Below are 72,089 nucleotides of genomic sequence, written 5' to 3' on the forward strand. Positions count from 1 at the left end.
TTTCCTTGCTGGAAAATGTTTCCATGTAATTGCAATAAGGAATTATTGCATGATGCTGTTATGTAAGAGAAGTCTGGGTAAAGATTTTTTAAAACAGTGAAGTCAGAGGTGAAAGGAAAATTAGAAAGAGGACTGTAGAAAAGCAAAGGGAAAGGGTGATAGTAAAGAAGGCATAGAGAAAAAAGGAATTAGAAAGAGGAAAGGGAATGAAAAGAAGGAAAAGGAAAGAAAGAGAAAAGGCTTTGAGAAGAGGAAATGTTGAAAGGAAAGAAAGCCAGTGGGAAATGAATACTGAGAGCAAAACTTGCACATTTCAACATGCTTAGAACTCCCTGGGAAAAAAAGGTATGAAAACCTATAAGACATTATTTAAATCTTATGATGTTGTGCCCCAGGGCTGAAACCAAGTCTTGGGCTCATCATCTCCAGTTCCCTGCTGACTTAAAGAGAAAAAAATATTTTTTAAAGTGGCAATAGAACAAAAGTTCTGAATCTCAAAGCAACTAATGAAAACACACACATAAACTCTTCAGATTTCTCCTCTTCCCTAGGGCTCATTTTTTCTTAGAAGGAAAAAAATGTGAGAACCCAGCTGAGATCTGAATTTTCTCCCCAACTCTACAGAAAAAGAGGTAGAACATTGCTGGCCCCAAACTTCAAATACCAGGAGACCAAAATGACACTTCAATAAGAGGAAGAATTCTTGAATATATTTTTTTGGTTGCAGGGTTTTCTTCTCTGTTCATAAGCTCTTTATCCTTCTGATGGGTAGCTTTTTACATGTGTGTGTGTGTGTGTGAGAGAGAGAGAGAGAGAGAGAGAAAGAGAGGAGAGACAGAGACAGACAGACAGAGAAAGAGAGAAACTGAGGGAAATAGTGGGGTCTGGAGCCTGCTCAGAGAAACCAAAACCAACTAAGCCATAGTGGGAGTATTTACACCATGGAATCAGCACTGTCACAAACACAAATCAGGATGGTTCATTTGTTTTCCAGAGAGTTAGTTGCTGTATTATCAGCACACCCCTGGAAGAGACAGACTATAAGATAAAAAGAAAGAAGTTTTAAAAAAGAGCATATCTGAAGAAAGAGAAAAGAGGGAGAGGAAATCTAAGGAGGAAAAAGAAAAATGAGTAGATTTAGATTTGGAAGAAGAATTTAAAAGTTGAGATTTCCTAAATTCTACCCCATTTAAGCCTTTCTTTTTGTAAGTAAAGAGTTTTTGTTTGGTCTGAAAGTTTCAGATTCTTCATATTTTTTTAACCTGTAAATCAAAAAAATAAAAAAATAAAAACATGCCTTCATGAGAAGCAGACCCAGCCTTCTGCTACTCCAGTGAGTCTCCAAGGGTGATAATTAGGCAAATCCTCTCTGCTCTGGATACATGTTCCTGGCCTGAGTTTTGGAAGCATTACTTTTTTCCACCTGAAAGACAAGCAGATTGCCCACTCAGTCTGCTTTCAGAAACAGTGGAGCACAAATTCAGTGATGTTCATAAAGCCCCATGGAAGTTTCTATTCTTTAAGGATTTGATCTCTGTATTTAAAATGCAAAATCTCTGACTCATTAACACTTTAAACATTTACATCTAAGTTTGAATAATCAGCTGATTTTTCTTTTTAGATGGGGAAGAAAGATGATGGAAACATCCAAGCGCGAAATGTGCTCCTTTTATTTTCTTTCCCTTCTTATCCCATTCAGATAACCCTGCTTATAAATATCAAGGGATAACAAAAGAGGAAATACATACAAACCTATAGGAAGGGGTTCGTTTTAGTATTCAAATTAAAAGAGTGAAAAAGAAATTGTAGGTTCCTGCTTTGTTTTGTTCTATTTTGTTTTTTCTTCAAACAGGCTGGGGAAATTTATCAAGGCAGAGATTAGGGGTGGAGAGTAGACAGCCCTCTCAAGGATGTGTATGTTTAACCAACTCTCTCCTGATGGGGGCTCATTGAAATTCTAGTCCACAGGTAGAAACCCCCCATATAAGAAAGAGCAGAGTGAAGAAGCCTGAAAATTCCTACAGCTGGAGCTAGGAGACTTACCGGGTTCCCAAACGCCCAGGTTCTCCACAGGCATACACTCCAGGACCTAGTTGCTAAATTGGCCTGTGTTTCCAGACTAAGAGGGGAGCACAAAGGAGGCCCAGAACGCTGTGGCTGGCCATTTGGATAGAACAAACGGATCAGCACCCGTGACCATGGACTCAAATGAGAGGATATCAGATCTTCAAACCAGAGAAAGCTCCTCTCTGGTTCTAAGATTCCTCCCTTACAAAATGAACTTACCCCAAATCTCAGTTTAGCCCTCCTGTTTAAATTTGGGTATTACTCCCAAAATGTCTGGGGTAAGAGCCACAGCTTTTGGGTTGCAGTAACTTAGAATCACTTAGAACCTTAAAGGGCCAATTTCTTTGCTTCTAGGCTGGGTAGGTAAGAATCAGACCAAAACAAAAACAAACAAACAAAAAAGGATAGATTTTATATCTTGCTCTCTTCACCTATATCAATGTTTAATGACTTGCATATACTTTTTTACAGTTTCTTTCCTGTTTTATTTTTACTGCAGAAGCATAGTGCTCATGCTTTCTTTGTAATTGTTTGGAGAGGTGCAGGGAATTCGCTATATACATGGTTTCGTTTTGTCTTGTTTTTTTGGTGAGTGTATTTGGAGGAGGTGGTAACTCACCAGCAAAGCCTAGTATAATAGCGGACTATAATAATACTAAGCAATCGAACCTGAACCTTTGCTCCTGGCATGCTATTTGGATTGCTTTGATAGTCTCTTGTAATTTGGAGCTGCCGCCCTCTACATCTCCACCCCCCCCCCGCCCCCCTCCCCCCCCCCACACACACCCTTCCAGTCTCGCCTTTTATCACCTCCTTCCATTTGGAGGCATGCTCACAGACATGTTTTCTTCTCTCAGTTGTTTGCAAAGGCCTCCTTCGGCCCCCATTCCATAATCAAAGCCCTTGTTCCCAACTATTCTATGTTTCCTCTGAACCTCTCTGGAGTACAATTCTCTCCGTAGAACTAATTGGCTATCTGTATATCCTGCCTTGAACTACAATTTAATTCTGTCTCTATGTAGCTCTGTTCTCCTTACTTCCCAATTTATATTATGAGGACCTTAGGAACATACAGCACATCTTCATCTTTGGTTCCTAGCACAGCTCTGTGTATATAGGTGGTTTGTAAGGAGCATTTGATGAAAGAATGAAGGAAAGAATCAATTCATCTCTCAGATGATTGAGTCTTGAGTGGCAGAGGGTTACTATTTCAATGATATGATTATTGTCTTTCCCAGTCTTTTGTGGAGAGAGTATACAATCTCCGTGTGGTTGGGGAAGTATTTCTCCCACGTGATTACTTACTTTGAGTGGATTTTACATCAGTTCTTTAGGTTTTCTGCTCAGATTAGAGCAAATTCAATTGGCACCTTGATTTACACATCTATTATGCTCTTCTTTAGTGCTGGGTATTCTGTATACAAAGGAGAGTGTGAAAAATCTATGCCCTCAACAAAGTCATGTTGTCATGTGGAGGATAGGAAATAAATGATTGCAGTAGGACAAACAGGCATGTAAACAAGCTGTTGGGAGCAGAAACAGGGCACTCTTTAGGGTATGATTTAGAAAGGGAGAGACTCAGAGATGAAGGGATAATTATTTATTTTACATTCTTTCCTTACATGTAAATGACCTAAATATATAATAAATATATTACTTAATGAAGGAGCTAAAATTCTGTAGTCTTGACTGGTGGTTATATAACTTTCATTTTCAAATATGTAGCCCAATGTGTGAAAGTGAAAGTAGGAGTACCCTGATTAGGAGGAAGGGACTTATTCCCCCTCCCTTCTTCTTTTTAGCCTTGACCCTGGAAAAGGATCTAGAAACACACTTTAAAAACCATTCATAGGGACGCCTGGGTGGCCCGGTCGTTTGGGCATCTGAATTCGGCTCAGGTCATGATCTCATGGTCTGTGAGTTCCAGCCCCACATCCGGCTCTGTGCTGACAGCTCAGAGCCCGGAGCCCGCTTTAGATTCTGTCTCTCCCTCTCTTGCTCTGTTCCTCCCCTGTTCATGCTTTCTGTCTCTCTCTCAAGATAAATAAAACATTGAAAACAATTTTTTTAAACAAATAATAAAAACCATTCATCAAAGACTTAAGAATAGACATTTAAAATTCTATTAAATCATAAAGACTGAATAGTTGAAATTAGAGCATGTCCATGTAATAATGAAATATATCACTTGAAAAATAAAATCCTCCTCTCAGTTATTATGAATTTAGAAAATTAATAAAATATATGGAGAAAATCTCTTTGATCATTAGGAAATAGAGGGATGAATCTCATAATCCCAAGAGATGATATAAAGTAAATAGTGAGTATATAATTACTTTGTATAAGGTATTTGCAGATAATAATAGTAAAATGGATCATCAAGGAACAGCTCCATAATAACAGTCCTCCAAACATTGAATCTGATGCCAAGAATAACAATCATTTTCCGAAACATGGGTATGACAGAGTCATAGTCCACGACTCAATGAACCATGTGGCCAACTTAGACACATTTTCTATGTTTCTGATTGCTTGGAAATTGAGAAATTAATATTACCATGGGTAAAAACATGGTCACAGTTTTTGACCCAAAACGGATATTTTCCTTTTCTGCATGACATGAATTTTAAATGAAGTTGCCTTTTCCTGTTGAAAAGAGTCAATCAGAATACGTGCATGTGTAAGTCACACATTAGTTTCAGTTCTTGTCCTCCCAAATCCCCTCTGGGTCCTTTTCCAAGTCCCAGTTGTATTGGGTGTGTGCACAGTTCACGAGGTTCTAAAGAAATGGGAGTTGGCTGTGTCTTTTCTTGAAACTGAAATTAGTTATATTCATCAGAAGGTAGTGTGTGTTTGAGATTTTGCCCCATTATCCTGTGATTAATAACTCATGGAAAAAGGCATCAAGATCTCAGTCTGAAACTGAAAATTACTAGAACAACTGCCTGTTTTATATTCTCCTGTCGTGTGGGGTTAAAAACAATAACAACCTATATGGACTCTTGAAAAAAGAAACGGAATAACTGAGAAGAGCATTGTTCTCTGTAGTACAAAGAGCCCAAAGGCTTGGGAAGTGAAAGGACTTAGACTTTTTTTTCTGTTTTGTTTGTTTTTGTGTTTTTCCCTTTGGGCCATCTGCAAGTGAACCGGTCTAAATTGGTTTAATCAATCAATAGGAATTTGCAATTCTATACTAAGTGCAATGAGAGATAGGAAAAGACTGTAAAATTCGAAGAGGTATTCTGTGAAATTGAGGCATACAAGAGGCAGGCTCCAACTGATCCTTTGATCCAGCTCTTAGACATTTCCTGAAGGGCTGAATACCAGACATGTCCCCCTTTCCAATACTCCTCCAACATTAACTACCAGAGAGGAAAGATTATACTCCTAGTTAGTAATTATATTATGGATCTTTAAAATTATAGCGCTAAGCAATAAAGGTCCATGAGTCATCTATAATATGAAAAAAAAAAAAGCTTTTTTTTCAGTAACTGAGGAAAAGCTGCTCAAATGTCATGTTTCTTTGCCTTGTGTAAAATAACATCAACTCACTGGTATAGGAGAGGAAAAATGTTTTCTCTACCCTTCTAGGTTCTTTTGGCTATTCAATTAATTAAATTGACATGAGATGTATTAACAGGATAAAAACAAATTTAATCACATATATACAGGAGCCCCATAACAAAATATGAGTCCCAAAGACAAGTGGATTCAGTTGAGGCTGAGCTAAAGAGTGGAATAGTGGCCTAGGGCTTTAAAGGGGAGGAAAGCAATTCAATACAGACCAATTCACAGGGCAATAAAAAGAACAAATGTTTGATAATTAGATGTTTGCCCTGCCATATCGATGGGTCACTCAGAGATAAAATTTATCTCTGATAATAGCTCTTATTCTGGGAAAGACCCCCAGTTTAGATTCTTTAGGTAGTTAAGGGAGGGGCAGAAGTCTCCCTTGAGCCTGCAGAGACTCAATTGTTTTCAGTTCAAAATAGTCCACATGCCAAAGTGGCACGTTTTTTGCGGAGACCTGTTCCAAATCCCTTCAGTGAGATACGGCCTTGAACTGGATAATAACATTTCAGTTTAAAAAGGTCATCTTATCCCAGCAAGTATGTGAACTCCACCAGAGGCAGGACAATGCCTTCCACTTTGGATTTCCCACTGTCCTAGGCACAGTGTTTTTGTTTTTGTTTTTGTTTTTGTTTTTGTTTTTGTTTTCAGAGAAAGTCAATGTCAAATGCCTGTGAGAGTTTTACAGAGAAAAACTGAAAGTGTGAAATAGGGTCTGGAAATTAGAATAAAACACCCAACTAAGCCCACATGTATTGTGTGCTTTCATTATCAACGATTGCTTTAGACTCTGTGGGCCACTTTTATCTGAAAAAGAGGTGGTGAAAGCAGTGTTTTTATATTCCCTCCAATACATGTTTACTTGAAAAATTCTTTTAAAAATTAGACTTAAAAGGGCACCTGGGTGGCTCAGTCATTTAAGCATATGACTTCAGCTCAGGTCATGATCTCCTGTTGGTGGGTTCAAGCCCCCCCACATTGGGCTCTCGTCAGCGCAGAGCCTGCTTCAGATTCTCTGTCTCCCTCCATCTCTGTCCCTCCCCTGCTCATGTGCTCTGTCTCTCCTCTCTCAAAAACAAACAAACATTTAAAAAATTAGCCTGAAATAAAAATCCATGTTTTGAAAGTTTAAGAATTTTAGTAATCAGACCATTTTTATCTGGACTTTCAGACCAAAACCCTTTGAAGAGCTACCTCGGTACATTGTGTATTGTAGACATTGATTTTGTTAATTTCCTCCTTTGGAACAGACCTGGTTGCTTTATTGTTGTTGTCTTTTTATTTTATTATTCTATTATTGGCTAAATCATCAGAGAAATTCTGTGAGTGCATGAGAGAACTAAAGATGTATTCAGTTTAATCAAAGTCTAAATAGCTTGGAAGTCTAGGAAAATACATACATACATACACACACACACTTAAGATTTTATGTAGAATTATTCATACATGCAGGATGCCTTGTGAGGTATCTTTGAGTAGTGAAAAGAGGAACCAACCTTTGGAAGTTCTATTGTCTCATTCCAGTGCTTATTTTCACTGGTCTTGTGACCTTGGACAACATCTCTCTCTGGGATCCTCACCTATGTATTAGGAGAGATAGGAGACCAGTGGGCTACATAGCTAATCATACTCACACCATTTTTTAGTGTAAGTGTATATATACCTATATGAATGATACAGGTTTCTGAAATCAGACTTATGGAGAACAGATTTTGACTGAATATACTATTGTTACCTGACTTTAATGCAGAATCCTAGCTTTGCTACTTATTTTCATATCGCTTCCTTCAAAACTGGAAAAATAACCTTTTTTTCCCTTTGACTCTTGGCATGACTGCTGGCGACAACCCATCGCTGAAGTGCTTGAGTAAATAGAGAATAGGAGATTTCTTAAACAAGTGAATTATTTAAATCTGCATATGCAATGAGACTTGTTAGGCAAAATTTCTGCTCAGTAAGACCCCCAGGCTCTTAAGAAGATATTTGATATGTAATTTCCTAAACTGCTTACTGTAGTTTTTGCATCTTATTGTTTATTTTGCACGAAATTGTATTGTCAGTAGGAAGGTTCCCAGAGAGAGTTTTGATTGAAATATGCTTGGATGAGCATTAGGCTTTATTTTTGTGTGTGTGTGCAAGTAATAATATTAAATCTTCAAGTTATTGCAAGTTGGATATTTGCCAAGATTTGAATCAAAATGGTTCCTTTTCTTTGTGTTTTCATTATGTTTAGTTCCTATAAATAATGCACATTTTCTCCTTAGTTAAGCAAAAAAGATGTAAGAGGAAATGAAATGTATTTAATTAGTAAGCACAAACATTTCTAACACATACCTGCTCTGTATCTGAGGTAAGCAAGGGTCCCCTAATTTCCTTTGTCCTTACAGCTTCAGCCTCATTTGTCTCTGACTTTACCTTTCAAGTCTATGGCTTCTGGCCTCAAAGTCAACTCACTTTGGGTGGTATAAGCAAAGGAGAGCCCGTGTATATAGACCGCATGTATTCGAGTCAATAGGTTAGCAGGTACCAAGCATGGGCAAGGCGTCCAGAACTGTCTTTGTCACCATAATGAAGCCAAAAGACATATGACTCTTCTCTTCCTGTATAGTGAGTAGAAAAGGTTTTCACACGTGAGACCAGTTTTCAAATACAACTGGCCAATAACAGTTATAAAACCAGTCATACATAAGGTGAGAGATCAACTAGACAACTGGCAATACACACGCATAAACACACACACACACACACACACACACAAGCACACAGAATATGCTTCTAAAACATAAGAACTCATTTACACAAAATGAAATATTTCAAATATCCTGAATTTTTCTTCTCAACTTTTTTTTCTCCTCTCTTCTTCTTTGATTTATAACCTTTCTCTCTATATCTCTGTCTCTGTTTCTTTGTGCTTTTCTCTCGGTCTCTTGTTTTTCTTCACTTAGGATATTTTTCAAAAGCCACAGTTTCTTAAGATTGAAACTAGTCTGGTGACTTTTTCTACCCAGTTTCTTGATAGGAACTAAATGTTAGATGATTTCTTGTGTATCCTACAAAAAGCTAATATGTTTAAAAAATAAGAAAATAAAAATAAAAAGCCCCTGGTGAGATTAATGTTCCAGCAGGCCTTGAACTTGCCTTAAAACTTGGAGCCTACTATTCCAAGTTTGCATGGAAAGTACCAGGAAGAGGAGAGAGTAAAGGAGTTTAATTTCAAGTCAAGCTCAATTTTAGTATTTTCAGCTTCTCTGTTCTGTGGTAGTTTCTCTATATGTCTCCCTTTTATTCTATAATCCATAGCTCATAGCAAAAAGTATAGGCACTTAACTAGTCTGTGATTTGTCAGGTTTCTTAGTCGTGACCCAACCCGCCCCTACAATAGAATATACATTCTTTGGGAAAGGGAAGAACTGTGACCCATTTGGGTAATGACTAGGCCACATTTAGGAGCCTACTAAAAACTCGTATTATCTGAGTGATTGAGTTGTTAGTTCACTAATGTCCTAATTATGAAGGTTTTTATGATACAAGTAATATAGGAACAAATATACTAAGCCAGAGATGCTTCATACTGTGCTCTAGAGTCCTAAATAGACAACTAATTTCTGAAGGAAAAGGAAGCTCCCTTTTCCCTCCCCCTCTCTGTTCTTTTTCCATATTTGTAACATGATGGCTTCTTTGCTCCTCCACCAGGAAGAGATGAAAAGTGAAAACTGTCTTCATTTTATCATGGACCTCCAAGCCCCTCACGGTTGCATCTCCTTTCTGGGAGTAGGTCGGTTTTCTAGATGACTTTCAGTAAGAAAAAGATACTTAAACAGAAAACTGTTTCTACTCTGGAGGAACTGGAGACTTTTAAAAATCATTTGACGCAAAGTATATGACTCAGTTTGTTGTTGGGATGAAATTACTAATGCACAGAATGAACTGTGACTTAAATTGAATATTGTGCTGATTAGGTTTATGTTTGGGCCGTTCTGGATAAGGCTCTTCTCCATTACCCTGGTAATTGAACGCTGGCTCCAGTAATAAAGATGCAAGTTTGGGGGCGCCTGGTGGCTCAGTCTGTTGAGCGTCTGACTTTGGCTCAGGTCATGATTTCACAGTTTGTGAGTTCGAGCCCCTCATTGGGCTCTGTGCTGACAGCTCAGAGCCTAGAGCCTGCTTTGGATTCTGTGTCTCTCTCTTTCAGCCCCTCCATTGCTGACACTTTCTCTCTCTATATATATATTAAAAATAAATAAAACATTTAAAGAATTTAAGATGCAAGTCTGTTGTTATCCAACAAGAAGCTAGGAGGAAATTAAGTGCTTGGCAAAAATGATGTACCTTAGAAACTCCAGGTCTTACATCTTGGGCGTCAGCCTGATTTCTCAGGCTTGGGAATCCATGGTAATTTCTTATGTGTTTTACTTCCAGTGTGAGTTTTAAGACTGCTCGAGTGAGCTGTTCCAATGTTCTCATCTCCCGATCCCTCATTACTTTGAGCCAAAGATTTATTGTTCGGTACTTTGGAGGGTGTTGCTTGTATGCAATTATGCTGGCTTAATTGTAGTTCATTCTTCCCCATATATTGTTGTGTGACCTCGTGCTCACTTTATTGTGGGCTCTTGCTGTCAGGCCTAATCCCTGGAAAGATGTAAGTACATCAGAATTCATTACAAAAAGAAAAGAAAACACAAGTTGGGGTGGAAGAAAGCTCGCAAACGGGGAGGCAGCTTAACCTGCTGCTACTGCCTTTACAGACAGAAAAATAAAAACCCTGGGTAAAATGGTCCCCAGTGCAGCCCTAATCCAGGTCTGTGACCCAGTAGTCACCAGTGTAAAGTTCGATCATGGAAAAGACAGAAGTTAAGCTAGAACTAAGCTAGAAAAAATGGTAATGCTTGTGTCTTCCTGCAGTCTCTCATCCTTTTCTGCTCTTTTGTTCCTGAACTTCCTTTCACACCATCCGCATTTGCCCTTTGTCTCATTACACCCCACCAGCTGCCACTGCCATCTCCTGGCTCTGCAAGCTTTTATTCAAGCCCTTTCTCCATGACATCAAAATCTGATTTCAGGAAAGCATCAGAAACTCGTTCACTCTTCGGTGATTACCTGAATCCACAATATAGGGTAGACCCCCAGTGGAACTGCCAGAGGGGTCAGCGTTTCTTAAACCTGAACATGAATTAGAATCACCTAGAGGGCTTGTGGAAACGCATATTGTTGGGCTCCAATCCCAGGGTCCCTCATTCAGCATTCATGAGACAGGGATTGAGAATTTGCATTTCTACCAAATTCTGAAGCAATACTGATGCCATTGCTCTGGGGGCCACACTTTGAGAACTGCTGAACTAGTGATCTATCTGCTATCTTCAGATATTAGCCTAACCCACACACAAACTCCAGTGGGAGCACAGTGACCTCACAGAAGAGCTTCTGTCAAGCCTGGTTTTCCCTGGCTCCCTTGCTTACAGTAAAGTTGTGAGCTTGGCAGGTGGGAGGATGCTCTCTGATAACGTAACTCACAACCTTGAACTGACTTCTAAATTTTTTCTAATGTTTATTTATTCTTGAGAGAGAGAGACAGAGACAGAAAGAGAGAGAGTGTGAGCAAGGGAGGGGGAGAGAGAGAGAGAGAGAAAAAGAGAGAGAGAGAGACAGAGACAGAATCTGAAGCAGGCTCCAGGCTCTGAGCTGTCAGCACAGAGCCCGACGGGGGGCTCAAACTCATGAACTGTGAGATGGTGACCTGAACTGAAGCTGGACGCTTAACTGACTGAGCCACCCAGGCACACTGAACTGACTTCTAGAAGTTTCCTGCTCTTCCTAGAAATATGTGTGTCTCCAAAAGAAGTGACAGCACTGGGTCCTGATATAGGAAAAGAATGAATGGCTTGGGGTACAATTTAGTGACGGAAGAAGATGCGAGATATTTCTAGGCAGAGAAGACCTGACAAACGCCCTTCCCATCCTGACCTTGAGCTGCCATATAGCAACACCTGGACTTTTGAGGCTCTTATAACCCTCTGCCCTATCACAGAGGAGAATAGACACACACCTCCATGCTCCAGGAAAGGACTGGGGTATCTTGGGAAATTGTGCTGTTTAAAGTGTTACGTGATTGTCTCCCAGATAGATAGATAATACTTTTTAAAAAAAATACAACTAATGTTTTGAATTTTTTACCATTGCATCACACTGCATTCCATAGTGTGTTTTCCTACTGGCAATCTCTTATAATTTTGAAGCTTAGATTTACTCCTTCTAATCTATGTGGATGTGTTCTTTCTGCATTTGCATGACTAAGTGGCTTCCCTGACTCCTCAAGCTTTTGTGTGTATCTGTACTTACCTTCTCCCTTCAGGGTTAATGTTTGTGCTGTTTCTTCCATCATTTCAGGTATAGTCAACTTATTTTGGTCCACTGGAGTTGTCCATTTTGTTGTTAGAGTGTCAGTGTTCCTGCACATGTAATCAAGATAAAGGGAAACTGATGACATAGAGCATTGTGATCTGATTTCAGAGGAGACTGAGGCCTTGATATCTTCATCCTTCAAACTTATGTTTCTTACCTAGTATCTGGAATTGCAGTGTGCCATTCATAGCTTCTAATGACAAATAAAAAAGAAAGACTAGCTTAGTGTTTGGCATGTAGAAGGTGTTCATTACTTGACTGAATAATACGTAAATGAGTGGATTTATTTATCCCAAGGCTTTCATTCAAAAGAAATTGCTTGGTGTTCTTAGACTGCTGGTACCTAAAGGGGGTTTCACTCACATGTCAATGTGATGAAGGTTCTAATAGTTGGTTTTGATATGCAATGGTTCCTTGAGGGGTATCCAAGGTAGGAGGAGTGGGAAAAGACAGGGACTCAAAAGGTACACTTTCAGATCTCAGAGTTTGCCCTCAGGCTTACCTCTCCAGTGGTCCCCAGCTGTCATGATCTTGCTCTGGTTTCTGCCTTCTCTAACTTGAACCTGAATCTATGCCAGTTAGCCCTCTAGCACCTGTATATGGTTGCTGAGAATATAATCGCCAAAAACTGATTAAATGTTAAATAGAAATTATAAATGTGAAATTTCATAGCATAGCATCTGATCCAGAAGTCAGCACTCAATACACACTTGATTCATTTGAATAAAGTCACGGCCCCCAGGGATTGTTGCAAATCCAGTTTTTCCCTGGTTTTGTGTTTGTTAATAGTCCTAGTTCCAATCTAATTTATGATCTCCTCGGAGGAAATTCCCAGGATTGCACCCAGAAATGGGATTCAGGTAAAATAGGAGGGCTGGGGAGGTGGAGGCATAAAGCTAACTTAACCACGCAGAAGGCTGTCAGACCTCACGGATGGACAAATGAAAAGCAGGTACAGATTCTGTGCTAGGCTCATTAACAGGGTGTGGGGCTGTGGGAACCCCTGCCTCAACTTCAAGAGGCTGAATAGATGACACATACCTTGTATCATCGTTCAATACTAAAGAAAAGCTCTTTTATGCCCCTTCTTATCTCATTCCTCTATCTGCTTCTCACCCAGTACGTCATTGTACAAGCAAGCTCAAGTCCCACTCAGACTCATTACTTTAAACATCAAGAGAGTAATTCTACTCTTCCCTTGTCTCCTGCTCTAAGGTGTCTGACTCCAATGTTTCTATACCACAACCAACTTTATTCTTCTCTCAAATGGATCCTGCTCCTTTTCTTCTCTTTAGTTTACCAGTACCAGCTCAGGTATTCCTCCTCACATAATGTTTCACAACATAACACATCCACTTGCATTTTATTGTTTTCTCCTTTATCTGTTAAAACTCTTTCCCAGTTAGTATGGTGTATTTTCTCTCTTTATTTCCTTCCTCATTAACTTTTTTATTTTCACCTTCATTATTGCAGTCATGATTCAAACAGTGGGATAATCATTGTTTGAAATTTTAGTGGTTAGTGACATACCTGTTTTAAGGCAAGAACATCATATAATTTGAAGTGGCAATTAGGAATAATCAAGAACCACTGCCAATAACATATAAATCCTTGAAAATATTCCTAATTCCTTTCAAAACATCTGTAAAGTCTCTACCTACCTTTTCATTCTCCCCTAATTAAAAAAGCTTGTCTCAGTATTAGCTTAAAATATAGACAATATATTATTTGAATTTTAGCACTTTTTTTGTTTGTTTTATTGAATTAGTAGCATTGTAAAGGTGTTTCGTTTTATATTATACAAATTTACTTTATAGTGTTTCATTTTGAACATATAGCCTAAGGAGTTAAATAGGCATTGGAATACTCTCCCAGAAATCTCAATCGCTATAATATTGTCCCACTGGAGAAATCTAAAAGATTTTCAAACAACTGATTTATAAAGAAATTTTTGGAAAATAATCTATTAATAGTTGGAGTCCACTGAGCAGGTAAGACTACTTTTCTTGATATCTCTTTTGCCCTGAATTGATTGCTGAAAGATTTTTTTTTCTTAAAAATAAGATTATATTTTATGGTATAGATATATTAATGATTTTTGACAAGTAGAGCATTAAAAATACAATAAAAGCAAATAAATTATTGAGCATGAAATGTCTTTTGACTTCTTAGTTGCAGAAGATAAACGTATAGTTGGAAGTTCTTGTGCACCTAGAAACAGAAGAAAAATTCAGCATGAGCAATGGGTATTGAAATGCACTGAGGAAAACTGAAAGCAGGTTTTGAAACTTAATGAACAAGCTATTTCAGAATAAATAATAGGGTACCTGTGTCTTCAAATGAAGTCCTCAGAGTAGCTACATAAATACTGTTCACCAAATAGTTCCCTATCACTTTGAGTTTAGATATTGCCACAAAACTTGTTTCATCTAATAAAATAAAAACATTTCTGGGTGGAAGTTTTAAGGGCTAGTAAGCAGTTCAACACATTCTCTTTTCCTCAGGTGAAGTGAATGGTAACATTTCTGCGTTGGTCCTAGAGAGGAGTGTCTAACTGACCTATGTTGTATGTTTTGTCAAGTAGAATATCAACTTTGGAGGTTTGCCTGTTACTGCAATGGAAACTAACCTATCTTGACTAACAAAAATGTTCACTTAGAATATAGATTTGATGGCCATATGCCAAACTTCTTGAATCAGTATCTGGGTCCGGTAAAGCCTAGAATTCTCAATTTTTAGCAAAATCTACAAATGTTAGGCTTCCTACATTTTTAGAACTATTGATGTATGGAGCTGTTAGGCTTTTGCATTTTTTTTAAATCAATACAAAATGTATGTTAGGTTCAAGTGGTGAAAATCTTACATCTTCGACCCAGGACCTTGGCTTCCATCTTCAGGACAATAGAGTGACTGCATAAAATTGCATACAAGACATTTGTGTTCATGAGGTACCACAGAATAGAGTTTAAGTACAAAAATAAAGCAAAAAACAAAAAACAAAAAACATAATTTGAAACTGTTGCCAAAATTCAAGGTAGAATGTCGCTAGGGTAGATTTTTGTTTTTTTAATGTTTATTTAGTTTTAAGAGAGAGAGTGCACATGAGAGGGGCAGAGAGAGAGGGAGACACAGATGTGAAACAGGTTTTATGCTGTCAGTGCATAGCCCGATGTGAGACTTGAACCCACCAACTGAACTGTTAGATCATCACCTGAGCTGAAGTGGAAAGCTTAACAGACTGAGCCACCCAGGAACCTGGTTAGGATAGATGTTTTAACTCATTTCTTGATTATGAGGCTTCGAACACAGAAAAATGGCCACTTATATATGCATATATATTGGAGGGTATATGATGTGGAAGGGATAATTTACTTGGGAATTAGACTGAAAAGTTAATGTATAAGTTGGAAAAAAAAAAAAAAAAAACATCTCATAAAGTGAAATCTATTATTGGAACCCAAGACCTTGGATACTCAGAAGTACTGGATTATCTTTTTTTTTTTTTTTAACTTTCTTTTAAGGCTGAGGATTTTATTTCCTTAGGATAATAAAGGCCAAGTTGCTGGGATAAATAAAAGTGTAGATAGATGAAAGAGAGAGAGAGAGAGGGAGGAAGGGAGGGAGGTAGATAAAGGTATCTTGTTTTATATGTTTCTATACCTTGGGTTTTCCAAGTATGTAGAAGGAAATTAATGTAAATTAATTGTAAAACTAGTCATTCCACTGTATCCATAATGCACACTAAGCATAACTGTGCATAGCTTATTATAAATCTCTTCCTTCTTTCTAAAATCTCTTCTCTGATATTCTATCCAGTTTGGATGAAGCTAACTCACTCTGTATCTCATTTCTACTACCTCTTTAACATTAACATTTAACTCAGGCTTGGCCAATTAAAGTGTTCCATTTCCTTTCCATAATGATGGGTTTAAAATGGACATAGAACCTACATGGTATCACCATGAGTCATGCTCATGACTTTACTAAAAGCTGTCAAAAGAGAGGATTCTTCTTCACTACAGTGTTGATGATGTTCCTTTCTTCCTAATGTGGTTACTTTCTTTGCTGCATTACACATTCTGTTCCACTGGAAAGGAGAGGGTATGACATATAAGAAATTCATCTGAGAAAGAAAGGAGATGGACGCCTGGGTGGCTCAGCCAGTTAAGCATCTGACTCTTCATTTCCTCTCAGGTCATGATCTCACACTTTGTGAGTTGGCTAGTTAGAGCCCCATGTCAGGCTCCACACTGACGGTGTAGAGCCTGCTAGGGATTCTCTCTGTCCTTCTCTCTGGCCCTCCCGCTCTCTCTCTTAAAATGAACATCATAAAAATAAAATTAAATTAAAATTATAAGATAAAAACATGAAGTTTGAGAGGAAAATCCAAAACAGGGAGGACTTGCATCCTGCCTCCTATTTCAGATTGGTGGAAGAGACTGATTCACACAGTGCTTTGAACCAACACTGGAACAAGATGGAACAGGAAGTAGAACAATGGAAGAACATCTCTGGTAAAAGGGAGTTGACCCAAGACTGCACGTGTTTATACCCCCAGACTCTGTATAATGTGGAGTAAACTATGGTGAGTGAGACAGCCAACAGTCTTGGGAATTGAGAGCCAACAGCCTTGGTCAAGCAGACAAGGAACATGCCAAGACCAATGAAGATAGCATGTAAACCAGCCACCACTCTCCATAAGGGTTCATGAGCTTTTCCTATAACCAGTCACCATTTAGGGTAAGAGAAAATAGATGGGCCAATTTCTGAGCAGAGAGAATTGTTTGAATCTCAAATGTGATTGCGTGTTTTCTGAAACATCTTGAGATGCTCTAAAATAGTCTAGTGTAAAGTGGCAGAGACTGTGTTTTGTTTTGTTAATTGAATATAGTTGACACACAATGTTAACATTAGTTTCAGGTGTACAACATAGTGATTCAACATCTCTATACATTATGCTATGCTCACCACAAGTGTAGCCACCATCTGTCACCATCCAACACTATTGTAATGTCATTGACTAAAGACTGTATTAAGTTTAATAGGTGGTGGGAAGAGGCGCCACCTTTAGCATTAATGGAAACTTCAGAACAAAACCAGAGTAGCGATACATGCAACATACTTTTGTTTCTTTGCATCTCTGAGAGTATGTAATGCCTAACTCCACAGATATAGCCTAGTATGCTAGTGACTTTTTTTGCTATCACGTAGGAATATTGTCTGAGAATGAAGAACACAGAGAGGAAAAATGATCAAGGGATAGAGAAAACAGACTGAATCCCAATGACATCTTTGCCATACTGAGGGTGTAGCTGCCATTGGACTGCTCACATTCATGAAATAATACATTCATCTTTTCCCCCAAGCAAGTGTGAAATGTATTGCAACTTATTATAAAGGCAGTGTAACTCTTCACTAGCTGGGTAACCTCAGCACATTATTTACCTTTTTGAGACTGAGTCTTCTTATCTGTGGAAACACCTCACAGTATTTTTAACATGATAATTTAAACAAGATAATTGATGCAAATAACTTAGCATATTACCTCACTTGATTTATGGTGGTTTTATTATTATTAATGATACTTCTTAGTCATTTACCAAGATACATTTTCTAAAAGCTATAACATCCCTTGGAAATACACATAACTTTTAGAAATACCTATTGTTTATTTTTCTACTCTAAAATTGGTTGATAAAAATCTGGCTAAAATGCTATTTTCCCCCCATGTTTTAGGTCAAAAAAACATCTGGTTACCATTCCTGGGATGATTCCTCTTGGCTAAAAAGGACATTCCTGCCTTCTTGAAAGCTCAATGTTTGTCCATATCACTGAAATCTGAAGTGTAGAAAAAAAACAGTTTAAAATATTTTTTTTGGCTTCTCACTGCAGTAAAACATAATTTGGCTGAAATAATGAGATTCAATTGCTCATAAGCTTAAACAATGACAGTTGGGTGGTATTTGTTGTCAAGTCTCCTGTTTCAGAGGCAAGCTTTGCTATTGACTCATTTTGATACATTTTCTAGAGATTAAGAATTTGGGAAAGGGGGCTAAGAAAAAAATTACCAAAGCGGTACACTGAATTCTTATCAGGTGCAAACTCTTGTACGTTAAATTCTGATTTCTTTTTCGAGTGCTTCTCAACCTTAATTTACTGACACCAGCTATCAAATATTTTTTGTATCATTTCTTTTCCAGTTATCCAGGTCCCAGACTCAAATATTTTGATCGGCATAAATTCCAATCAAGTCTGATTATGTTTCTTTGGAAGACTTAATTAAATTATTCCTTTTAGTGTTCTGGAAGGCAAATGCCAAGCCATGTGGGTTGCAAATGACCTTTAGAACACTTAGAGATTTGCATGCATGTGACACACGGGTTTACTGACATTCCCCATCCCTGCTCTCTTTGAAACATAGAAAGAGCAAGTAGATTTCACTTGAGAGACACTTCTAAGTGAGGAAAGATCATTTTCATCATCTCCAGTCTCCTTTTGTGAACCCATTTCTATATATTTTTTTAAGTTTCATTTACTTATTTTGAGAGAGAGAGAGAGAGCATGAGCAGGGGAGGGGCAAAGGGAGGGAGAAAGAGAATCCCAAGCAGGTTCCATGGGGTCAGCAAAGAGCCCAATGCAGGGCTGGAACTCATGAACCGTGAGACCACGACCTGAACAGAAATCAAGAGTCGGACACTTAACCAACTGAGCCACCCTTGGCACCCCCCCCATTTCTATATTTTTTAATGTTCTGATAATCTTGTCACATATCAGTCATTCTTCTATTTGTCACATCTTGTTACTTTATAGCCATTCTGGTTTTAAAGGCAGAATCGAGAATCCTTTCTGTAGCATCTTTCTAGGGGGGAAAAAAACAAAAGCTGTAACTTTGGGTAGATAAATAAGGCTTAAGAATCAAATAATTATTTATGGCAGACAAACAAGGTAGACCCTGCTTTGGTTTCTTATTGATGTTTATGGGCATCTGTGGAAGTGGTGGTTAGTGGTAGGTGAGATTTTACTTTAGGAAAATGCTGGCCTTCGTAGGCAAAAGAACTGAACATGTTTCCAGGGAGGTGGAGAGAGTGAGCAACATCCCTTCTACCCACTTCCACTGTCACTGTGATTCCTGACGTTGGCCCTTGCAGACCCCTGCCAAGGCAAAGATTAATTGTCTTTTCTTCTAGTCTCTCATATTTCAACTCCCTTCTGAGTGAAAGCTGGCTAGTATTGCCAATTAATTCATTCTGATAAAGTAAAACATATATTTTTATACAGATACTAATAGATGCTAATAATCTGCCTACTCTTCTAAGTAGAACAGATTTTATCTTTTCAACTTAACCTTCTTTGACTATTCAGTATATAGTAATCACCCTCCCTCTGTGGACCCTTGTAAGGCTTATTATGTTCCATCTTTCTTACATGCTGCTTGATATTGTTACTTACTATTTTTGTGAATGAAATATGCTATGTCACTATTTTTTTATCAAATCCAAACTCACACCTTCAAATGATATTGTCCCTTGAGCAATTATGCAATTACTTTAATGATGCTGCTATAGCTCAGAGGCTGTTTGAACTCTTGTTTTGGAACTTTCTTCAAAGCCTGTAGCACTTTTTTAAAGACCTTGATAGTGGTGAATCTTCATTTCTTGCAGATGGGATCTGATTTTGGGAAATAGCTAAAAGTTATTCAGAGCCAAGTTTAGTCAATAAGATGCATGATCAAACTGGGTAATGAAGTTTTGGGTTAAAAACAATATTTGATCATAACCTACCTAATGAGATGTAACACTGATATTGAGAGGGATTCCTAAGCAGATGTATGAATGACCTATGGCAGTTTTCTTTACATAGTCGGCCCGTCTTTGATGGTGACTAGACCCACACTGGACACTCAGAAACTATAACCTAAACACCTACCTCATTTATAGATGAGAAAACTGAGGCTGAGGGAGGTGGACTCACTTGTCCAAATTCATCAAAGGAAGAAAAACAACGTCTGACAACTGCAATAATCCAATAATGGAAGAAGGTGTCTTTGGAGGTGATGAATGATCACTTCTGGGTATATTGATCAAATCAGAAGGATAGATTATACATATTACAAATAAGTCAGGCAATTTTTTTAAGGTTTATTTATTTTTGAGAGAGAACACAAGCTGGGGAGAGGCAGAGAAAGAGGGAGATAGAGGATCTGAAGGAGGTTCTATGCTGACATCAGGGGCCTGATGCTCAAACTCGGGAACCTCAAGATCGTGACCTGATCTGAAGTTGGATGCTCAACTGACTGAGCCAACCAGGCGCCCCAAGTCAGGCAAGTTTTGTTTTTGTTTTTATTTTTGTTTTATAACTAATGGGAATGTTAGGACTTTGGTTGGGATAGAATTTGAGGGGCTACAAAACCATTCTTTACATACAAATCACAGAGTTGGTGTCTTGCTCCAAAAGTCACCTGGAGTGTAGGAAAATCTCATTTGAACTCATCAAACCTCAATTTAAGAAGAAAGCCTGGAGCTTATTTGGTTCAAGTACTCACCTGGGGATTGACCTGCTGCAATATTGATGCTATTCATATTTTGTCTATTTTAAACTTCCTAAGGATGGACAACTAAATATATTGAGACATCCAACTGCAGCTCCATCTATTAAAATTTTCTCTCTTACATTACACTCAAATTGTTGTATTGTCCAGGTATTGTTCCTATTTCTGACTGCTCTCTGACCATCAGGTGCATTCAGAATAAATCTAATCACTCTTCTACGTATTTGTAGAAATCATCGAAAACCCCCTAAGCCTTCTTAAAGTTGAACACTCTATTAGCCAAACATCCTTCATATTAAGTAATTTCAAAACCTTATTCCCATATGAGTCGTTTTTACAACTTAAAATTCTTTTAGGAATTTGATACATGAAAATTGTTATGGCCTTCCTCAGGGCAAAACAAACAGTTTCTCCATTTGTCCCCTGAAATATGCAGACTGTAAAAGGAGCTTGGCTACCTAGAGTGAAACTGGACTGGAATTTCCTTAAATGGGGATTGTATCCTCTATCAATGCAGAGAATTCCAAAATAACCTAAAGAATTGGAATCTTTTTGAGAATTTTACCTCATGTTTCAGGGTTCCATGTTTTAGTAATATGGAAGGCCAACCAAATCCTGACTCTGGTCTCTATTTTATAATATTTTCTTTGGATTCATAGTGGTTCCTTCCCCAAACACTATATTATTTTCAAAAGGCTTCATAATTCTAAAAATCTTTCACTTGCAATTTCATTTGATTCCCTTACATAACAAAGCCGAATGATATTATCTTTTTTTTTTCTTTATGGGTAAACTATCTAAGAGTTGAGAAAAGGGAAGTCAGCTATCACAGGGTTAAATAAATTGTGTATTATTGTACATGTGGTTTAGTAGACATTACTTTAAAAAAGGAAGGCAAAAGGTATAGCAGGTTTAAATCGAAGAGGGTTTTTTAAGCATATTTTTAAGTTCTTGTTCTCAGAGCTTTGTTTTGGGAATCTTAGAACGGGATAAAGTTATGCAGAACCTGGTTTGAAAAAGCTATTCTAAGAATGTTTTCGTCGTATTAGTAGGATAGCTCTTTCTATTGTTAATCACTCTGAACTTGTAAAGTTATCTTTACATCAAACCAACCTATCGAAAGTTATTCAGCCTTTCTGGACTGCTATTCTCTCACCTCCAAGAGAAGGGTTTGAGAATTAGCTCTATTTCAGCCTTTATTTTCATAAATTGATGCTGTGTCATCTGCAGTGGACTGGCTGGAGATAATTTTTTCAAAGGCACAACTTCTCATTTTTCCATAAAGTTGTTTCTAAACTTATTGATAGATTTGGAGACTAAATCTTTACACAAAGTGGCCTGAAAACATCTCACTAGACCCCAGACTCAAATTTCTATATTTTCACTGAAGGTTGTATATTTGCTGTGTTCCGGATGCTATTCCAGAGCCTGAACGTATGTCAGTGAAGGAGACACACAGGAGCTTACATGCCATGGGGCAGCATACATTTCTGTGGATGAGATTGTGGAATACATTGTATGAATCAGTGATATTTGCTCTGATGTGAACAAAAGAGCATCACGTACACCTTTTTATTGGGGAGCAAAAAGATTAGTAGCAGTATAAAGGTCTGGGAGAAGTACAGATAAATATGTAACACTTAAAAAATGCAAAGGGTTAAAGGGAGAAGTTGTTTAACCTATTTTATTTATTGTCTTACAGCCTTTCATTTGCTTACTAGCTCCCTATGTATTCATTTCTAAGAACACATTGCATAGGAAGAAAAGGAAGGAAGTAGCCATGTCTAGCCATACATGCTGAAGTTTCAGATTCAGCTATTGAAAAATGCTTTACTTCTGATGATACTGGTATCATCTCTCTCAAGAAATAGGTTCCACATAATATTTAGCTAGAAAAAAATATTTCATTTTCTTTCTCTGTTCTTGTAGAGACCCTATTGCCATGAATATCCTTGGCATTTAACAAAACCACAAAGTGTATATTGCCCATGCTATCTCTTGACAATTCCATTATTGGTGATTTCACCAAACTCTGCAATTGCTTCCTGTTATTTGGGCCTGTGATGGTTAATTGTATGTGTCAAGTTGGATGCCAGTGCCCAGATGTGTGGACAAATATTATTCTCGATGTTTCTCTGAGGGTACTTTATATTAGATATATATTTAAATCTGTGGACTCTGAGTAAAGCAAATTGTAGGTGGGTCTCATCCAATCTGGTGAAGGCCTGATCGACCCTGAGCAAGAGGAAATTCTGTAGGAGAATACTTTTGGACTTCGTCTGCAACATTGGCTCTTCCTGGTTCTAAAGCAGACTGCCTTTGGACTTAAACTGCAACTTTTCTTGAGTGTTCAGCTGGATAGCCTCCTCCATCAGATTTTAGTATCATCAGGCCTCCACAGTTAGGTAAACCAATTCCTTAAAATGAATCGATCTTATTAATTCTGTTTTTCTGGAAAACCCTGACTAATACAGGGCCACTCCAACTATAGTACCCAACCCAGGCATCCTCTCATAAACAGAGCCTCTTATCCTCCTTTGTTCTTTCTATTGACTCAAGGTAATCCACATTTGGGCAGATTATAATAAAAGTGAATCCTTGATTTGAATCTTAATGTGTTACCGTTCTTGACAGTATTTTATTATGAAGTCCTTGGCAGGAAGGGCTAAGCCCTGTAGAAAAACTATACAGCAACGACAGGGCTGATGGGACCTATGCTCCAAGATCTGTTTCTCTTTGTCTGTTTGTTTCAAATACACTTAATTCTTTTTTTAGAGCAGTTGTACGTTCACAGTAATATTGAGCAGAAAGATTCAGAGATCTCCCATATACTTCCTATCCCCACACATGCATAGCCTCTCCCACTATCAACAACACCCATCAGAGCGGTACATTTGTTACAGTTGCTGCATTGACACATCATTATCACCCAAAGACCATAGTTTACATTAGGGTTCATCTTGGTGTTGTACATTCAATAGTTTGGGATAAATATATAATAACATGTATCCACCATTATAGTATCACATGGGGCAGTTTCATGGCCCTAAAATTCCTCTGCACTCTCTTTATTCATTTCTCCCTCTCTGCCAACTCCTGTCAAACATTGATCTTTTTACTGTCTCAATAATTTTGCCTTTTCCAGAATATCATTTAGTTGGATTCACACGATATGTAGCCTTTTCAGATTGTCTTGTATTACTTAGCAAATGTGCACCTGAAATTTCTCTATGCTTCTTCATGGCTGGTAACTCATTTCCTTTTAGCACTGAATAATATTCCTTTGTCTCAAGGTATCCTAGCTCATTTTACTTATCCATTTGCCTGCTGAAGGACATCTTGGTGACCTCCAAGTTTTGGCTATTATGACTAAAGCTGCTATAAACATCTGTGTGCAGGTTTAATGTGAACATAAGTTTCCAACTTTTGGGGGTAAACACTAAGGCGCATGATTGCTAGATCATATGGTAAAGGTATGTTTAGTTCTGTAAGAAGCCACCAGACTGTCTTCCGAAGTAGCTGTAACATTTTGCATTCCTAACCGTCAGCAATGATAGTGCCTGTTGCATCACATCCTTGCTGGCATTTGGTGTCATCAGTGTTCTGGATTTAGACCATTCTGATAGGTGTGTAGTGGCATGTCGTTATTGATTTCATTTGCATTTTCCTGGTGATGAATGAGGTGGACCACCTGTGTATATGCTTATTTGCCAATCATATATCTTCTTTGGTAAAGTGTTTGCTAATGTCTGTCCTATTTTTTAATAGAGTTGCTTGTTTTCTTATTATTGAGTTTTTAGAGTTTTTGTATGTTATCCAATATATGTTTACACTGGATAATACATATTATACTTTATTAGATATGTCTTATGCAAATATTTTTTAAGTTTATTTATTTTGAGAGGGAAGGAGAGAGAGAGAGAGCAAAAGTGCACAGGAGAGGCAGAGAGAGAGAGGGAGAGGGAGAAGATCATAAGCAGACTCCACACTATCAGTGCAGAGCCCCATGCAGGGCTCAAACTCACGAAACGTGAGATCATGTCCCATCAAGGGCAGGGTGCTTCACTGACTGAGCCACCCAGGTGCCCCATCTTTTGCAAATATTTCCACCAATCTGATGTCTTGAATGTTTGATGTCTCACAGTGTCAGTCCTTCAATTTTGTTGTCCTTCAATATTGTGTTGGCCAAGGTCTGTTTTTAAATCATACTTTATAGGTCAATGCCTATCCAACTGAAGCCAGCCTGACTATAGCATCTTTATGCATAAAACAGAAAGGCTACTAATAAAAATACAGTGCCCTTAATATTTTAGGGAAACGACTTATGTTTTATATGAGATTTAATATTATATAAGTCTAAGTGCATATTTAATGGCTGAGAATTCTGGTCTATGTTCCTTTTCTAGATGACTACATGGCTTAAGACTAGGGGTGAAGAGCGTTTCTCTGTAGAAAGGGGAGAGAAGGTGACACCTGCTGACACCTCAAGGAACAGAGATTCATACAAAATGAACGGCTTGTTCAAGATAACTCAGCTAACGTAATGTCAGAGACAAAGCTCAAATGTTCTGCTGCCCTTCCTTATTCTTTACTATGCCATACGAAGCTCTGGACGTCTACAGAGTAGGCAGTTTAAAGTATGGTTAATCAGAAGGTTCAATTTTGTTTTAAGGACCTACACTCAAAGAGAAGAGCAGAACACAATGCATGCTCTTCCCAGACTAGCAGACACAGTCAAGTCTTTCCCGGCATGCGTCAAGAACCTTGTGGCTTTGGATGGTAGCAGTGCCTAAGGGTTTTTGACATGCAGTTCCCCAGGACTGACCTCACCTACTTATAGTCACTTCTCCAATCAATCTTCCCTGATCCCCCAAGACTATCTATTCCCTCCACACACAGGTTTTGAAAATGGTTAAGTGGAGACAAGGTTTTAAGTGGAAACATTGCTTATGTGAATCCTATTTGTTTCCTTAAGGATAAGTGTTGGATGTGAGATTGCATAATGATTCAGAATCTAGCAAATGGGCTTAACTGAGCAGAGAAGGTATTTTTATCCCGAGAGAGGTAAAAATAAAGATAAAAATGCAAGCTGAACTCTGGGGAAAACTCTCTCCAGCTACATACCAATCTGTGATACTGAGTCACAAAAATGTAGAACGAAAAATGATTTTCCAGCCTGGCCCAATTAGTTCCTGGTAATGGTTGGTACCAGATGTGAAATACATATAATGTGCTAGTCACTGTGGTAATTTTTATATAATTATCTCATATAGTCCTCACAAAAACCCTAAGAAATTAGAATTATCATTTTATTTGTCTTATTACCCCTTCCCAGTTTCCTGCTAATTATCACTTCCCTTTGGCTGCTGATACAGATTTCTTCCTTGAATGCCCAGTTCCTCCATAATGCCTGGCGCATGGTAGGCACTCCAAAAATATTTAACAAATAGATCAATAGATGGCTAACCTTTGAACTTGGTGATATCAATGTATGTAGTGAATTATTAAAGGAGATAGGCAAATATTTGGTTTGGTGGACCAAAAATGCAGAATCTCCTCCTGGTTCAAAATTTGCCAAGGGCCTCAAAATACAGGGCTGCCCCAAACATTATATCTTTCTAGAATATCAACTCTCATGGTTGAGACAGTCAAAGATACAATTTAGGCTCCATGGAAGGTCCAGTCCTAATAGATCCTGATATGGATGGAAGGTAGGTGCTCTATACTGCTTAAAAATAATTCACTAAATGCCTCCTCTATGCTCTGCCTGTGTTAGGTACTGTAAGAAGTATTAAAGAAGAAATGGCATGAAACTGGCATTTAAAAAGTTTACAGGGGCACCTGGGTGGCTCAGTCTGTTAAACATCCAACTCTTGATTTAGGCTCAGTTTGTGATCTTGCGGTTCATGAGTTGGATCCCTGCATCAGGCTCTGTGCTGATAGTGCGGAGCCTGCTTGGGATTCTCTTTCTCCTTCTCTCTGCTCCTCCTCTGCTCATGCTCTCTGTCTCTCAAAATAAATAAATAAACTTTAAAAATAAAGAGTTCACAAATAATTTGGAAGATCAGCTTTATACACTTAAAACTATGACATCAGTTCTAATGGAAGACAGTACAAAAGTGTGTCAAATATATTTTGTAATTAAGAAATGTTTCTGAAACATATCAAGACTATCAATCCAGATTTTACCCCATCATTCAAGCCCTTGAGGCTTATCTAGTTCATCAAGATGTTTTGAAATAATTTTATGTAATAAAAGATCTTTGCACTGTGGTGTTCACCTTCACCTCTAGATGAATGAAGAAAAAAATCATATGATTAAGTTTCAAAATTTAATAACATGACTTAGAGTGTTTCAAAATAAAGCTGAAGAGGTTACCACACATCAAAAAATAAACTATTGGACCAAGGGCAAAAGTTTAACTTTCTCTTGAAAACTTTTTGAAAAGAAATGACGGTTCATGAAGAATCCATGTGTAACTCATGGCTTTTTATGTTCCCTGGGGCACATAAATTCCTTTTTGGATGCTTAATTTAATAGCGTAAATTTCTGAAATTGACCTATCTGTGGCACCTTTGGCCAACCTTTAAAAACTGTGTGAAAAACTGAGCTTTTGTGCTTTGGTTTGCTTCTGAAAGCAAGCTCTTTGGTTAGCCTCTGAAGTCAAGTATACCACAGAGATTCTTTTTGAATTCTCCTGAGCTTTTCTTTTCAAACTCGAAATGGCAAGTCACATCATATTTCATGAATGTTATGAACTAACATTTATTGAGATTCTAATGTACTTTACACATCATAACTAAGGGACTACAAAAAAAAAATGATATGATTGGTAACCTTTGAGAAGCTCACATTGCTGGACATTAGCCAAACAATTTACAATACAGGGCAGTAAGTGCTATGATAGAGGTATTGACAATGGGTCATGAGAGCCTAGAAGATAGAATGACTCAATGTCAGCAGAGCTATGTTAAATCTCAAAAATGTGTAGAAGCATATTATGATGACTTTCAACCCCAGTGGTTCTCTTTAGGAGTGTTTCACCATACCCGGTGAAATAGAAGTTCTGATTTTCAGGTAGTCAACACCAATATATTACATGCACATTACATATTCACTATGTACCAGGTACTGGGCCAGACTTAAGAGATAAAGAGTTTCAAGAAAAACAATGTCACTGCCCTCTTCAACCTAATAACATATGTAAGACGGTTAAATATACGTTATTTAACCAGAACTGTGATGATTGTTTAAAAAAAAAAAAGGAGTGATAGAGTGAACCTGAATTAGTCTAGACCATCAGTAAAGTCCTCTTATAAACTGGAGGAGATGATAATTGAGCTGGGTACTGAAGCTGAATGGAACCACCTTGGTGAAAGTCAGGTTGGTAAGGAAGAAAGTGAGTGGTAGTAGGAGAGCCTAGTGGAGAAAAATCATTCTAAAAAGAGACAGTAAACTTGAGGAAGAAGATGATGCAATTCCTCACTAACTCTTAGCATGGATTTGTCTCAATTGTCATTTACCCACTCACTTTCTCTCTGCTCTTCAAAATATTCTACTTCGAAGATGGGCACTGGTTTAGATAGATGGGCAAGGAAGGCACAGTGAAGTTATTTACCCATCAACCCTGCAGATGTTAAATAGAAACTATATTAAAGAAGTGGTACGTGTTCACATGATATGGAGTGAGAGACACATGTTAGTGTTCCACCCACAGATATTTTCCCAATAACATAGAGTTACCTCATAGAATCAATCCTAGATGCGGGGCGTAGAAAGGCACCTTACAAATGATCAATTCTATTAATTGACTAATGAAAAAAAAATAGGGTAGCTTGGATAAACTGACTTACACAAGACCTATTCGGTCTCAAAGCAGAGCTCTAGCAGTCATATTACTTATACTTTTGATTGTGTGCACCTACTGTACAATATAACTTGTTGAGATGATAGAAATGTTGCATAGCTGCGCTGTTCAAGGTGGTGGCCACCAGCCACAACTGCTCATTATGTATTTAAAATGTGAGTCATGTGACTCAGGACCAATTTTTAACTTTTCTTAAAATTTTAATTGATTTAAATGTAAATAGCTAAACATGGCTAGTGGCTATTATATTGGATACTGCAGCCCTAGAACATTCACCTTATTTAAAATAATTTTAAAATAAGTGGGACATCTGGGTGGCTCAGTCAGTCAAGTGCCCCACTCTTGATTTCGGGTCAGGTCATGATCTCATGGCTTATGAGTTCAAGCCCCACGTCAGGCTCTGTGCTCATTGCACAGAGCCTGCTTGGGATCCTCTGTCTCCCTCTTTCTGGCCCTCTCCTGCATGTGCTCTCTCTCAAAAATAAATAAACATTAAAAATTTTTTAAAAAATAGTAAAACAAATTAGGAGAGTTATTTCTATTTTAAAGTAAATAAAAAAACCATTCATTCAGAAGATGATTGTAAGACAAAGGAAACAGAAACCATGCAAAGACTGCTATATATGTTCATATTATTTTTAGGCCATATCAACAGAGACCATAAGTATAGCCATTTACAGCAACTAATTTTAGCCACATCAACAGTGAATTTCAATCACAGTATGTAATTGGCATATGACAGACAGGATATATATTTAAACCGTTGATTTTTTTAAACATATGTGAACTTCCATGAAACCATCACTGCAATCAAGATAAGAAAGTATGCATTACTTTAAAGTTTCCTCATGCCTCTTTGTATTCTCTCCCATCTGCCAGTGTTCATTTCTCCACCCCATCCCCACAACACCTAGGTGGCCACTTCTCTGTTTTATGTCGCTATGGACTGGTTGGAATTTTCCAGAATCTTACATAAATGGACTCATACAGAAAGTCCTCTTTCTTGTCTAGTTTCTTTCACTCAGAATAATTTTTTTGAGATTCACTCATGTTTCCACATGTCATGATAGTTTATTCTCTTTATTAATTTATAGTTTCCCACGGTATGGCCATATCACGATTTGTTTCTTTACCAGCTGAACATTTGGGCTATTCCTGGTTCTTGGCTAGGAAAACTCAAACTGCTGTGAACATTCGTGTACAGGTCTTTGCATAGATGTATCCATTTCCTTTTGCATTGCATTGTATTGTATCAATCTTTGCTTTCCCTATTTTGAGGCTTTTTAATTAACTCTGTGAATGTTTATAATTGCCATTTTCTCCTAATTAGTTGAGTCTTTTATTATGAAATAAGTCTCTTTATAGTTGATAGTGACTACCTTTAACATGGCACATCGTCGTGCATTCTTTTACTTCTAACTTGTTTGTGTCATTGTAGTTACACTGGGTCTCTTGTAGGTGTCCCATAGTTTTGTGTATCTTGTTAGTCAGACTATCAGTGTCTTTTAATTGGGATGGTGGGGTGTCCAGACTATTTTTCTTCTTCTTCTTCTTCTTCTTCTTTTTAACATTTATTTATTTTTGAGAGACAGAGAGAGACCGAGTGCAAGCCGGGGAGGGGCAGAGAGAGAGGGAGACACAGAAGCCGAAGCAGGCTCCAGGGTCCGAGCTGTCAGCATAGAGCCCAACACAGAACACGAACCCACAAGCTGTGAGGTCATGACCTGAGCCAAAGTTGGACGCTTAACTGACTGAGCCACACGGGTGCCCCAGACTATTTCTATTTATGAGATTATTGATATGCTTGGGTATAACTTTACTATTTTGCTATCTATTTTCATATGGCTTATATGCTTTTTGTCCCCCTTTCCTCTTTTTCTGCCTTTGTTTGCAATAACTGAATGTTTGTTTAGGATTCTTTTTCATGTCTTTTGTGTCTTATTAGCTATCACTGTTACTTTAGTGGTTGTTCAGTTTATTTAAGATTGCTTACCTTAAAATAGTCTTCCTTCTAGTGATATTATAGTATATGACATAAAAATATTTCATGGGGTGCCTGGGTGGCTCAGTCGGTTGAGGGTCTGTCTGACTCCTGATTTTGGCTCAGGTTGTGATCTCATGGTTGGTGGGATTGAGGCCCACATCGGCTCTGTGCTGACAGTGCAGAGTCTGCTTGGGATTCTCTCTCCCCCCAACCTCTATCCCTTCCCTGCTCATGCTCTTGTGCTCTCTCTCAAAATAAATACATAAACTTTTTTAAAAATGTTGCAATAGTATATTTTCATATCTTGTGGACTTTAAATTAGTTTTGTATATGCATGACTTTTACATATGCTTTCATTGTGGGGTTTTGGTTTTATCAAGTTTGGAAAATACATGACCATTATTTCTCTGAGTGTTTGTTTCTTTTTGGCTCCTTAAGGCATTCTAATTATAGCTCACTTATTCCCCACTTCCTTTTTTCTCGTGGTTCTCTCCCTGTTTCATTGTTTCATTTTGGAAAGTTTCTCTTGCAATGACTTTAAACTCTCTTCTGCAATGTTTAATCTGCCATTAATATCATCTACTATATTTTTCCTAGTAGATTTTGTAATTTTCATTTCTACAAATTCCCGGTAGATTGCGTCTGCAGATTGTGTCTGTATCTTTCCAGTCTGTTTAAAATGTTGCATATTTCATCCTGCCCCTTAAACATATGAGATACAGTTGTAACTGTTTTAGTGCCCTGTTCTATTGCTTCCAGCATTTGTGTAATTTCTGGTCAGATTCCCTTGCCAGATCACATACCAGATATGGGAAACAAAGGCAGAAGGAAATGGCAATTAAAATTAAATTTCCTTATAACCTGCAGCCCATTAACCAATACTTGAGGCTGGCAGAGTAGAACATTTCTCCAGGAACTCCCTGCTGTTTTAATGTTAATGTTTTACTAGAGGGAAAAGCAACCTTAACTTGAAAATAGCTATGCCTGGAGTATCTTGTGAGTCTTCTTTAGCATATGAAAATCTGCTTGGAAACTTCCCCTGAGCTTTACCTCCCCCAACTCCATGGTATATAACCAGCGGCTCCTCCCCAGGGCAGTTCTTTCTGCCCACTGGTCCAGTCCCAGTTTTTTAATAAAATCACCCTTTTGCAACAGAGACATCTTCGAGAATTCTTTCTTGATTGTTGGCTCCGGATCCCCCACCATCACCCCAAAACCTCATCACCAGGAAGTGTAGACTTTAACTTGGTGGGTGCTGAATATTTTTGTACTCCTATATTCCTGTAAATATTACTGAGTTTTGTTCTGAGATACAGTTAAGTCACTTGGAAACATTTTGATCCTTGCAACTCTTGCTATAAAGTTTTGTTTGGTAGAACAAAAAATATATTTGGTCTAGAGTTCATTTTTATTTACTGCTGAGGCAAAGCCCTTCTTTACCTGATGCCTGGTGAATTATTTTTTTTTTTTAATGTTTCTATTTATTTTGAGACAGAGAGAGACAGAGCATGAGCAGGGGAGGGGCAGAGAGAGAGGGAGACACAGAATCTGAAACAGGCTCCAGGCTCTGAGCCTTCAGCACAGAGCCCGACACAGGGCTCGAACTCACAGAGTGTGAGATCATGACCTGAGCTGAAGTCGGACGCTCAACCGACTGAGCCACCCAGGCACCCCACCTGGTGAATTATTATAAGGAATTTCACAGACAGGTATACAAACCATGTCCAGCCTTGTATGGACTCTATGTGTTGTTCCCTCTCTAATCCTTTGGAGTAGTTTTTCCCAACTTTAGGAAGTTTCGTCACATTCGTGTGTCAATCAGCACCCAGCTGAACACTCAGGTGGCTCCCTGTGCAGATCCCCAGAGTTGTCCCGCTGTATAGTTCTCTCCTCTCAAATAATTTAGCCTGCAAACTTTAGCCACCGAGATTTCCGGGACTTCCAGCTCATTTCTTGTGCTCAAGAAGTTCACTCAGCTCCCCAAATCCCACTGTCTGTGCTGCAGCTTGGAAAGTCTCTCCTAGCAGGAGGCAGGGGACAGTCAGAGGGCTCATGTCACTTGATTCTTATACTCTTAACATGCTCTCCTTCATAAGTGAATGTTCAGCATCTTGAGAACCATTGTTTCATATACTTTCTATATATTTTAAGTTGCCTCAGGTGGAAAGGGAAACCTAGTTGCTATCACTTTATCCTAGCTAGAGGGGAAAGCCTGCAGGTGACACCATTTTTGACATGACTTCTTGATAACCCTCACACTGCTTGGCTTACAAATAAAATCAACAGAATATTCATTTGAGTTGCTAGTAAGCTGTCGTGGTTGCCATTGATTTGGTGAAGTCTTTCTTGGGAGTCTACCAGACAATGAGGTTGGTGTCTGTTGATATAAAGCTTTCTTTTTTTTTCCTCCCTTCCTCCCTTTCTCCTTTCCGTCCCCTGTCTTCCTTCCTTCCTCCCTTCTTCCTTCCTTCCTTCCTTCCTTCTTCCTCCTTCCTTCTTCTTTTGAAAAAACTATAACATAAGGTCAATGGCAAAAACAAAATTAAATGAATGGCTAATGTATTACCCAAATTAAAAAAAAATACCTTTAATGTTCTAGGAAAATGAAAAAAAAATTGGCCAGACAAGTGAACATCTTAGAGATGAAGGAGAAGAAATATGATATGGAGAGTTTAGACTGTAAAAGGCCTAGGGAAGTGGGAAAGACAGACATATGCCATAGTGTGAATGGTAGACTTCGGTATTGTTGGGTACACCTAACTTGGAACTTGATCTAAATTATTAAAAAATCCATAGTCCAGTGAAGTACTTTGCAAGTGGATTTACCCCCCTGCCTTTCACATTTCCCAAGTCACAATTTCCTATAGTATATAGATGGAATCCAAAAAAGGGTTTATTGTTTCTGATATGTGTTGGGAACTCTTTTCAAACTTAGAATATCTCCAAATAATGACTCCCCTGTTCTTTATGACAACAGTGCCTTGAAAGGTAAGAAAGGGATAAGTTACTCACCCTCGGCCTTTGATCTTATGAAGTCTAAAGAAGTTGCTAGTCCTTGCTCCTTTTGCCACTTGCAAAATATTACTTCCAGGCCCTCCCCGTTCTAACATTGTTCCCACCCTTGATCAATATTGCACATTTTGTGGTTGTCAGCGTGTGCATTCGCATACAGTGGGAGGAGATGTGTGGAAATGATGTGAGGCTCAGTGTCTCTCATCTTGACTTGGCTGAACAGCTACCCTGGGCAAGCTGAGGATCACTGCCCTCAAGGTGGTTTACTGGGCTCCCTGGAGTATTGTTATTGTATCCCCAATAGGTGTGAGTTCTCTGATCGGCTGGGGGGAAAATGGAAATCATGGCAGTTTATTGTATTCCATTCATCATGTCATGCTTGTTAGCATGCTGTTTTATAGCCACATTGCTCCACAGTAGAACCATTTTAGTGTGCAAACTCTACATTTTTACTTTAATTTGCAACAGATATGATATAAAGATAAACGAGTTTATGTTTCTCATTCACCAACAGGAATTGTCTCCAGTAGTTTACAGGTGATCAATCAAGATGGGACAGGAATCCTCCTGATGAATATTAAACATCATATTTACAAAGAGGGAAATGAACTAATGAGCAAACACCACTAACAAATGTTCGATTTCATTCACCTTTCTAACTTTCGTAGTGACAAGGCTGAATCACCATGGACAAATCCTGATGCTTCAAAGAACAATCATTGCTTGCTTTCTGGAACAGCCAATGAGAATGGGGGCACAACGCTTTTCAAAAGGTGCCTTCCGTATCATATGCTTAGTGGTCAAGGCTCAGTGGAAACCCTTCCATCCTCTTCTTAATGGGCTGCATATTTTTGTGAATTTCAAGCAAACTGATACTGACAGATCAATCCTTTTCCCTCATTAAAAAAAAAAGAGACAGCTTAGACATCTGCTATTCACCTTTCCAATTGCTTTCAAAACCATTACCTCAGTCAAAAAAGTATTTTTGAGTACCTGAAATGTGCACACTGGGTGGTATAAACTAAAAGTGAAATAATACCCATTGTGCCTCTCATCTTAAGCAATATATAAGTTAGGAATAGTTACACACTTTTGGCAATGAGTAAGAATGATAGCAATTTATTGAATATGTATTATTGCATTAGTCTATAATAATAGACACTACATGAGATATTTTAAATTTATCCTTAATCCTCATAGCAAGTTTTAAAGTGTGTATAGCAGCCCTCACCTTACAAATGAAGAAATTAATTAGCAGTGGTTAGGTAGCTTGCCCAGTCACACAGTCATTGAATTGAAGAGTTAAAATGCAAATTCCCATCTGTCTATTGTTCAAGTATAAATTCCACCTCACCACAGCAGCTCTTTGCATTAGTTTCCTAGAGTTGCTGTAGCAAGGTACTAGACTTGGCAGCTTAAAAAAACAGAAATTTATTATCTCATGTATGTGGGAGGCTAGAAGTCTGCAAACAAGGTTACAGCAGGGTTGGTTCCCACTGGAGGGGCTGAGAGAGAATCTTTTTCCCTGCTTCTTTCCTTGCTTCTGATGGTTGCAGGTAATCTGTGGTGTCTCTTGTCTTCTGGATGTCTAACTCCGATCTCTGCCTCTGTCTTCATACAGCATTCTCTTTCATATGTGTCTGTATCTCTCCTCCTTTTATAAAGAAACCAGTCGCATTGGAGTAGGGTCTATCCTAATCCAGTCTGACCTCAGCTGAACTTGATTACAGTTGCAAAGACCCTATTTCCAAGCATAGTCACATTCATAGGTACTGGGGTTAGGTTTACAACTTATCTGTTTGGGAAACAAAATTCAACCCATAGCATTCTTCAAATATGCTTTATGTTGTATCCTTCAAATTTCTGGTTAAATTGAAAAAAAAAATGTCAGAACTCTTTGAAACCCCAAATCTCGCATGCAATCAGTGCTCAATAAATTCATGATGACTATCATTGCTTCCATTAACACAACAGATTCACGCAATAGAGTCTGAAATTAGTCCTAACATATCTCCCAAATCTATGACTGTGAGGGAGATCAAAGGGCTTTCCATTGAGGAAAAAAATTAGCTTATATGCCTATGATTCAGTTCCATCACACTGCATTAATTATTCAAAAATAAATGAACAATTTCAGACTACACTCTGACTGCATAAAACTTATGCAAGTCACAGGTACCTAAAGAAATAGGTACACATATAATTGTGTTATTGCAAGACTGACAAATACTATAGAGAAGAAATGCATTGCACTGGTTAGCAATGGATAAGGGTACTAGTGCACAAACTTTCATGTAATTGAAGAACGAACTCTGGGAGAAAAAAAAAGAATAAAAAAAAAAGAGAATACAGTAACTTAAATACATACAAGGATTTGAAAATAGTCTCTATAGAATACCTCAGAAAGGTTTATTATTACAATTAAATATACTTCATGAAATGTATCTCCTGACATATTTTTGATGATTTGTAACAAACTGAACCATTATAACTTCACAAAAGCCTCATACTGTTGATTTCATATGCAATTAAAGATCTACCCGAAAGGGTTGTTTGTTTTTGGTCTTGTTTTCCCTCTACAGATTGATTGTGGCTTCAAATAAAATTTGGTAGTTAGCAATGTGGCTGTAAGCCCATATAGGCTTTTTGACATCCTGAAATATAGCAAAATAAAGAAAAATGGCAGAAACTAGGGGTAGACATGATATTTACTGTTAAGTACAAAGGACTCTGGGTTAAAATATGCAGTAATACCAAAAGCATTTTGATCTTATTTTGTGAGTCTAAAAATGAATGTAGGTAAAACAGATAATCATTAAAAATTCTTCCAGTTTAAATGTCTCATGACTAAAGTTTAATTATTCTAATTAATAGACATACTCTTTGTCTTATTGGTATTACATTTATTTATTCATTCATTCATTTTTTGTTTTTGAGAAACCAAGGGAGACTGGGGGGAGTGGGCAGTTAGAATATGGAAGGTCTTCAAATTGAAAGAGAAAGGACAGAGCCCATCAGCCACAGCCAAGAGAATGTAGAGCAATTGGGGGTGTCAGTCTAGTCAAGGTCCGAAAAAGGCAGACTCTACCTCAGGTAGTACAGAAAAAACTTGTTTGTTGTGGTTGTGATTTTGTTTTAAACATACCACACAACAGATGTTCCATTACAGTTCTCTGTCAGAATGTCTGAATAAAGAGAATGGATTCTGCTTCTTCCTTTGCTATCTCAGTCTCAGAAGTCTTAATTAGGACATTGGAGTACAAGTTTATTTTCTGTGTTTGAGCTGGAATTATCATGAAACCATTCCCAGAGATCCTCAAACTTGCCTCAGCTTCGGAAGAACACTCATGCCTAATGCACACTTCATTGCAACATGAAAGGCATCACCTCAGCCCCTGGCAAAGGAGGTGTCAAGCCATGAGGTTTTGTCTAGTTTGTCGTTTTCCTGGAAGTCTCTGAAATCTCTGCCCCTGTGTATGATCACTGATTGTGTAGCCACAAAAAATGAGAAACATAATAGGAGAAGTCGTTCCTTCAAGGTTTTCGTCTGCCAGTAATTGGTTTACATTACATTCACTTCTTAGAAATAAAACAGAATACAATGAACAATTCCAATCCTAGAAATGTTTAATTCAAAGACTGTGTACACATCTCATTAGGTGATGACTTTTGTGAATGGCTCAGAGTATCAAATAAAGTAGGAATGGGGGAATTTGTGTCAAAGTAACTTAGCCACTCCAAGTCTGTGCTTTCCCATGTGTAACATGGGGAGACTCAAATGATAGGACAGTGAAATCTGTCTCAGGGATAGAGCTATTCAATTAGGTTAGCTCTCTTAGATCTATTCCAATTATTCCTGATTCTACCTAATAGTACCGTAAACGTGGAGCATTTCAACCATTGTTCTTATACTGTGGCAATAGAATTAGTATGATTATAATCATTAGTGTATCATAGTTTTCCAGCAATTCATCTTTGTTATTTATAGCATTCAACTTTATTTTCTGCCAGGGATGATTGGATACTACATAGAAGTCTAATAGATTGTATTTTCTTTAGAGGACATAGCCTTGAATGTATACACTCAAGAAAGGAGTTACTAGTTTTGTAATTCCTAAGATACACACACTGTTAACTAGTCCTGTCAAATTCTAAATACATATTTATGTTCAGGAATCGGGAACAGCAAATCAAAATTCCCAGGAATCCTCCAGATTTCTTGAAATCATAAGATATTCTATATTTTTATAGTTATTTACATATTTAAAATTATAGTGAGCCACAGTAATAATAAACAAGGAGTCATTTTTCTGTGACAGAGTTATATACAGCTTTTCTGCTAAAAAAGGAAAATATATAATAATCAGTACACAGTTTTTTAATACTTGAACTAGTGAAAAAAAATATATTTTGGTAACTCATACAATGTTATCTACCTGATATTGTCATTTGATAATAGCAATAAATAAAAGGAGCAGCTATTTATACCAAATAAAGGTCAAATAAAGTAATCTGAAATATTGAAAGTCACCACAAATACTTAAAAGCTACTCTTAAAATTATGAAAACATGGAAAATTCCCTGTTCCATATTCTTGATCTTTGGATGTGACAAGTGTTGCAGATGTGGATAATTTCCCTTCTTTTATCATTGACATTGTAGTTAATTATTAAGAGTGAAGTCAAAACATCTTCAGATTATTTCATATAAATTCTAGATTAGTTTCCTATTGCCACTGTAATAAATTACCACAAAATTACTGGCTTAATACAACACAAGTTTATTACCTTACAATTTGTAGGTCAAAAGTGTCACTGGGCTAAGGTTAAGGTGTCAATAGGGTTGCATTCTTTCTGGAAGCTCTAGGGGGAACATGCTTTCCTTAGCCTTTCTTAGCTTCTAGAGGCCACCTGCATTCTTGGGCTAGTGGTCCCTTTCATCATCTTTAAAGCGAGCAGCACAGGCAGCATTTTCAAATCTTTTTTTCTCTGACCTTCAGCCTCCCTCTTCCAATATTTAAAGACTCCTGTTATTAAATTGGGCCCACTTGTACAATTCAGGTTAATCTCCCCTTCTCAAGATCTCTAATTTGATCACATTTGCTAGTTCCAGTTTGCCCTATAAAGTAACATATTCACAGGTTCTGCACTTAGGATGCAAGTATCTTTGGGGTCCATTGTGCTACCTACCACAAGCTAATTTCCTTTTTTAATAAAAACATTGGGTACACTTTACAAAGAACTGTAGTTGTAGCAAATATTCAAATACTAGCTAACATTATTGGGCATTTCATAACATAGCATATGGATATCCTAGCATCATTAAGGATGCCACGCAAACTCACCTGTCAGACTTGCCAATTTAAGGATTTATTTCACTTCTCAAATTATTTCTTGGAACATTAGTTATAGTATTTCTATAATATATAGATACATGTAAATGTATTAATATGTGTTTTGTTTGCAAGAATGACTCATTGTATATAGCAGACAGGGCCACAAACACATACTTATAAGACAGTGTCAGCTACAAGAAACAAGATTGATTATATTGTGACCACTTCTCTCCTATGTGCTCCTGTCCTGTCTCCCAGAGATGGCAACATTATCCTTCTAGTGTGTACTTCTGGTTCTAGTTCTTGTTTTGAATTGACATTAGCAGATTCCTTGGGTAATATTAGTAAGGTCTAAATGCTGATTGTTAAATTTTAAATCTCACAAAATTATAATACTTTTTCCTATTTTCCTAAATTATTAATGGATTTTTCTCGGAATACAAGTCAGATAAATGTTCTGAGAAATGCCAGACTGGGATTCCTACGCAGAAACACTGATTACCAGAGCAACCAAATCTCAGGGGTTGACCGGGTTATATGGAAGATCCTTAGACTCTGTGGCACACAGTAAATTGTTAATTCTTGTGCAAGAGTATCTTCCTCCATTTGAGCTAAATATTTGGATATCTGTCTTCTGTTAAATTTCTGGGACCCTGAGGATACTATTAGTTGAGGTGTTTTGAGTCAGCTAGGAATGGGTTCGTATTGCCTCCCTGCCAAGTAATGGAAATAGTTGGGGGGGTGGTGGTGGTTCAGTATCTACTGAAACATTTGACAATTCAGCACAGCACAATGTAATAAGAGGGCAGACACTGGAGCCAGATAGTTTTGGTTCAGCTCTCTGCTTTACCCCTAATTACTTGTGCAATCTTGGGGCCGTTACTTTGTTTCTCTGTCCCTTAGTTTCCCCTTCTGTAAAAAGTGGGCAGTACTATTATTTGCTTTCCAGAGATTTTATTTTTCAGACCTCTTTCAGAAGTAATAAAATAGAATAACTGTATTTGCCTCCCTTCTCTGAGGTAATCACCATCTTAAAATTATGTCACCTTCACAAGAATTTTCTTTATATGTTTACTATGTGTCTAGCCACAAAATCATGCTTGGCGTCTTTTAAAATATGACCTAAGTATTATATTGTTTCAATTGCCATTCTCTAGCTTGCTTTTATTTTATTTTTATATTTGTTAAAAATAGATACCATTTATTCTTTTAAATTACTGTATAGTATTTCATTATTGGATACAACACAACTCTCATGTGATCTCTGGTGTACATGTGCAAATATTTACCTATGATACACACTAAAAATGAGTTTGCTCACTGTGAGGTATATGAAACTTTACATTTACCATGTATTAACAAATTGCTTGTGGCTTTTCATTTACATGTATTCTCACCAACGTTTGGTGTTCACTGTTAATTTCTTTTTTCCCAACCTGATGGGTATGAAATGGCAGCTCATTGCTGTCTAAATCTTCATTACCCAATTACTGGCAGGGTTAAACAACTTGTCATAGGCTTACTGATGATTCAAGGTTTCACTTTAGGGATTATTTACATTTTTCTATTGTTTTTCTTCTTTGTAAATTTATCTAGGAATTGTTTTTTAAATAAGGATACTCTGAAGTTTAACTTTGGCTTCAGTATTCAGAAAAAAATATGATACTTAGTTTCAGCCTCAGCCTCAGCCTTTGAAAGACAAAGTAACAAAATAGCTCCTTCTGGCACCTTGGTCACCTGCCTGCTCAATGGCAGTGCAGTCACGCACATTTCCATCCTCTCTAATCAGCTCAGTGGTATCATAGATATGAACAAGGTGTGGTCCTTGAATTGATTGTTAACATTTGAATATTCATTAAGATCCATTTTCAAATTTAGGCCAGTTTTCTAGATACAACTTGGAGTGAAAACCTTCATGAGCTAGGCTTCTTTAGGCAGTTGAAATATAAGCATATTTATTTATTACAATAATAAAATTCTTAAAATAATTAATGTTGATTTTGAAAGCTGTTAATTTGGTGTGCAAAAATTATTAAGAACTTTCAAATAGTTAAACAATATTAGTAGTTATTATGAATAAGAGAGAGTGCATTAGATAGATAACATTAACAAGAACATAATATCCGTTTTGAGCCAGCAAATGTTTATAAAAATTTAAATGCTAATAAAAAGGCAGGATAATAGAAATTAGATTATATCACAATGCTAATCTTTAGAAGCATTAAGAGCTATATTTAATTTTTAGTTATTTAATTCAGCTTAGGCCAAGAATCTTTCAAGGAAAAAAAGTCCTATTTGAGAAGACTTGATATCTTGTAAGGATGAATTAAAAGCAGATTTTCAACTTTGCCACCCCTAAATGTCATGAGGAGGAAAAACTGCAAAATCATGTGCAACAATATCCAAGATAAATCATTTCTGGTCTCGACATAGTGGGAAATATAGAGTATAAAGACTAGAAGAAAGAGTGGAAGAGGAATAAAATAGCTCAAACAAATGTTCTCCTCCCTCATACAACTTCAAAGTAGCATTCTTTAAAAGTACACTTTAACAAGACAGTTCCTTATCCCCCTTTGAGACTGTGGAGACCAAAATTTTAAGCATCCCTGAAATAATTTTTAGAGATGATTTTCAACATCTGAAGTTGAAAGGTTTTTGAGACATGCCCAAGCTTCAAAGAAAACGTCCTTCTAGAAATGTTACTGATTTTTTTTATCCTGAATTATGTTCTGGTGTGTGTAAATATTTTAGTGATGTTATCACATGTCTGCTCCAAGTAAACCGCACTTTTCGTGCATTGGAGAAGCTGTTAGTATCCAATAGCACAGAGAACTGATTGTTCCTGCACCATAATGTCAAACTTTAAAGCTGACCATTCACATTCTCAGTAAGTAAATTGCCACACTCATTAATTTTGCCAAGAACTCAGACTTAATGTTATACCTAAGAAATTGATTCTATGATATTTGCATACAAAGCTGGCCAAATATTTTTTCTTCAGCCACAATGTGTGTTTAGTAAACTTCTACCCAACAGATATTATTCTATTGTTTATTTGTTTTTTCAAATATCTTTCCTTACATTCTATTAGCTTACTTTAGGATTTGTCTTTGGTGTCTTTGGGGTAAACTTCAGCTCTTTGATGATGCAATTCCATTATTTCCTGTAACCATTGTAGCTACAGACACTTTGGCTATTGGTGTAATTTTAATTCCATTATAGATAATCCAGAATCCGTTTGAAACCAGGTCTTACCTTGGTAGCTCCGGGTTCCTGCACCCTGGGTATGTTGTAGTAGTAATGAAGACTGATCATCTTGTTTCTTATCTGTTTCATAGTATTCATACAGGGGCCAACATTCTCTTACTATTTCTGGGGTTCCTGGGCCCCTGAGAGTGGTGCTTCTCCTTTGTCACTTTGCAATTCCATTTTGCTGAACCTTGTGCACACTATGATAGGAACACAGCATCAGTCTGCAATGCTCTGGGTACCAATGTTGTCCACTGCAAAAATGGGTAAGAAAGGGGTACCGCCTTCCATGGCATGCAGCCCATGTAAGGAGGAATGTAAGGAATAGTTACAAATCAACATGTTTTCATTAAAGAAAATGTGGATATACGTAATTATGATATTTTTCTATGTGCGTAAATACAGAATCTGATTCCTAACAGATGGGGAAAATTAGCCATTTTTGGTACTTGGTCTGATTCATAAGTACCTGTACTTGAAAGATTTAAAAAACCCTTCTGAGAATTTGAGATTTTGTAGGAGCTGGAATCTAGTCGCAGACTGTCCATTCCATCTGTACCTCCCAGCCCACTTTCCCTATAAAATTGCCAAGCCTGAAGCCAAGGTTGACTTAGGGCAGCCCACTCTAGAGCAATCCCCCTTTGATACACACTCTCATGTAGCCAACTCCAGGATTGTTCTGCCCCACTCCATTGCACTTGGTGGGCAGTTTAACCTTATAGATTTTCTACAGCAGCCGAGGAGTAGAGAATGGAGCTTACAAAACCTTCTACAAGAATAACAGAACTTCTTGCATCTGACTGATTTCTCACTTACTGCAGTGGGATCAACAGCAACTCAATGTCCTTATGGGGAACTTCAGGTTTTCTAGAAAGCCCGTACCTCCTCTGGGAGTGTGTGCCTACTTGCTTATCCTTGAACTTGGCCTATTGATATCTTTCCATCAGTTATGCCAGTGTCCCGTTTCAGCAATCGCAAAATACTCTAGCTAAATATATGGTACCTAATATGGTACCTAGAAGATAATAGATTCTCAGTAAGTAGTGTGGAAGTAAATGTTTCATTATAAGTATCATCAAAATCTTCATCATTATTAGATATGGTAAGAATGTTAAGCATGATGCAATAAAATTTCTGCTGGACAGTGGGTCATATACTTGAGGACTCTCCTTCCCAAGGTAGCATGTTTTCATTTTGGACAGCTTTTACTGTTAGGACATTCTCCTTGTTAGTTAGACAAAATCTGCTTCTTTACCACTCTGTCATACATCCCATTTTGCCTTCTATATGTTTCCAGAGCAAGTCTATCCCTTTTCCCTACGTGGGTCCTTCAAGTATCTAAATATAATCATCTTTATCTCTTCTTTATTTCTTCTGTTCTTTTGTCATTTGTAATTATAAGACTCATTTCCCGTATCTTTAAAGTTTATATGGCCCCCTTCAAAGTACACCGTAATCTCCTAATCCTTTGCATAATATGTGTTATTGAGAAGCTAACAGCATCCCTCTTCTGGTCTGCCTGCATGAGGACTGTGGTATCACCTTCTCCCTTGTTCTTTCCAGACTGTGCATCCTGGAATCAGTCTCAGTTTGCATGGACCCCTTATCCACTACAATTTGCATATTGATAACTAATACTGAGCTTTTGCTTTTACCCAGCATTTTGAACATGCCCATATTTTTTGCTCCCCATAGTGAAGACCAGTCTTCAGTTTGCATAGCAATGTGTGAGATCCTTGAGGAGAAAGGCAGATCATTTTTCTCCCCCCCCCCCACCCCTCGCTTAATGTGAGGCACACCTCAGGTCATCATAAATGCTTAATGAGTGCATAAAAATAAATGAATAAATGAAAGACCTAGTTCCTTCTTATATAGAAACAATTTTGTAATATGTTACTGCTATTCTATACATGCAACTCCATTTTCAATCCTATGTACAGAATTTTATCATTTTATTATTTTTTTAATGGGCCTACAGTCCACAGAATAGAGTTAACCATGCTTGGCTGTTCACGGCATGCTATTGTTATTGGCCAAGGTCAGACTCTTCATTTGTTCCTATCAAATTTTGGCTTGGTGTCTTGCACCCATTACTCCTGCCTATTGTAATTTGTATTTTCTGTGATTAGCTATCTCAAATAGCTTTGTATCATTTGCAATTTTGTTAAGCAGAGTAAGAGGATTAAGATACAAGAAACAACAACAAAGAATAGATGATATATTAAGTACTGAATTGTAAGCTACAGACTTTAAATGCTCTAAGAATTTGGCAGAGAGGTAGAGCTCAAGCATGTGAACTGGATTTAAAAAAAAAAAGGGTAGATTTGCTGAGATGTGAGCTGAGTCAAAAAGGCTGGGTGGGATTTGGATAAATGGAAAAGACAGGAACCTGTGAGCAAAAAGAAAATAACAGCTGTCTATGTTTGCCAGATGAAATGGGGTAGGGTGTGTAAAGGGAAATGGCAGGGTATTCATTTAGAGAGCTTGAATCAGAATTCCTCTTCTTTCTTGCTCTTTCTCTATGAAGGCAGGTAAGTAAGAGATATTGCCCAGATAGATCTTGCATTTTCTCAGTGTTCCTATAGACATTGTTTTAGAATTTCTGGATTTGTAGTAGAAAGAATACAAAGAAAGAAAAGAGAGGGCAGGTAGCATGTGGAGGAGTAGTAATGATGTCTGTCTCTTGTTGCTGTTTGCTCCCTTTCTTCCATTTCAGGCAGACCCAGCCTTTAGGAATGACCCCCTTTCTACTTTTTATCCGAATTCATATCCACCCTCCCATGGGCCTGAGGACTTTTCTACTTGCTGCTAATGGAGAAGTCACACAGATAGCTACAATATCTGGAACCTTGGAAATCCCATATTTGGCTGATAGTGCAGAGACCTCATAGATTTTCCTGATCAACCACTGTGTAGCTGCCAAGTCTTGTTGATGCTGGACTTCCATCAGCTCTACTGTATCTAACATTGTGAATTTTCTAAGTAACATGGTTTTGTTCTTCATTTCACATGGATTGATACAACACAGAAAAACCAGATTTGTTCCTATTTACTACCAATACTGTTATCATCACATAATCCGCATTTTAGTTTCACTACCTACATTTCCTTGACCACCCTTGTTTCGCTTTTATCCCATTATTATTATTATTATGCCATGGCATAATCTCCCAGTCTGCCTCCATATCCTGGACATCCTATCTGAGAACCTCTGATCTAAATAATTTTGCCTAAAATATGGGCACTAATCTAAACATAGTATTTGATGTGTGGCTGCAATAAATAAGATTTGACTAATCAAGCTACAGCTCTGTTTTCTTTGTTGCATTGTATGTGTATTGTATCACATTGTATGAAGAATTTGTAAGTGATAGATTAGCAAAATTACGCAAGAGCTTCCACATGGCTTTGTGTATACATATGGGAATATTTTCAATAATAAAGATAGGAAAGGACTTGGCATATATATGTTCTTTTCAGCTTACCATACTTCCCTGACTATACTCAAAATCAAGATTCTGGTGTTGAGTTTGTGAATTATGTAATGGTGACATAATCAGACCCCACATGGTTTCAGAAGCAAGTGAGTCTCATCCAGATTCCTGATTCTCTCAGGGCACTGTTAGAAACATTCAATAACAAAAGAGCATTGTGATAGTTCATTTTCCTTCATCAAAAATTTCCATGAAGATTTTAGATACACACATTCTATGCAGTCCAATGCGTGATATGGACAGAAATTGACTTTTAGAGGATGTTCTGTTGAGCATAAAATAAAACATAATGATAAAACATTCCTAATGTCTATATATTTCCTTGACACCTGAAGTAGCTGTTCAACATTTGAGATTATTCAAAATACCACTCAATAGTTTGATTGTTTCCACGTAGTACAAATTCTGACTTTCCAGTACAGAATTATAAAAAACTTTTAATGTTTTCATTTATTTTTGAGACAGAGAGAGACAGCATGAGCAGGGGAGGGGCAGAGAGAGAGAGGGAGACACAGAATCCGAAGCAGGCTCCAGGCTCTGAGCTGTCAGCACAGAGCCCGACGTGGGACCTGAACTCACAGACTGTGATGTCATGACCTGAGCCGAAGTCGGACACCCAACCGACTGAGGCACCCCTCCAGTACAGAATTATAGTAAAAAATACATAAGCCTGTATTTCCTGGATTCAATGAAGCTGGAGTGAAATATTTTTAGTTTCTGCACCAATCAGGTGCTTCTTTACAAAACTGATTTTTAATTAAATTAGGTGGGGGAAGTAGAAGTGTACAGAGAATCTGTTTTGCTGTGGTGCATCAAAGCAGAGTTGATGGGAAAGAAGTGGCATTGACTCTGGCTTCTGATGCAGAAACTACTGTCCTTGACAGAGGTAAAGTGCTTCAAGTGGGATTCTTGGAGGTCAATTTAGAGTCTATTTCTTTCTACCTAAACCAGAGTGAATTCTGTTGTCTGCAATAAGAACCTTGTCTATTACAAGCTTCTACAGTGGATCTATCACACATTAATTTATCTGAAGCAATCTTAAACATGTACCTGTTTTACCTACTTTGGGATTTAATTTATTACACTCCCTACTAGAAAGGTAAATATATGACTGTTTTCTCTCCATAATGCCATCAGAATTTAATGAGACATACAGAATAATTTATACATTTAAACCCATAAAATATGGACTAAATCAAAGAATTTAAAGAAAAGGATTGGAGAGTGGTTTTTTTTTATTATAAGTATACTTTGCTTCTATTGCCCTACAACTACAACCTAATCTTTAAATTTAAAAATTTTAAATATCACCATTCTCTTCCAGCAATAATTATTACATGCACAAGTGGACACAGTTATATGAGGTAATTAGACCATACTAAAGTAATCTATAAATTAATCAATAATCATTGATGGAGCACTATTGTGCAGCAATCTTGGCTGGGTACAAGTAGCCCAATACATCATCCATTTTACATTCCAACTGGAATATTCAATATACATAAAACTATAGTTGCGGGGAAACCACTACTAAAAGGAGAAGCAGTTCACCATCCTGAAAGAGAAGAGGAAGGTTCTATGCATGGCTCCATCGCTTATAAATTTCATGTTTTGGAAACAGTATCCTGAATCTCAACCTTGACGTTTTTAAACCAAGAAAGATGTGAGACAATGTTTGAAATACCATCGTATGTTCTAAAATGGCTTTTCCCCAAATCACTCACCTGCAGATACTTTAAACTGCAGTTCTAGTCCAATCCATTTTTTTGAGCCAGTCTTGGCCCCCCAAATTGAGATCGTTATATTATCATCATGAAGACACAATGGGGAGTGTGATTGTCCTCAGTCGCCAATGGCCCAGTACTTGGTGTATGGAGAGTGAACCTCAGACATCTGTTTGTTTACCAAGCTACAGACTTCACCTAAATACCATTGTATTCACTTTGGATTCCTATTCAGAATTTCATTATCATCCCCTGGGGGTTGGACCCCATCACCTCTATTTCCAGCCATGGATGTGACCCTCTGCCAAAGGACCATCTGGAACAACAGTGCTGCCATCCACCTGATTGTCATTATGGCCTCTGCCTGAAACCTCCCGCTATGTGCCCCAGCAGGGAGGGCTGGACACCCTCAGATACGGATATTGGCCTAAATCAAGCCTGAGATAATGACACATCTTGGAGCATTGCAATGGATGCTTCTGGCTCATCAGGAGCTAATCCAATAAAAATGCTAATATTTATTAAGTACTACTGATGTGCCAAGTGTTGCTCTAAACACTTTGGGTACATTATTCCACTTAATTTTATAATAACCCATGAAATGTATACTATAATATTACCATTTTTTTATACATAAGTAAATCTGACCAAGCATGCTTAGGTAATTTACCCAAAAATGTAGTGAGCCAGATTTGGGGTCTAAATACAAGCTCTCAATGACTAGGCCATGCCAATTAGTGCCTCATCTCCTGACCTGTGTAGTGTTGGCTTCAGCTGAATTCTTCCCCATGAGCCGATGGCTAAGAAGTTAGCATTTCATGCATGTTTTGAAAGATATTTATTACTATGGTAATAGAATTAAACAAGGCAACATGTATACAGTACAATCTTTTAAAATTTTAAATCAATATTAAAAAAAAACCTCCAGTCATGAATGTTGTTCAGATAACAAAGATTAACTCTTTTAAATATAAAAATATTTTGAACTATTTTGGTTTGAAGTTTTCTAAAATATTTCACAAAGTAAAATTTTTCTCAAAGTAAAAAATGGAATGATGGATAAAAGGTAGTATTTTCTGACTTCTGAGTAAATGATTTAAATAGACCTTGAGTGAATGTACCTTGTGAAGGTAGATTTTAGGTATTTACAAGGAGTTGGTTATTAGAGATTGTCCTGACTGTTGTCCTGTTCTTAGTTTTATTCTAGAAACTGTGGTGTCACACTAAGTAGGAGAAACATCAATGGCCATGCCAGTACAAAGAGTCAACCTTGAGAGGAATGTTATGTGTTTGGATAGAGCACAGTTTTCTTTACTCTCTCTTTCCTTCATCTACAGATCCCTCCCTCCTCACCTACTTACACACACAGCCTTCTTGTGCAGGAGAATCTGATATGCATTAACAAATTTATCTTTAAGTGTCCCAAATAACCATATTCAAGTAAACATTTTAATGGGAAGATATGAACCGAATCAGAGAGGAACACATTTTCCTTTCATTTGATTCTTTGTGCATTTGGGGTTTTTTTTCCTACAGTTTTTTTCCTCTTTCTTTTGTCTCATGATATCAGTGAGTTACAGTGAATCCAGTGGTATCTCTTACATTAGCTATTCTCACCCCTTTGGCATCAAATGGAACGAAGGAATGGGGGTTTCTTTGGACTGAAACATTCAGTAACCCCCTAGGCCTACATTTAGTTTAGTTAAGAAGCAAATGATGTCTTCAAGGGCCTACCTGGTGCAAAAGGATGAAAGTTTAACTTGAGTTTGGAGGCCAATATCCCAGCTAGTAATAATATATGGTTGCCTTAAGGGTTCTTTTTTACACATATTTTCTAATATATAAAGATGGATTGCAATAGGAGATAGGCAGCATAAGATTCAAATTCTGGTTATCTTTCCACTTTGTAAAATAATAGATATCAAAAAATATTGTATTTAATACACACCAGTGCCAAAGGAATACTACAGGCTCATGCAGCAGTAGGATGATCCCTGGAATCTTGATGGATTTAAAAAGAATTAAAGACCCAGTAGGCATGTGCCATGAAATTGACAGGCACATTGGAACATGAGTGTGAGCCGCAAGATCATTCTACCTGGGAAAATTTAAATTACGTAAAGAAAGCATTGGCTAATAGAAAGCCAAGTTTATGATCCAAACCGATAAAACAAGATGAAGGTGGAAGAAGCAGAAAAGAGAGGAACAAGAGACAGAGAGTTGGTATGGATCTTGACTGTCAGGGAGTTTCAATGGCATCTGACGGCATGAAGACCCAGCTACGTTAGCGTTCAGAAGTAAAAAAATGAATACTTTCTAAGCAGACTCAATTTCTGAATCTCATACTACCATGGAGATTAGAGACTAGCCCCTTGCTACCCCAGCACCTCCCACATTATATTAAATCATGCCTTTAGTTCCCTGTCTACCTATTTAGACATCTCTGGATGAGAAATTTGTCTATCTGTCCTCACCTTCTGTATGTCCAACTCTATTCTTCTGCCTGGAACAAGGTAGAGACTTAATGAGTCACTGAATGGGAAAGATACTGAAATCCAAACAGGGTTGATTCCTTGGGAGTCAGTGGGCATTTGCCCCTTTCTAATTTTCCCAGAGCACATGTGGTCCCAGAGCATCTGGGGCAGGATTATTAAAACTATAAGCTAGGATAACGAACTCTACCATAAAATTTCAGAGTTGCAGATAAACATGCCCTCTCTCCATGGAGAACGTGTACCAAGGAGACAAAAGCAACAACGAGAAAACACCTACACTCTAAAATGGAATGCAGTCTGGATTTGTAAAAGACAGGATTTAATACTAAGCCTTCAACAAATAGTTGCTACATGAATAAATGACCCTCTTCAAAGGGTTTAGTCACTGAAGTGCTCAGAAGAGACATGAGCAGGCCACTGAAGGGCAGGGAGATGTGAAGAGATGGAGAGGAAGGTGTGAGGGGAGGGTAGACAGAATCAGAGCCAAACTTAGTGATTCAGCATGGCACAGTATTTCTTGTCAATGTCCTCCATGCCAAGTGCCATATTACCATGTGGGCAAATTCAGTTCTGATAACTTTTTCCAAAATGTCTCAATTCCCTTAGATTGATGTTTTATGCTAACTCTGTCCTCTATGTACTATGGAATGCCTTAAAAATAAGATTGTCTTATTAAAAACCTGCTTCAGACTTTGGAGCTTTTATATCCTTGGTGGGGATCTAAATAAGACATAAACTAATCATAAAGAAATGTGACTTCTTTTCTCCCATTTTTTTTTAAACCAAGAAAATATTATTGTTATTGTTGCTCTTTGACAAACAGGAAGATTAAACTTGCTCCTGATAAGGAATCTGGAAGTAAATCTTCTGTGGCAGGCAATAAAGATTCTTTCTGGACACATCTCACTCAAACCTTTTCTTTCAGCACTCCACCCAAACAAAACTTTTTCCATTGCACCATTAGTTGTCATTAATTCAGCAAAGCTGAATAAGAACATGGCCTTCTCCTGGTACTGTGGTGCTTTGTAACACAGAGACTACATTCTTACAATGGGATAGGAGCAGCACTTGAGCTCGAAACAACGTGGGTCCTAAGGAAACACCTAGAGATAACTTGCACAAGGTTTTGGAAAACAAAAATCTTTTAATTCGTTATGTTGCTGTTCCCAATGCCTTCATTATAACACATGGAATGAAGAATCTGTTTTTAAAAAGAGAGACACTTCTAATCTCCTGATCCAGGCACCCTTTACTACAAATTTTCTTAACACATTTGCCTCTGAGAAGTTTGCAAACAAAGGCGAAGACAGACAAAGAACATATGCTAAATTGATCGTTTTTGTGTCTGACTATTCACTATTTGAGAGACAGGAAACTGCTCAATCTGATCTGGGGTATGATTATACTGTAGTCCAAATTGAAGTGTCTGTGGAAATGGATTGGGCGAGCTTCTCGGTTGTCAGTCATATCACTTATGCGGTGCACAGTGAGATGAGGGCACTCATGGGAAACAGTAGAAGTGGTTCTGCACTACACCTAGACAGATGGGTGTTCCTCTCGTGTGAGGAGGAGGCCCTCACTGCCTCAGCAACTACTGCAGACAGACTGCAGGAAGAGCAAAGAGAGCCCTCTGCAATGCTGCCCGTGCCACGCCATGCTTTGCTCCCGGAGAGGTCCAGCCACATTCCAGGAGTTCAGATTCTGGACCAACTGTTGTGTTCTTCTTCAATCCAATCGGCAAAAAACACATGTATTTAAGAACGGGGCTGGTGGGGAGGAAGCTTTGTACATGACCCAGCAGTACAGTGAGAGAGACAGGATGTAAACACGTAAACATTTAAATAATGAAAGATTCCTGTAGCACTTTAAGACAACCAAAGAAAAGTAAAGTAAATATTTGCTGCAGCAGAGTGCTGTGTGAAAGAGGAGGAATTCCAGTGAGAAATGATGTTTCTGGAATCGATCTTCATCACTTACCAAGAACAATTTAAATCATATCTGTCAGTCTTAGCAAGGGATGTAAGGACATAATTGGGTTTGCTCTCAGGGCAGTGGATGGAAGATTCCCCCTTTGCTTCTTCTTTCCCACCTGTTTCAGTCAAGTTTATCCAGGAAAAAAAAAAAAAACTCCACTGACACACTCACACACACAAAACAGAACCAATGAGGGTGAAGGGGGACCAGAGAGAGAGAGAGATTAAGGAATTAAATCATGTGATTATGCAGACCTGCAAAGTTGAAGTATGTAGAGCAGGCCAAGAGGCTGGAAACTCAGCAGAATTTCTATTTTATAATCTTGAGGCAGAATTCATTCCTCGTTGGGAAACCTCAGTGTTTTACTAGTAAGTCATCCAACTGATTGGATGAGGCCCACACACATTATTGAGAAACACTACCTTTACTTAAAGTCAACTGATGTAAATGCTAGTCACATCTATATAATGGCTTCACAGCAATATCTAGACTACTGTTTGATGAAATGGCAGAGCATCATAGCCTAGCCATGTTGACTCAGAAAAGTAACCATCATAGCACACACACACACACACACACACACATAAACGTGAAGCAGCCTATGATACACTGTAAATCCTTTCACATATATTTCTTCTCTAAATGATCCTGATTTGCCCTTCTTCATTTCATTCTTAACATTTTTATTATTTTCTTTTCTTAAATACTTACAATAGCGGTTCCACATTTTTCATCATGGTATTTCCTTTATAAAACTGGTGAGGGTCCCCAAACCATTTCCTGATAATATTCACAGGTTCCCCACACTCCGAGCCCACTCAGCCTCTCAGTCTTACTGCCTGGCATCATTCTATAGTAAGTTTTGGTCCATCTCTTGGTGCCCTCTGATGGAGACTCTTTCTTGCTTTGCTTTTTGGGTCTCTCCATCAAGAGAAACTTCACCTTGTTTTCAAATATTGGCATTTTCACTATGGATTCTTTCCTGATTAGCTAAGTGCAGATTTATTACTCTCTGAAGCCCTAGTAAATGGTATGCATGTACTGTATACTCTTTTTTGGGGTAAGCACTGGTATTATTCATGTGCATATCCATTTCCTCTTTTTTTTTTTTTTTTTTTTGAGCAGTAAGCATCGTGAAATATGAGCAGTTTTCTATATTTCAGTGTATCTCATTTACAGGTCAATGTGTGGTAACATTCAGGATGCGCTTTTAGAATAAAAAAAATTTGGAAAGGAAGGAAGGAAAAAAACTGATAACTAAACAGCAAGCAAATACAAAACCATGGAATTTCAGAATTTTAAAGAGGAAAAGAGCTGTAGTGATCATCTGTGTCTGTTCCATCTTTCAATAAGGGAGGAAAGTAAGACCTAGAAATTTTAAAAGACTTGTCTAGAAAGAAGATAAGTGATGGGCAAGGTTAGCCGAAGTAGAATGTACCTGACCCAGAGTGCTTTCTATGACATTACACTGCCAACAAATAGAAGACTATTGTCAATGGACCACTAAATTACCTTCTCTGGTAACCTTCCAAATCTGCAGACATTCCATCCTGATGCTCTCCATCACAAAGTATGCTAGTGTAGTCCCAGAGCTGAGCTCAAATGTTCTAGTCTTTCTCCTTCTTGAAAAGGGAATTCATATGCCCCCTATGAATTTGGGTCAAGCCAGGTGCCTTGCTTTGGCAAGTGTAATGCAGGAGAAAGTGGTATGCCAGAAACCACGTTGGAGCTTCTCTTCCCTCCATAAGAGCACCTCTCTGTATTTCAGACAATGGAGACTCTGTAAGTCTGGTTTTAAGTAAGTTAAGTCTCAATTCGATTCATGTTTTCATGTGACTTATAGGATTTGTTTTAATGTTTCTTCCTGCGCCACTCTCTGTTAGCAGGGGCTAGAGCTCAAGAGCGAGACATGGATAGTTACTTTTCACCAAATATTTGTGATTTAATGACACTTCCTGGCCTTCTTACAATTAGATATAGCCAGGTGGCTGGTTCTAGTTAAGGGTCTGTGAGTGAAAACTGATAAATCTCCCTTCCAGGCAAAAGAATGTAATTGTTGGTAGACAACCTCACAGCCTCTCTTCCCCTTTGATGTAATGGGGGAGGCTGGGTGTTGGAATGGCAGAAAAAAAGATGGAAGCTGCCTGGGTTGCTAAGTTACCTCTTGGAAGATAGCTGCCTTGTGGAGCTGTTGGGCTTATGTCAGATTTGCATGAGCATGAAATAAATTGTTGTGTATTAAGACACTGAAATCTGGAGTCTCTTGTTGCTGTGCATATGCCTATCTCATCCTTACCCCCAAATGAAGCAGCGGGTGCATGTGTAATAGTTGGGGTGCATATAGGATGCCATAGGAACAATGCACAACAGATCCCTTAGCAAAGTGAATTTTCTTTATTTTTGGTCTTTTCTTTTTAATTTAGGATGGAAAGATACCAATAAAAATCTTCATCTGCTTCACTATTTTTCCTAGGGCTGGTGTCGAATACCAACCTAATAGAACCATCTTTTCTCCCTGGACAATTTGCACTTCAGAAAAGCATTTGGAACTAAGTTTTCATAAGGTAGAAAGTAATTTAATGTTGAAAAGGTAGAGCCAACCATACATGAATAAATGCATATCCATTGCATATTAATAATGCAATATAATAATCTACCCTTCTCACTTTTAGAAGACTCCTCTGAGCCTTTCCCAATGTTAAGGCAGCTCTGAGCTCCAGGCCAATTCTGACTTTTTTCTCCTTGTTTCTACGAAGTGTTCAGGAGAGTTACAAGCAGACTCCAGGAAATCCATTTGAAATGGAACACTGACAAATTTCACCTAGACCAGAGAGTGAGGAACTAAAATGTGTGTAGCTATGTCATATCTGAAATAATTGAATGAAAAATGGCCATTTATTCAAGATGAAGAAGAACTTAGAAAGAGCATGATTACTGGTTTTAGTTGTTTTAAAGGGCGTCATGCGTATGATTGTAAAGGAGAAACTACAAAATAATTCGGACTTCTTGTTTGTTTTGGAGCAGTAGCAACTCGTACATTGGCAGGGATTAAAGTAAAGGAGAAATGGCTGTCTCTCAGGGATAATGTAGAAGAAATTTCTATATTTGAAACTGTGTTTGGTTTAATGAAAGAATTGCCCTCTACTATTGACAGGATCTATTCATTATTCATTCAACATACATATGAACAGTATTGAGTTCAGTGATATGTTTATAAAGATCAAGGAAGTTTTAGTCCCTCACTTCAAATACCTCAGATAGCTCATATTCTAGTAGAGGAAATAAACAGATGACCAAAAATTCTATGATAGAGGGAGAGACGATGTATAGTGGCACATAAAGAGAGTAACATAAATTCTTCTGGGGGTTGCTAGAAGTTATCTCTGAGAAGGTCACATTCAGGCTGGGACTTCTAAGAAAGACAAGGTCAAGAACAGACTATTATAGAAAAAGGAAACAGAATATGCAATGGCACTGAATACGAAAAATAAGTTTTCTGTGTTTTGATTAGGGAAATGTAAGAAATGCTTTATAGCTAGAGCTTTCTTATAGTGTGAGAGGAATTTGGGACAGGAGAGAAGCCAGGATGTGGAAGCCTCGAGTTTGGAGGACTTTATAATATAGGCAGTGGGAAGCCATAGAAAGATCTGAAACCCTTGAGAAATGTAACCAATTTTGTAACCGTCTCATCAACTCCCAAAGTTCCATGACTCTGAGAAATAATGGACTATTGCTTCCCTTCAACTTCCACAGTCCTTGCTATATACATCTCACTGGGATTTCTCTCTTTCCTGCCATGATTGGTTTTGTTTTTAATTTTGAGGATCTTTCTTTTTATTCCATTTTTATTTTTTCCAACAACACATAAGTGTCTTTAGTGTAAGAATTGTTTCCTCTTCATCTTGATATTTCTTATGGTGACCGGCATATACATTTGCCTATAATAGATATTCAACAAAGGGGTGTTGCTACAATTCTATGATTTAAGCTTTACGGAGATCTCTTTATGCCATGGAGAGGATACCAGAAAAGAAGTATAAGACTCTCATAGCGAAGTCTGAAAGCACAGCAGGTATTCATTGAGCATGTAATTTAGGTTAGAATATCTGAGATCAATATCAAGCCATGCCACTTACCAGCTGAAATTATTAACAAATCTGAGACTCGAGTTCTTCATGTGTAAAATGGGTACTATAACTGTAATATTTACCACACAGATCTTTTGTGAGGGTCAGGAAACATGATATAAGTGAAAGTATTGCAGGAATTATGAATTAGCGTAAAATTGCCAGCAAACTTGATGATGACAGTGATGTCAATGGTGAAAATGACAACTTTTTAGAGTAGCCAGTCATACAGAAATGTTCTACCTCGTATAATTCTGGTATGAGCACTTTAGAAATAAGTACATCTTTTTTTATCACGTTAAGGCAAGAGATATTTATTATTTAAATAATTTAGCTAGTGGTGTTCCCTCCAATACAGCTTCCATTTGGAAAGTCGTACTGCATATTGAAGAAAACAGAAGGGGAAGTCAGAATTGCTAGATGCTTGTTCTGGCTCCCTCATGAACCACCTTTTTGGCTTTCACAGCCATGAAATGGATAGTAATACAATATTGGCCTCCTCCACTGGAGGATTACATTCCTGGTCAAATTAAACAACGTCAAACTGCTCCACCATGTTTATGCAAAGAATAAGCTCTTCCCATGAGTGGAATGCTACGTGGTGCAACGTGAAACTCATTTAGTGATTTCTGTGGCATACGTAACCAAGAATGGTGAAACAGGGGAACTCACAGTGATGGCCATCAACTGTATCACCTACACCCACCTGGTCTACCCCACCCTTGTTCACGTAGGAACTTTATGCATAGAAATGGTTTTCCCAATCACCGGGATTGTAAGAGCAAGGTTATTGCAGCTGCATGGGCACATAAAAAAAGACAGGAAATGAAATGTCAACAGCAAGTGTAATACCTTTCTAATATATGTCCTTCACTTATTGAGACAGTTACCGGGATGTTCTTGAAAGAAGAATGATTTGTTTATAAACCAGGTACATTATTTCAGCTCTTTAGAGGAGGAAAAAATGTCTTCATCATATTTTCCTCTCCCCACATCATCCAACAAGATATTTTCTACATTTATTTGAATACACATTCATTTATTAATTCATTCACAATTAATCCCTGGCCACCTACTATGTGCTGGTTACATTGAGAATATTGAGGCCAAACAAGTCATCCTTGTTCTCAAGCACCTTTCCATTTAGTAGGGAAAGCCAGTCACGCAAACAAATCAGAGCAATAAAACATTATAGTTGTTATGATAGAAGTATATGCAGCATACACAGGGAGACACAAAAGGGAATGTTTAATTCTGCCTGGGGAGAAAGAAAAGACTTTATGAAGGAGGTGGTGTTTGATGTGGTTCTTAAAATATGAGTGATTTTACAGGCAGACAGCAGGGAGAATAGCTTCCTTAGCCAAAGACAATGGGGAACTAAAAGTATCTCAGCATAGAATGGGTCAGAGGAGGGGATGTTCAACTTATGGAGTGAACTGTGAAGACAGAGCGTACAAGGGCGAACCACAGAGGGTATGTGGAGTCAGATGGAGGAATTTAGACTTTATCATGTGAGAAATGAGATTGGAGATTTTTAGCCAGGGAGTGACATGAGCAGTTTCTGATTTTAGAAAGGGACTGTGGTGGTTGGTGATATAAGAAATGGAAATAGGCAGTAGGACACTGGTTGAGAGACTCCCATCACAGCCCACATAAATGAGAACGGCTTCCTGGGCCAAGACAGTGTGAACTGGGTGAAGGGCTGCATTCTGCTTAGTTATTCCTCTCTCTCCAGTCTCTGCCCTGCTTCTAACCTATCAGATTTTAAAATGCTTAAGGACTACTCATCTTAAAAACAAAACAAACTTTGGGGTGCCTGGGTGGTTCAGTGGTTAAGCGTCAGACTTCAGCTCAGGTCATGATCTTGCAGTCCATGAGTTTGAGCCCCGTATCCGGCTGTGTTGCCAGCTCGGAGCCTGGAGCCTGATTTGGATTCTGTGTCCCTCTCTCTCTGTCCCTCCCCCGCTCATGCTCTCTCTCTCTCTCTGTCTGTCAAAAACAAATAAACATTAAAACAAAAATTAAAAACAAACAAAACAAACTTTCAGTTACCCACACCATTTCACTGCTAGACTTCTTTAAGTTTGTATCTTTTCCCATTGTTCTCATCTCCAATTAACCTTCCCCACTTAATTACAAGGCTTCAGAAGCCTCAGGTTCTGTGTTGAAAAGCTCAGGTATGGTTCCTGGCTTTGCCATGTCTAACTTTACGACTTGGGGTAACTTATTTTATCTCTCTGTACCTCAATCAACCCATCTGTAAAATGGGATTAATAATGGTACCTCTTTAGAAGATTATTGTGACTGTTCGATGTGCAGATACATTGAAAGTATTTAGAACAGTGCTGGGCACCTAGTAAATGTTTGCTAATTTGGGACCCATCCCCAAGAAGGGCAATCAGTGGTATGAATGTGTGTGTTTCCTAAAAAAGGAGCTAGGGTGAGCTACTGTTGTCTTTAAAAGTTTCATAGAAGAAGGAGCACTGCAACAGGACTTTTAATAATAAATAAACTATTCAGAGAGATAGAGAGTCTCTAATGATGCTTGAATAAATGTATATAGAATATTACTCACATTTATAGCACTGTGGTAGGCCCTTTGGGAAATGGAAAGCTGCCTAGGACACAGAGTTTGCAGTCCACAGAACCTAGCTAATCCAGGAAGATAAATCATATTGCAAATAATTTTAAAACAAATTCAAAAGGCCTAAGTAGAGGCACAGCCATAATCAAATATCTAAATATGGGACACAGCATTCAGTAGCATACACTACCATGGCCCACCTCTGTCCTGCTGTTGAGTGTCGGGAACCAACCTCAGTCTCCCAGACTACAGACATATTTCTGGTTATATAACTGGAGAAGAGCGTGTTAGTTAATTCAGTCATTAGACATGGTTCTTGCCCCACTTGATTCCATCATCAGATTTTGCAGACTTAGAGACTCACTCTGTATTGGATAAGGGTCTACCCTCCTTTAGGGCATGTGTGTCTATCTAGTTGGTGTTATAAAATTTACATAGTCGTCATTATCAGAATAGAAATAAGGTCACACATGAAAGTTTTCACTAACAGTTGGGAGGAAGCATTGCCTAGGACTTAAGGGCATAGGGAATCAGACAACAGGAAACTCATATTCAACCTCTAAGTGTGGGACCAAAGGTAAGACACTTTGCCTTCGTGTGCCCCAATTTCTTTATCTATAAAGTTGAGATAACAATAGTATCTGCCTCACAGAGTTGCTGCGAGACATCTAGGATGTGGCAAAAATTATTTTCTGTCATCATTATGATTCTTATCAGATAAAGAGGGTGAGATCGTTGTCCCCAGTGCATGGATAATTGGGTCAAAGCTGTTTAGGAAAACCTCATGCATACCACCCTGCCCAACCACTTCAAGCAAAGTATCACCAAAACCGCATATGAGAATTTGACTTGGACTTTCCTAAATGGTTCGGTTCGTTTTTTATCTAAACATTTTGATTTTCAAGCACTTGGACGTAAAAGGAAGTGGCCTATATTAAATGCTGGTCAAAGCATTTTTTATGATTCTTTTTAAAAAATCCACACTCTCCATGACATTAAATTACTTAAAATCCACATACAAAAGTAGTGACCTTTCTCCCATAAATAAATAAAAAAATCCCAGCATGGAAATGCATTAGCTAAAATAAGTGTTTGATCCTTTCAACCAAAGCCCATTTCCTTCTTCCATCCAGAAAGCCTTGAAGTGTGAGTATTACACTACTTGCAGATTTCTATGTAAGCAGGGGATAAATAGTCCGCTTCTGTAATTAATAACTATTAAAGCTGTTTGACTGATCATATCTTTGGGCTCCTGAAATCTCTTCTGTGCAGGTGTGCATTAATGGAATCCATTAAATTCATATATTTCAACAGATAGTAATTTACGATCTTTTATAAGATCTGTCAGGAGCCGCAGCAAGAGGTACAGGACTGTCTCAGGGCATTACAGGACAAACCGGACTCCCTCTCTCAGAAACGACTTGCCTTTGCGTACTAAATATGAATGTCAATGCACTGGGCAGTCACATTAGGTGCGTTCTATGTCATTCACCGTCTGGGAATATGCAGAATAAGCTTTTTATCACTGGTGAAGCCCTGAACAGGACTGAACAATTTTCAGAGATGCTGAAGGAACAGTGTGGGAGTTCTAACCACTTTATATTTGCCATAAAAAGGGAGAAATTGAGAATATAGCAGGGTTCTGGGAAAGTAATGGGTTTTCCTAGGGGTGAGTCACCCTTGAAAAGCCCCAAGTTCTCTTAATGGGGCAACCTCCCCATTCTGACTAATGTTTCCAAGGGAAGTCAAACTCAACCTTCACTTCTGCCTCGTCTCACCCTCTGGCTCAGCCCAAAGAGCTCTGTCCTCTCAGAGGTGGGATATTCTTTCAGTGGGGCTGGGTTTCTGAATAAGCCTGGTATTCAGCTACATTCCTAGGGGGAGATTTGAGGGTAGTGGAGCTACATTTACAATGCGAAATTCTACTTGAGGAGTTTCCATAATTAATTGAAAGCTGAAAACAAGCCTGAGAAAACTAGTGAAGATACTATGTGATTATCAAGTATCATCGAGGGCATGGTTAGTGGACAGCCAGGTTAATACAGAGGGTCCGTGAGTGAAGAAGTTGCTCTGAGCCACAAAGGGCAGAATGATGGGATCAAGTCGGGAAAGTGAGAAGGCAAGAATCTTAAAAGGTCCCTTTCATGTTTTTTTATGAAACTGTTTACTGGTAATTTTGAAAGACAGAGGATTGAGTTGAGGTCAAAGCCCACAAGATCACAATGAGTCTCTCCTATATATGGAATGCTTTTCCCACTCAAAGAATTCTGTGAAACAATTAAATGAGATTGGCAGTCCCTACTTTAAAGCAGATAATTGAGCCCTATGCCTATTCAAAGTTAAATTTATGTCTTCCAGGATGCAATGATGGTAACCCGAACTTACCCTTTTCTGGAGATTCCTGAGGAAACACAGAGGCATATGTTTCTGGGCTCACCTAACAAATCAGTCACATCACAGCCACTACCATCAAACTAAATCCACTGTGAGAGAGTTACTTCAGAGGACGGGTACCATGGTGGGGTGTGTGTACGTGTGAAATTTTGTTTGCTTCTTTGTTCAAGATTACCTATTACAGGAATCTCTCATTTATGATGGACCCTATTTTATGAAAACTTACTATTTAATAAATAAGTTGACTCGGGGAGTTATTTACTTTGTAAAATTCTTTGGTTTTTTACACCAACCTGTCATGGAGCTCTGTAGATACTCTACACCCAATACTTTTTCACCCCCATCTTTAAACATGAGATTGTAGACTATAACTCTGGCCAAAGTATGGAATCAAACTATGATGTAAATCTTAATAAACTAACATACTCATATTCTGGCTATGTTATAATTGGAATTTCTTCCACTTCCTTATTGTATTTAAATACTTTGAGAAACATGGACAAGATTAATCAGTATTAACTATACTAACTACTCGTATTCAGGTTAAATCTTTCAAACAATAATTTGTCAAATAAATATTCCAAGACATTTGCTGAGTACAAAGTTTACAAGAAAAAGTAAAACATAGTCTCTGGTCTTGAAAAAGTTACCATTTAGTGAGAAAGTCCAAGAGCCAATAATTATAAGACAACATGCTAATACAAATGAAGATACCTAAACCAATACTATGGGGATTTAAGGCTGTCACCAATCTTCACAAGGGTGGGGCTGGGACTTCAGAGTCCTGAGGACATTTGATCCGAGTCTTGAAGAGATCTTTCATTCACTCAACATGTATTCATTAAGTGTCAATTATGTTCAGATGCTAAGTGAATGGAATTGAATTTTGTAAAAAGGGAGAGGGAAGGTCAAAACGGGAAGATTGTATCCAATCTGCAGCTGACAAATTGACAGTAAAAGAGACGGGAGTTAATATTTGCCACACATGTATTGTCTGCCAGGTATTTGATCCTCCCAGCAAGTCAGTTTTAAGCACTTATATTCCCACATTGCAGATGAGAAACCCAAGTTTCAGAGAGGTTACTCTGCTAGTGTAGGTTCATAGAGCTAGTATGAAGCTGAGCTAGAGTGTAAATGGAGTTGGCCTCCTTCCAGAGCCATGGCCTTCCCATCCCCATGGCGGCTGCCTTCTTGTACAGACTTAGGCACAATAAAATAAGATGAAGAGAAAGTGCAAAATGGACTAGAGTCAATGTGATTTTGGTAACTGAGATATTTTGTGCTTCAGCTGGAGACGGAAACCTTGGTAGCAGTAGGACACCATGAAAAAAAATACTGACTTTAGAATCAGGATCAATTGGGTTCATATCCTGACCCTACACTGACTAGCTCTGTTGTCCTTGATTTTGAGCCTAACCAGACATGGAATGAGATAACATTCATTGCAACAACGTGTAGTGAAGTCCAGGGTTTATTGTAAGTAAATATAATACATAATAGTTGTTTAGCTAATATTATTTCAACTTTCCACTCAGCTCACCCCAGGAAAAGCTATTTCTTAATGTTTCGAAGCAGAGAATTTCCTTAGAAGAAAGAATTGATCTGAAGCAAAGAAAAAGGAGTTCTTCATATTTATTTAAGCAATGAATGATTAGTACCTACATATATCATTGACCAAATTCCATATACAAAGATTAACAGTGCTGGCTTGGGTTCCCATGTGGACTTTCTTGCTTCTTCTCCTGTATTTTTATGTTACTTTGTTTGGGACATTGTGACTGCATTCTAAACCCAAAAGGTCCATCTATGTCTGTCCATCACCTACTTTTAGAATGCTTATTGGTCTTGGTTTTGAGAATGTCCGAATAGTCTATACTCATATTACTTTCGTGTTAATTACCTTCCATTGCATTCAGACCTCTGTTTCTCACTATTTTGGATATAGATTAGCTGACTTGAGCCTGCTTTAGAAACTTTCATTTACTCCCAATTCACTGGTCTCACAATGGTTGAGATGGGTCTGTCCAATGACCTTGGCCACAGTTGAGAGCGACTACCAGTTCGACAGGAGTCATAATCAAAAGTGGTTTCTGACACTGAACGTGTCATACAATGACTCCATTGAAGCATTTGAAACATTGAGACAATTACCTTAATTAAGATCAGGCCAGTGAACTAAAGGAAGAAAAAGACGGTCTTTAAATTGTTGGGTAGTTGTGTACAGATTAAGTATCCACTTTTTCATGACCCATGGATAGACTAAATGGTGACTCTTAAGGCAGTGGCCACATAAGTGTTCCTGAGACATAATCAAAAGTACAACTTTATGGAGAACTTCCTTAAGGTAAGGCCAGGAAGTAGAATAACAATGAACTGAGCAATGTTTTCATGAGATTGACTCAAATTGAAAGTCTGGCAGGATCAAAACCAAAAGAATAGAACCATCCATTTGGAGAATTTTTTTGAGTGAGATATAATCTCTTAGGTGGTGGTTAAGCCCAGAATGGACATGGCAGTAGCAAATGTACTCTAAGGAACAATTTTGGCGGTAGGAACAAGTTGGCCTTATTGCCTTAATGGATCATCCCTTTCTCTATCTGCTGTGATATGAGAGCTGATGAGATCCTGCCCGAGGCAGCGGGACTGTCTCAACACAGATTGTCTCTCCATCCACAGGGGTAAACACTTTACTGGGAGATTTAAAGTGAAATTTAGAATTACAGGGAAGTACCTAGGAAACGAATATTTTTTTCTTCAGTGAACTCTTAAGAGGGCTTGTCAGTAAAGTTCAAGCAAGCAGGTGTGCTGAAAATTGCTTTAAAACCAAAGAGACAGTAGGAGGCATGCATATGCCAGAAATCATAGCCCCCGTGAGAGAGACAAGCCCATTTTTCAGCAGGAGCAGCTGTTGGTGCATCTGCAGACAGGTTGTTGTCAGGAGTGTTGAGCAGAGAAATTTCAGGAGAAAGGCGCTCATGAGGGGGGAAGAGGCGCGAGGTCTCTAGTGAGACTTTAGATTGGAGTTTGTTAAATCCTGAGCAATAAAAATTGCAGTTCACTCTAATGAAACTTCCTGGGAAGACTATTAGTATTAAACAGGGTGACTCTCCCCCCAGAAATAATGCTAAATCACAGTCACAAATAATTCCAAGTCCGGTTCTGCACAAGGCAGAACATGATTGCACTTTTTAAATTAAATTCACTCTTATTGCTTTGGCGGTGGCCGTTTTCTGAAATTAATAGGAATTGCGCACATGAGCCAAGGGGCCAAGGGTGGCCGTACTGCATAGAGGGCATGAAGGTACAGACGACGAAGATGGGTGGGCCGGCAGGGTGGCGGCCATGATATTTTATTAGGCATTTACTTCCACGGAGTAGATAGATTAAAATGTCTTTAAAGTTCTAGAATCACAATGTCCCCAAACCGTTGTTGATTCTAAGGTTCAAAATAACACCTTATGTTATACTATGTGAAAACTGTTTCTTTTCATATTTATGCAAACATCCTGTGGACCAAATAATCTTCTTTATAAGGGCTCATAGTTGTTAGCAAATGGCTGTCCACCAGGTAGGCACTCACTTCTTGTTTAATCCTGTAAATTAAATGGTAATATTAAAAATAAGTCTTTGAAACTCTAATTCGTTAATAGTAGCCATCTTTATTCCACAGGCCTCAGTGTGAATCATTTATTGAAATTCAATTAGCAAGTCATTTATTCATGAGTTTAGGAAATATCTGTTGGGCCTTCTCACGCAAATATAACGAGGTAGTTATTTTTCTGATGCAGAGATGAACAGAGTGTGGCCCCTACCCTCAAGGAGCTCATTTTAGAATCAGTGAAAGAGACAACAAAATAAGTAATCACCATATGGAGGAGTGAAGTATCTGTATTCAACAACATAGGCAAAGAGCCTAGACCTCAGCCTGAGGACTAGGATTAAGAAACATTGCTGGGAGAAGGAGATATTGATTTAGACAGATGAGTGAAGACCAGCCAAGTGGACAGGGTTGGACAGGGTATCATAAATGGCAAAAGCATGAGCATAAGGACAGAAGGGAGAAAGAACATGCCAACTAAGGAACTGAATACAGATCAGGAGAACCAAAAGGAGAGGTAAGTGGAAACTCATGGACTGAGAGAAGCCTGAAGAAACCAGCTGGGGCCAGAGGCTGAAACAAGTCATGTTAAGGTGCATAAAAGTAATTAAAAGCTACTAGAATTTGAACAGCAGTGATGTGAACAGATTTGCTCTTTAGAAAGGCATTTTGGTGGCATGGCGGAAGATGGATTAGAGTAAAATGAAGCTGGAGGCACATAGGCTATTTAGGAAATTATTACAATAGTCCAGATGAGCTAAGGCAGCAGCAGGATAGATAGCAGGGGGGTGATCTGAGGTATTTGGGAACTAATGTTAATAAGACTTGGAAAAATAATAGGATGGAGTTGAGTGGGGAGGATGAGGATAGTTCTGGTAAACATTCTTTTAAGCACATTGAAAATATCAACCTATTTCATATCACCAAGTATTCAATTTGTTAGGTACTAATGTTAAATCCATATCACAGATGAGAAAATGGAGACAAACCTAGGCAGGTTAATTCATTGCTCTACACTCATCAGAGCACCTTTGTTGCAGGATCGTGTTGCAGATCAGAGTATTCCAATGCATCAAATAAAAGAATCAGAATCAAACCCAGCATGTGTATTCTTTTAAGTACACACTTGGATACAGCAATTGGAAATGTATGAAATAAAGGAAAGAGGGTCATATTTCATATAAACCTTGTTGCACTAACCAGAGGATGAGAGAAACAATACTACAGAGGAAAAAAGACTCGGATACAGAGGGCAAGTGAGTCCATGCCTACATTATTTACCTCCCTTTAATACTATCCATACCATGGCCATGTGTTTACTGCAGGGGATGGCCTTGGAACACAGTGACTTAAAATAAGGGTTCTCAAAGACAAGATCAAAGAGATTGAGAACAAGCAATATTCAAAGCACAGGGGCTAATTGTTTTATTTTTATTTTTATTTTTATTTTTTGAATTGAAAACATTTAAGTTCAAAATTTAAAAAGTGAAAGTTCTAAATAAACTTTTTGGGGGGCAGGTCTTGTCTCCATTTTGTTTTCTATAATGTGGTCATAACATACCTCATAGGAGTCTTCTGATACTTAAATAGATTGATGTTTTCAATGTGCTCAGAAAAATATTTTCTGGGGCGCCTGGGTGGCTCAGTCAGTTGAGCGGCCGGCTTCGGCTCAGGTCATGATCTCACGGTCTGTGAGTTCGAGCCCCGCGTTGGACTCTGTGCTGACAGCTCAGAGCCTGGAGCCTGTTTCAGACTCTGTGTCTCCCCCTCTCTGACCCTCCCCCGTTCATGCTCTGTCTCTCTCTGTCTCAAAAATAAATAAATGTTAAAAAAATAAAAATAAAAAAAAAAAAAGAGAAAAATATTTTCTGGACTTCTCCTTCCCCTCCCCAAAAATCTATTCTATCACTCTCCAAGTTTTAAATATGGGATATACAAAAAAAGAATCCACCCCTGGACAGATAATAGTAAAAATAACAAATACTAAAATTTAGAAAAACTGAGGGAGAAAGATATATTACAAACAGATAGCAATTGGACTAAAAGTAGAACTTGTCCTTACCCCAGGAGATGTCACTAAAGAATGTGGATAATAATGTCAGATAGATTGGCAAATAAGTCCTCAGTCTAGAATTTTATGCCCAGCATAGTGGAAAAGTGAGCAAAACAGCTATATTTTCTCTTATGTAAATGCTGAGTTAACTACCACAGGTCTTCACGGAAAGTTCAAGTAAAGGAGGAAACTTCAGCAAGGCTTGAAATAGGATGATGGATAAAACACATTAGTAAGTTATTTAATGATCAAATGTAAAAAATAAGTAATGACTACTTTGTGTCTTTTAAAGGCAACACTAAAATTCTAAATAATAAATAAGAATGCTTGGAAGGTTATTTTCAGTCTGTTATTAAAATAGAAATTTTCCTTATCATATTCTGAAAGAGAAACCAATGAATAATTTATATTTTAATAAATATTATGATATATACACGTAGATACATGATTAAACAACTGAAAGAACAAAAATATAATGTGGCGCTTCTAAACCAGAAGAGTAATTGAAAAAAAAAAAAAAAACAACATCAATGAGGAAAATTCTGATAATCAAACAAAACCTGGGAGGAGAACAAAAAGGTGACAAAGAAACATATTATAAACAGAAATTTATAACTGTTATAATGGGTAACTCAGTTAAGTGTCAGACTCTTGATTTCAGCTCAGGTCATGATCGCACAGTGCATGAGATCGAGCCCCATGTTGTGCTCTGTGTTGACAGCTCAGAGCCTGCTTGAGATTCTCGCTCTCCTCTTTCTCTTCCCAACTCACACTCTCTCCTTCCCTCTCTCTCTAGAGAAATAAACTTGAAAGAAAGAAGAAAGAAAGAAAGAAAGAAAGAAAGAAAGAAAGAAAGAAAGAAAGAAAGAAAACACCAACAATGGTTGACACAGGATCAAATGTCAAATATATCAACAAATGTAGTAATTGTAAACAGATTAAGATTTCTTATTAATACCAGAAAATGTAATAGAGATTTTTAAAATCCATTATGCTGCTTGTAAAAAGTATATGCAAGAAAAGTGATGCAGAATGATTAAAAAATGAGAAAAAAAATGAGAGAAAGAGAGAAGGGAAGATTTAACACGGAAGGAAAAACTAAACAAAAGAATGCTTCATGATACAGCAATATTAAACTCATACAGCATTATGTCATACAGAAAACAGTATCTAATGAACAGAAGTAATATAGTAATAAAAGGAACAACCCTAACAATATAAAACAAACAGAAGATTGTATATTCCTAAAATAATTATGTTAAAATATATAAAGCAAAATCTAATATAATTAGGAAAATCAAATGTAAGTCATACTGGATATTTTAATACATATCAGACCAAGGAGACAGAAAAGGTCAACATCTAAATGATTGGAATAAGCATATTGAGAAGTTTGAATATATATACCTAAGTCTATATCTATTTCTACTTCTTTTATAACTATGTATAAAACTCTATGCTTAAAAATAGACTGTTTTCAAATATACATGGAACATTTATTTTTTTAAAAACCTATGTTCTAGTGAAAAAAAATAGTCTCCATATATTTTAAAGAATCAATGTCAGATTTTCTAACAGCATTTCAATACATTTCAGCAGCAACAAATGCAAAATTAAATAATAAAGAGTTTGGATTTCTTTTTGAAGTGTATATGCTTATATTAGTTCTTGAGTAAAAGGTAAAATAGAAATAAAACAATAATCAGAAGTTACTAGCAAATAAACCATTAAACATCAAATTTTATGAGATAAAATGGTATTTAAATTAAAATTTAAAAAGAAATATATGGTTCTAAATTATCTGTTTAAAAATAATTACCTGTATAAAAATAAAAAAATTATCTGTTACAAAAATAGACTGAAAAATTACAAGTAAACTTGCAAATGATAAAGCCAGAAATGTACCATAATTAATACAAACAAATAGTAAGAGGGAGAAATAATGATTATAGCATGTACTAATGAGGCGCATCTGGGTGGCTCAGTTGGTTAAGTGTCTTACTTCGGCTCAGGTCATGATCTTGTGGTTTGGGTTGAAGTCCCGCATCAGGCTCTGTGCTGATAGCTCAGAGCCTGGAGCCTGCTTCAGATTCTGCGTCTCTCTCTCTCTGCCCCTCCCCTGCTCATGTTCTGTCTCTCTCTCTCTCAAAAATAAACATTAAAAAAAAAAATTTTTTTTAAGGCAGGTACTAATGAAATAGAAAAATAACACAAAAATGTATTAATAAAATTATAAGTTTCCTAAAGAAGATTAACAAGAAAAAGTTTTAAAAACGCTGGTGATACTGTTTAAGAAATAAAAAGTAGCTCAGCTAAACAAGTTTCTGAACAAAAAGAGATATAACTGCAGAAATTATGTTAATGTTTAAAATACCTTAGTTTAACACTGTGAACAATTTGATACCAAAAAATTTGGAGACATAAAGTAAATGAGCAATCTGAAAGAAATATGTAAACTGCAAAAATAAATCAAGGAGAAAAAGTAAACAGAAACTATGTATTGTAGAAACTGAAAGAGCAATCATTCTCTCTTCATTTTCTCTCTGCCCAATTTTATATACATCATTCCTAGAGACACTTGGAAGAATATGTCTTAGAGAAAGTAGGAAAAATAACAAATTTATTTTATAAGTCTAGGATAACTTTTATTAAAATAAGGTAAAACAATGTAAGAAAATACAGTGATTGACCAATATCACTCATGAACACAATGTAAAATTAAAAAAAAAAATCTTCAAAACTATATTTAGCACCACAAAAAAAAAAAAAAAATGAGTTAGGGTTTATACCACAATGCAAGGATGGTTTAATGCCAGAAAATCGATGTTCTCTTGAACCAATCAAAGAACAATGATAGATGAAATTTTAAGTAGGTGTAGAGAAGAATTGAATAAAGTAAAGTACTTATAGATGATAAACACAAAACTATAGCAAAATAAGAATAGAAGAGCATGTCCTTAACCTAATGAAGAATATCTAATGATAAGGTACAGCAAACAGACGACTTAAAACTTAATGGTAAAGCTTTATTATCTATGAAGTACAAGAGAGTCTACAGTCTGTTAAGAATTAATGAGAGGGTTCAGTAATTTACTATATATACCAGATCTACCTTCTGAAATCTAACATTTCTTTACAACCTTCCATATCAGCAGTAATAAATCTAAATTAATAACAAAAGACACCATTAAAAATGAAAGAAATGAAAAGGCACTTACATATAAATCTGACAAAAGATGTGATAAAAGACCTAAGAAATTAAGGGAAAAGTTACAAACAGTTGTGAAGAACGTAAAATAAAGACACATTAACTAGAGATGTATGAAAATTGCATAAACATGATGATATTTAGCAAAAATTTTATATGAATTAATACAATTACAAACAGCATCGCACAGGGTGTTTCAAAGAACTTGACCCATGAACCATCTGGAAAGTTAAAGGACAAAGAATATTCTAAAAGAAAAGTAGAGGAGGAGGCAGAATAAGAACTTGTCATATTATTTACCAAGATTTATTAAAACACTGTTCTGGTGGAGTAGTGCAGACATATTACAGAACTGGAAGAAAATGGAAAACCCAGGAAAACCCAGATTAGACTTACTCGTATGTAAAAACTTGATGAGTGACAAAAGAGGTATTAAAAACCAGTGGGAGACACTGTAACAAACATTGCTTGAAAAATAGCTGTTCACAGGGAAAATAAGATAGATAATATAGATCCCTAAGTTATAAAAAAGACAGATTAGTTTCAGATGAAAAAGAGCCTATATCCAAAAAGCTGATCTTGGGAACATTTAGAAGATATAGGAAAATACCTTTATTATAGTAAAAATTTCAAGAATACAAAAATACAACTGTAAATGTATAAAATTCAGCTTTGTATGGTAAAAGATATTTCAATGAAATAAAAAGAAAAGCCACCTTATTAGGAAAAATACTGACAGTGAATATAGACATGACAATAGACTACGGTGCATAATGTGTAATTTATACCTGCAAATCGATCAGAAGAAAAGAAGAAAAATAGTACAATAAAAAAATGGAGGGACACCTGGGTGACTCAGGTCATGATCTTGCGGTTCATGGGACTGATCCCGCATCAGGCTCTGCGCTGATTATGTGGAGCCTGCTTTCTACCCCTCTCTCTACCCCTCATTTACTTATGCTCTCTCTAAAAAGAAATAAACAAACAAAAAAAACTAAACAGTTCCACAAAGAGCAAAAACAAGTGTCTAACATGGAAACTTGCTGAACCTCACTACTTATTAGAAAAATGTCAATTAGAACAATGTGGTATTTGACAGCCATCATATTGATAAAATACAAAAACCTGATAATTTCAAGTGTTTAGATGGACGAGGGCAAATGTGAGTTCTTACATTGCCATATGGGAGTGTACATTTGCAAAGCTATCTTGGATACCCATTTAGCAGTACATACAAAATTGCAATCTACCCAATTGCCAATCACTCAGGGAAAATGGACAAACTACTGTTAATCTTATAACAGAATAGTTTGCAACAGTTAAAAAGAATCAACTAAATGCAATTTTAAGTGAAAATGCAATTGCAAAGAACATGCAAAAGATTTCTGCAATTTAGTTTGAAATGAATTTAAAAATTAATATGAATTAATGGATGCATAGAGAGATGAATACATGGAGGGAGAGATTAATGATAAAGGAAGTATAGTAAAATGTTAATGATGAAATCTAAGTGGTAGTTGTGTAGGTATTGAGTATAAAACTCTTCCAACTCTGCTGTATGTTTGAAATTTTTCATAGTAAATTGCTGAAAAGAAGAACATGTTCAACATGATAACATTTTGTAAGTATTCAAAAAGTATATTAACGTCCATGGAGAAACACATAAATAATAAAATTATAATAACATCCATGGAAATGACACACACCAACTTCAAGATGGTTATATCTAGAAAGTGAGGAAGGGAAAGGACTGGAGGGTGAGGATTTAGTTCTATCAGTCATATATCCTTACATTAAAGTAAGAGAGAGAGAGAGGGAGAAGTGCAAAACAAATACAGCAAAATGTCTGCACCATCAACATTATCTTAAAAGGATAATATTGGCTAAAAGAGCCAGATTAAAAAAAAAGAAAAAGAAAAAGAAAAAACATTTCTATGGTATAAGGCCTATTGTATAAGTTTTAAATTTAACACAATCCTATATTTTGCATGTGGATATAAGCATATGTAATAAAAGCATAATAATACAGATATGAAGATGCTCATCGGATTAAGAAATATCAATTACCCCAGGGAAAGGAAGGAGCAAAATGGGTTAGGGAGTGGTAAAGGTCATTTTAATTGAATTTGCAGCATTATACTCCTCAAAACAATTTCACTTTTGACAAATCTGGATAATAGAACACAGTTTCTCATGTTTTAAAATTTTCATGACGCATAAAAAAAATTTATGACGAATCATAAATCTGTAGAGTATAAAAGAATGACCCTACTTCTCAAGTCAGAAACAGCAACACAAAAGAAAAGACTCTCCCATGATACATGGCATTTGACTAGCACATTTCAAAAATTCTTTTTCCAATTAGTCCACGATATTAGCTTATATCATTGATTATAATGATTTTTT

This window comes from Panthera tigris, chromosome D3 (genome assembly GCF_018350195.1).
Source record: "Panthera tigris isolate Pti1 chromosome D3, P.tigris_Pti1_mat1.1, whole genome shotgun sequence".
NCBI classification, from domain to species: Eukaryota; Metazoa; Chordata; class Mammalia; order Carnivora; family Felidae; genus Panthera; species Panthera tigris.